Here is a 71,773-nt window from a genome sequence, read left to right on the forward strand (position 1 = left end):
GAGTAAGGAGTGGTGATAACATCTTAAATGGTGTCTTTGGGGTCTGGTTATTCTTTGTTGGTCACAATGTAACTGCCATAAAAAGACCCCACCTCTGACACCCAGGGCAGGGTCATCTGATTTGTTCCCTTATCTCTGGTTTCATTAGGCCTCAGCATTTCTGGGATTTCTGATCATGTGGCCGGCCCCCTAACTATCTCTTCCTACCTAGCCCTACTTGGCCTTTACTCAACGAGACTGTTTTGATGTATGCAGGTGGGTCATATAGTTGGGGGATGACTGCCAACATGTATCTTGGGGAATAGAGACAAAAGTTCCCAAAGGAATTTTTATATATTAAAGTAGACTTACCGGCTCCTGGGGGTCAGGCTAAGATTGTCTTCTGCCCTTAGCAAAGTGTCAGACACATCCAGGGAGTTGAGTCGCTAGAGGAATGTCACTCTACCTGTTTCAAGGATGCGTCAATGGGCTGTATGTAGTAAGGAAATTTCATAATTTCTCCTGCCTTTGCTTCCCACATCCACACCAGAAAATAGTTCACAAAGAAGGAAAAAAATGTTTGAAAAAATAGTAAAAGAACATGAATAAAATACATGTTTTTATTTTTTATTTTTTTGACTATTGAATTAACCAAAATAAGGCAATATGGCATGGTGGTGAAGACCGTGGGTCTGAGGCAGAAGGACCCGAGGCAGCTGCTGTTGCCCTCTGAGATTGCCGGCCCTGGGCAAGTCTCCACTTCCCTACAACTCATAGAGAAAAACAATAGCATCTATTTCCTAGAGTGATTAATGATGATTTAAATGAGCTTAATGTGCTCAGCACAGTTCCTAGTTTATGTTAAGAGTTTAATCTTAATAAGTTATTGTGTCTCTCATGCTGGTGGAAATGTACAGTGGCGCAGACATTTTAATAAGAAATTGGATGATGTATTGATGAAATATTAAGTAGTCCTTAACATGCTTTAGCTTTTAATAACACCATAAAGTGGATCTAGCAATCTTAGTTTGGGAACCATGATGAATTAAATGTTCTTACATGGTCCTTTTAGTAAAGACTGTTGACTTTTAAGCTGTTTTGGTTCAGTACCTCATTTTATGAGAAGAATATTAATGCACACACACACAGATGTATGTATGTATATATGTATGCATACGTTTAAATCTGTATATAAAATTTATATTTGTATATAAGACAAAAAAGCAACAAAAATCTAAAAAACTCATCAATGTTGTTAAAAGGGTATATTTTATCATCATTGTGTAATAAATTCTATATCTTATTTTGAGAATTTGAATATAGGGGCACCTGGGTGGCTCAATTGGTTAAGCATCTGCCTTTAGGTCAGGTCATAGTCCCAGGGTCCTGGTATTGAGCCCCACATCTGGCTCCCTGCTCAGAGGAGTGTCTGCTTCTCCATCTCCCTCTCCCTCTGCCTACCGCTCCCCCTACTTGTGCTTTCTCTCTGTCAAATAAATAAAATCTTAAAAAAAAAAGAAAATTTGAACATAAAATTCTATCAAAGTTGAGAATTTATTTCAGGTGTGTTTTCCACAGGTAAATTAATTTTTTAAAAAATTTGGGGAACACCCACAGGCCTCTAAAATTCTTAGCTATACAGTTTTCAAAACCTAACCAATTGCAAGCTTATGCTTAAGTCAAACAAACTTAGTTATTTGCAAAAGTACTGACATGTATCACTACCCAACTGAATTATTTAACCACATTGTGTATTTTTCATAAAAGATTCTTAAGAGATTTTTCTATTTTCATATTTTGCAATAAATCTGTAATAACATAGTTAAACTACTTAATCTCTAAGAAGTATGAATGGTAGTAAGCAAAGTATTTTTTTTTAGGAACATGTTTTTTAACTAAGAAAATACCTTTTCTATTTTTTGAGCTACACATAATAAAACAAAACTACCGCTGATAAGAAAAAAATGCACCTATATTATCTATAATAGCTATACATTTCATAATATCTTACAGTTTTTGAGAATATATTCAGAATAAAACATGTCCAGTAATTAAGATACACCAAGCTTAAGCTTGATCATAGTTTTTAATATTTGGTGAGAATGACCATCTCTTTTAAAAGATGCCTTTTATAATGCTTTTATAACACCGTTTGCTTATGGTGGTTCTTAATACCTTTAAAGTAGTGAAAAGATTTAAATCTTTTTTTAAAAAAAAGCTTTTTATTTATTTATTCATGAGAGACACAGACTGAGAGAGAGAGAGAGAGGCAGAGACACAGGCAGAGGGAAAAGCAGGCTCCATGCAGGGAGCCCGACATGGGACTCGATCCCAGGACTCCAGGATCACGCCTTGGGCCAAAGGCGGTGCTAAACCGCTGAGCCACCTAGGCTGCCCAAAAGATTTAATCTTGATTTTCAATATACTGTTATGAAACACTTTAGTCGAATTACTATTTTTTTCTATGGCTTTTTAGTGATGAAGTAATCCAACTTGATCATTGGGATAACATGGTTTCTTAGGCAACTTGATTATCAGGATTTTAAAACTTAATGATTCGTTATTCTAAATTTGCTATTTCTAGTCAAGTATGTTTTTTAAAAAGAGAAAAATCTCCACTTTAACTCTATTTTACTATTTCTTACATATATGCTAATGCTCACAGAGATTGGTAAGCAAACATGGATTTTCACAAGTTTTCCATTTTTATTTTTCATAAAGATAAAGCCACTCCGGCATCCCCAGATATTCAATACTAAACTAGCTGGGGGAGGATCTTCAACGCACAGTTATTGTAGATTAACTTAAATTACTCATAATGCTCTTTGACTGCAAGAGGCAGGCACTCAGTTTGAATTTAAGCAAAAAGAATTTATTGGGCACCTGGGTGGCTCAGTGATTGAGCATCTGCCTTTGGCTCAGGTCTTGATCCCGGGGTCCTGGGATCGACTCCCACATTAGGCTCCCTGCAGGGAGCCCTGCTTCTCCCTCTGCCTGTGTCTGCCTCTCTCTTTGTGTCTTTCATGAATAAATAAATAAAATCTTAGGAAAAAAAAAGAATTTATTGACTCATGTCCCAAAGTGTAACTTCTGAAACAAGAGATCCAGGGCCTTCAATGATGCTGTTGTTCTCTGTCTATATTTCTTAGCCCTTAGTGTCTGATGTATCAATGGTACATTGCCTCCTTGCCTCTGTCTCCCTTGATTTTTCACACTAGGACTAAACACGTGACTGACAAGAAAGCCACCAACAACCCCAGACTCCTAACTTGCACCTTAAACATCGCACCAGGGAAAGAGACTGGTGTTCCCCATTAGTTCCAGCAAATAATTTCTGGGATACTTTGGTCAGTCTGAGTGGAGATAAGCTCCTACCCTGAGCCTTTCAGCTTCTAGAAAGGAGACACCTGGATGGGCGATGACTGATACGGGTTTTCCCCACTGTGGCAAGAACAAAGAGGCAAACACCTTATTTTCCTGAGTGTTAGAAATATTTTGTGATACTGCACACATTTTTTAAAGAACACATGACCATGGTGGTAACAGTGGAAGCTAAGTGATGATTAGTATTCTCTTTGTACTGGTGTGCGAGGGAACATTTCCGTATTAGTTAGGAAAAAGAAATACATGTCTGTCTTTAGGGACCTGGTGCTCCTAAATGCAGTAGCATGACTTATAACCCCACATATCCTCTCTCATGACTAACACCACAGAAGACCCAGGGAATCATTCTTTATGTGTACCATCCCCTAAAGCGTACAGGAAATGAAGGACTTGATGTGTATCATCCCCTAGAGCATATAGGAAATGAAGGACTTGAAATGAAGGGCAGCTCTGCCCAGCAGCCATGAATGTTTGTGGGCTCTTTCCTTGCTACCGTCAGAGACCAACGAAGCTTCCAGGGCAAGGGAAGATTTGAGCAGGAGAAACATTTAAGCCAAGAGAAAAAAAACCCAAGTGACTGGTCAAATTTTTTTTCTCACAGGTTAGCAAGCATGCAGTAGATGGTTGCATGACAAAAACTATCATTTCCCATGATCCCAGACAGTACTATTGCTTCGTTTCATGCTGCGATTTGTGGTTCTAGGCTTAACCATGAATTGTAACAGCATTCACCACACTTGCACGTGGTGGAGGAGTATTTCATAGCCTTGTGGAAATGTGTGGAGGAGCCTCATTTGATACGGGATTGGGAAGCTCTGAATGGAGAGCGTTCACCCACGGGCCCCTTGTTGCAGTTATTTACCCAACAGAAAGCAGCTTAGTTTACTACCCCAGGAGGAGGAAGGGAAATTCCGCGCCTTGCCCAGCAACAACCCCGCCAATGAGGAACTGCTGCGTTTCAGCCAACAAGTTGCCACAATCTTGAACACTTGTCTGTCTCGTGCCAAACAGCCCCTCCTAACCCCCCTTCTTTTCCTCTGTAAAAGGAAGATCCTCTCCCTTGTTCTCTGGGCTTGCACAGTTCACCATAATTTGCAGGTCCCAAATTGCGATTCCTTAGTCCCTAATGAACTCACTTTGCTGGTAAAGTAACTGGCTGTTTTATTTTTAAGGTTGATAGTAGTAGGTGATTTATAGGACTTTTAGATACAACACACATCGTGGTGCCAACTCAATTAGATGGAAACCGAATGCTAGATTTCTGATTGGTTTAAACGTTATTGACAGACGTAGCAAGATTTATGTATACCATATGTTGGCAAACCAAACTTCAATTAAAAAAATATATATATATATAAAGAATATTGAGACTTATAAAAAAAGATTTATATGAATTCTAAAACTTAAGATGTTTAACATTAGTTAATTATGTTTAATGTGCATTAGTTTTTTGGCATGGGTTTTATACTTTTAACAGATAATGTTGGACATTTCAGAAGACAAGTGCTTGAAAACAGAAATATTGTAATTTTTGCTTTTTGATGTACTTTTTAGTGAAACTGTTCAAGCTTTGTACATACTGAATATAATTACATATTTTCTTTTAATCCTTTAGAATAATTGCTTCCGATGGAACACAAAATAGGTGAAAAGTCTTGGTTACTACAACCTGTATTTTGCTTAAATGAAGGCAAGAAAATAGGTTTATGGAATAAGTATATAATAATTCATAAATTGTGCTTGTGTTTGTTACTCATTCATATGTTGGTAGCTCATTAACGGTGCAAACATATCTAATAATAACTAAATTCTTTTCTTTTTGATATTTTGCCAACTGTCACCCTCATGAAATCGTAGAACCTAAATTTGACAATATGTGGGCCTCTGTTTTTACTTTTACTTTGGGAGGATGAACACAGAAAAGAAGCTTGGTTTAAATCTGGGTGTTTGACAGAAATTTAAGGTGTTGATAAAAACAGCATTGAAATGATTTAGTCTAGGACAAGGCCCATAAGGAGAGAAAAATGAAGTCACAAAGTGGCTGATAAATGAGAGAATAAGGAAATAATGAAAGATGAGGTTTATGCTGAAGAGGAAACATGGTGGCCTTTATCCTTTTTCTGGTTTGGGATTTTGTTTGTTTTGTGGTTTTTTTTTTTTTTTTTTTGGTGCCAACTATACTATTACTTTGATTTGCCATTATCTGTTATATATAATACCTCATAATTAAAAATTCACACCACACATCTTCTCAGTGGGCTTAAAGCTTTGTGTGAAAATGCAATTATATCATACATGTGTCCACACACATATATATGATTTTTCTGAGCAGTCTAGTCTACAAGGTATCCTAAAACTGATGTCAGTCAATTCTACTTAATTTAAATTAATGGAGGATTTTTATTTTTGACATCTGTGTGCCTTCTTCATCTGCAAAGTGGGTTTCATAATGGTTCCTACATCATAGGATTGTTTGTGAGAATTAAATATGTCATATAAAAAAAACTATATCAAATAGTGGCTGGTCTGTAGAAAGCTCCATATCTTGGCTACTACTATTATGACCTCCACCTTCATCCTTGCTGGTAGCCATGCTTTCCAGGTGATGAAGGGGGTGGGGGGGGTTCCCATGGGAGCGTAGCATGGTGAGATACCTCTTGTCCCCAGTTTTCATCACAACGGATGGCAGTACCCTTGCTGAGAAGTCCTGTTCCTCTAAGGTTTCCACTCAGGTAACTACCACATCTTGGCTACAGGCCTTTCTGGTTTCCTTTCACACTTCGCTATTTCACACTTAGCTATCACACCTCAACTCAGCATATTTAGCTCAGGAAAGTTCTGTGTCAGACACACCTACTTAGATAATGCAAATGGCTACTCTATTTTAACACTCCGCTCTGCTTCTGCGTCAGAAGGACCCTAACGAAGCTTGCCCTCTCCTCTCCTCCACCTGAGAACTGAGGCAAAAACTCTGTCTTCAGATCCTTCCAAATATGGACAGGATTTCGTTCTGTGCTACACCTCAAGTCTCAGCCGTGGGGAAAGGGAGCTGGGCCTCCCCAGTGACTCCCTGGCTCCCAAGCTCTCTGGCTTCCCTGCTCAGCTCCCATTCTCTCTCTCTCTCTCTCTCTCTCTCTCTCTCTCTCTCTCTCTCTCTCTCTCATCCCTCTGCCTCTGCTCAGGTCATCTTTATCTCCTAAGGGCCTTATAGAATCTGAAATCCAGGGAAGACTGGCTGTTGTTTACACCTCTGTCTCCAAACCCAAATTCTTTGACTTCTATAACTAAATATCTACTGCCCACCCCAGGTCTTTCCACTACACCCCCATTCCCTGCTTCTCTCTGTGGAAAAATCTCCTCTCCTGTGACTTGGCTGAACTAGCAAGGTGATTTACTCATTCGATTGGGAGAAAGGCTAAGGAGTTGATGATCTACTTTTCAAAATACTCTATTTTGTTCTAGGAACTCTGTGTTCTGAGAAAGAAAATTGACTTCTCATTGAGGTGGGTTTGTCCCTGTCTGCAGTCTCAAAAAAAAAAAAAAAAAAAAAAATGGGGACATGGTTTTTCCATACAAGAGCTATTTCACAAGAGGAGTGACTTCCTCATCAGGCAATGAATCCCATGGGCATTCTGGCTGACATTTCCTCCCCGGCCTCCACGGTTAAGCCCAAATAGTGGCTTCCCTCCGTGAGCAACTTCCTTGCCAGGCACTTTAAAGGGGAATTTCCTCCTTCCAGTGCCAGCCTCAGCCACTCCCGTCCCCCTTTGGCCTCCTCGGAGGACAGTGATCATGACACAGGCTGAAGTTGTCCTTCATGAATCAGCTCAGAAGTGAAGAGCTGGCTCTGCTGATAGCGAGGGTGCTTTGTACACTTTGCTTAAGCCTCAGACACTTTTGAAAGTGAAAGGGGACACCGGCTCTAATTGCACCAGGACAGTAGGTCTGAGCTGGATTAGTGTCTCTCCCTTCCAGTAAACCAAGCCTCTAGGGCACTCAGAGTTCACGAGGCCTCCAGTCTCCCCAGCAGGGTTCTCGCCCCCTCCACTCCCTCCACGCGGGGACAGGCTAGTCTTTGCCACCAGTGTTCAGGTCCAGAAAACGTTGGTCGAGCTTCGAGCTTCGGCGGCATAGGGTCAGGGGTCCCTCTCTGATTTGTTGAGTCTCCTTCCTAAGCCTGTGTGGTCTTTGTGTCTTTGTTGTTTATAGCTATGGTTTCTGAGTGTGAGCTAAGAACAAAATGCCATTTTTGCTTTTCCTAACGGCAAAGAAAAAGAGAAGTGCCTCCTCCGGACAAATAAATCCTTAGCAGGTGTCCCATGACAGTTCTTTCTCTGGGACTAAGTGGTTCTCTCTGGCTTTACAGGGGAGTCCAAACTCCTCTCCCCGAGCCAGGTCTGTCTCCTGACACCTACCCCCAAGCTACTGCTTGATGGCACATCTGCAAGGTACCTGGAGCTCTGTGTCTTGCTATGCTTTCATAGATAGGTTTGGCTCTAATATAGAGTAATGGGCTCTAATATAATGTTCACTCTTTCCTAGGTATTTTCCAGGGCTTTAGAAGATTGAATTTCTGTAGCAATTCAGAAGACTGTTGCCTCTTGTTTCTTTCCTTGCATAGATTCCCATACACCTTCCTAGAACATTTGAAGGATTCAGTAACTTGTTCACACTCAGAGGTTTATCCAAAATTAGTTTGACTTGGAGGTGGCCTCATTCTTACCCACCCATTCATTCCATCTCCCACCTCAAGAGGATCTGGTTCTGTCCTGCATGTATTTGGCAATACGTATCATGGGTGCATACATAACAAGACTCAGGTGCATAAGAAAAGCAACTTCACTTTTCTAAATTCAAACATAGCTTCAAACAGGAATTCCACAAAGCGCATCAAACCCTGATAATCTCAATTCACTCAAGGTTCAGTCTTAATTGATGAATACATCCTCTTTCTCAGAGGAAAATCATGCAAGTGTCTTCTCATCTTCTCCCATCCAACCCACTGGATTCCCTGCCTCAGTGTCCACATGCCCTGCCTTCTATTTCAGCGAGAGAACTACCCCCCCACCAAGGCCATTCCTTCACTGCACTGTAGTTCTCAGATGCGTCTACCCTCTCAAGGGCTTCTCCCCAGGGACTCTACCACTTTTCTTATTTCTCCCAGAGACCTTCAAAGAATTCAAAAGTTCAGCCTTTTTCAACTGAAAAGTGTTAGTTTTTTTTCTTTTTTTGGCTTTCCCCTTCCCTGTTCATCAGTGGTGACAATAGGTGCCTCGAAGTCTAGCTTCAAGCAGTGGCTCCAGCCAAAAGTCTTGTACTCTTTCTGGACACTGCCCTTGCTCTCATGTGGGACAGGGAGCATCAGCACCAGATGCAGGGGGGATGAGTGCCAATGTCCAAAGACGACTGAGACCAAGACCCTGTGATACCACCTTCATGCCACTTCCTTCCTCGCCCCTATCCTCTGGCACATCCATTCCATCCCGTCTTCTCTTCGGATCTTGGGTGAAACCTCATAGGGAAAGTAGAAGAGGGAATCCTTGAACTGGCTTAGTGTAGACCTAAAATGCCTTAATAATCACAGATTCTAATGAATTTGGAGAAGACTACAAAGTTTTCTGCACTTAGGTAAAAACGGGAAGTTGAGTTAGTAATCAAGTTCAGCTATAGGAAAAGAAAGACATAAGTTATTATTATTTCTAGTTCTAGACTACAAATTCATACCTGCTCTCTTTGAGGGTTCTCTCTCTTTATGTGACTTGTGGACTCTCTTTCCCAATTGGTCCCTCAAGGAAGGTATGTGAATCCCAGTGAGTCTGCAAGATGATTAAGATTCCAGAAAAAATTATTAGTACTCTTATTTATATTTCATTTTATATAAAATGAGATTTGCATGAATCTTTACTTCTTTATATGTGGATTGATACGGGCCCTTCACACGGGTATAATGTCAGTCACTTGTCATGAGATGTCCTGAGGGAAGGGTGCATGTGGTAGTCTAGTGGTAGTACCATTTTTCATTGCATCTCAGATTACTGTAAATTACTGGCTTGAATGTGGACCCACTTAAGTGGATTCTCAAACAATAGTATCTAGTTTTATTTAAACTAAACATTACAAAATGATTGGGAAAGTGTCTACAAAAATACTGAAGATTTAAGACAATGATAATAATGTACAACATTATAACAAAAGAAATGAGTGCTGATAATGTGTTCTATTCCTCATGCAAGTTTTTCTAAGCCACAGTCTAAGATATGAATTGGGAGCACGTAAATTATTTTAACAAAAAACTTGGCTTGAAAAGTTCACAACTGCAAGCAGACCACTTGAAATGTGAATTTATATTCATTATTACTGAAGAGGACCCTCACCCTTGAGCGTATATTTGGCCTCAAAATAGTAGCTAATGGTAATATGAAGCCATCTACAATTATCAAGACAGTATACAAAAATGCTATTTATTTTGTTTCATCCCCTTCTCTTCAGTTCAAATTTTTATGTAAAATCCTATATTAGCATGGCATCAATTATGAATAAATTAATAAATTATATATGAGAAAGACAAACATTTTTTAATGATGGGGTGAAAAGTAAAAAATATTTTGAGACCATTGCTCAACAGGACAGCAATGAACAGGACTGCTTCTAAATCTTACAAATGGTAGAGCTCATGGTACTTTGAGAAGTTTCTTAAGCTCCCTTGGGACCAACATCATATTTTGTTTTCTACTTGGGTTTTTCCTTTATAAAGTTCTGAAGCAGGGCCATTAGCATCACATACTCCGAATGAGTCTTACACCTTTCCATTCACTCATTCATTCAAACATATTAATTAAGCTCATCCTATTCATATAGTGTAACAGGACAGAGTCCAGAAGTTCTTCCTAAAAAAATCTCCAAATCAAGTAACCAGAATTCTTGGCAACAATTCCAAATTGTATTTAGCTGCCATCTTTCCCCACAGGGTGTCTGCCAACTATGCAAATCAAATTATAGGAAGAGGTTTGGCATTGCTCAAGCTAAAAATCTAGACATGCAAATTAATTCTAGTTCATCCCTAGGTCAAAAAATGATTTCAAACAAAGGGCTATTTTTCTTTCTTCTCTCTTCCTATTTTTCTCCTTTCAATGTGTTAAAATAATGTCACACGTGGCCAGAAGCATCCACTGTTGATCCAGGGTAAGCAGAGAATACAGGCTATGATAATAGCTAACATCCATTGAGTATGTCCTAAGCACTTTATTTTGTATTAATTCATTTAATCCTTACAAGGACCATTTAACTATGACTCTGCTCATTTTAAAGAGAAACTGAAGCACAGAGCAATTAACTGATTTAGTTAATTTTCTGTATAGTAAGGAGTAGAGGCAGGACTTTGCCTCTGACAGTCTGGCCAAAGAGCACATGATCTGAATCATTGTGCAATGACACTACGTCTAGCCCAGTTATGGTTCATTGGACAGATGTCAATTTTTTCTTTCTCTTTTTTAAGCATTTTTAAAAAAGATTTATCTAAAAAAAAAAAAAGATTTATTTATTTATTTATTTATTTATTTATTTATTTATTTATTTATGGGGGGAGCACTTGTAGAGGGTGGAAGGAGGGGCAAAGGGAGAGAGAGAATTTCAAGCAGACTTGCTGCTGAGCTTGGAGCCCAACATGGGCCTCAGTATCATGACCCTGAGAACATGACGTGAGCTGAAATCAAGAGCTGGACCCTTAACTGACTCAGGAGCCCTTTTTTTTTAACTTTATTCAGATATAATTCAAATGCAGCAAATGTACCCATTAAAGTGTACAGTTTGATAATTTTCTCAAATGTATATACCCCAGTATCCAACAGACTAAGATGGAGTATATTTTCATCATTTTAGGTTTCATTACTTCCTCAGGCCCCTTTGCAAGAAATAATAATTGAAAGTTTCATCTTTATAAAATGTCCCTCTTTATCCCTAGTAAGTTTTCTTGTCCTGTTCTACTATTTTGTCTCATAATAACACAATCACTTCAGCTTTCTTAGATTAGTATTTGCATGATATCTTTTCTATTGCTTTTAACATATGTGACTATTTATTTATTTATTTAATTTATTGTGACTTTATATTTAAAATAAACATTCTTGTACAAAGTACATGGGGGAAAAGATCTGTATATATATTTAATTCTATCATGTCACTCTTTGTTTTCTATTTGTCCAGTCCCATTTGTTCTTTGTTACTTTTCTTCCTCTGCATCGGCCTTTTTTTGGGTTAATTGAAAATTTTTTTGGCATTTAATTTTTATAGCCACATTTAGCTTCTTAGGTATAATTCATTTTATTTTTAACTGTAAAAATATGGCTGAGAAATAGTTTCACATTAATTATTAAATTGGTCAATTGAATAGCTAGCTTTTTTAAGTGGCTCTTTTTGAAAACAATAAATATCTTAATTTGTTATGACATTCTGATTTTATTTAAATAGTCACTCTCTTGTTACACTGTTTTATTATGTATTGTTATATCTTCTTTATATTATTTTGAGTCACATATAATGCTATTATATATTTTATATATACATAGTTATATATATATTATATGTTATTATATCCAAAATGGATAAAATGAAAGTCACAAAATGTAAGAAATGAGAAAACGGAGGTTTTTGAGGAATGAGTCAGTAAATGTGGCTTCTTCAATGCACTACTTGTTTCAAAACTGATATGAACAATAAAGTGAGTCTTTGTTGGGCATTTTCCTTGATGATGACTAGGAATATTTTCTTAGCTATAAATACTTGAGCGATAACAGTGAGTTGAGCATGTATCTATCTCTATAATAACTTAAAAATGACTGTTTTCACTTTTTTGAGGTGATTAGCATATAGTTCCTCATTAAGTAAATAATCAAAATTTTAATAAAACTTGTTTTGAAACCAAATTTATGAGATTTCTGGGTTAAAGTTAGCTTTATTTACCAGAGAAACTCAAACACAGCTATTTAGTTCCTTTTCCCTTCCCCCAATTCTATCTGGGTGAGTGTATGAGGCTTATATACAGTGATTATTAACATAAATAGGTCCAAGATCTTTTAACTTCTCTGACAGGGTTTCCATGAAGTTAAATTTTCAAACAGATCAACATAATGTAGAAGTACCAAAGAATCCTAGGACATTTAAGAAATAAATGATGATGATCTAGAGTGACATCATCATTTCTAGACCAAGATTCAGTTGGTAAAATGGTTAGGTAATTTATCTAAGGAAAAGTGTCCAGAGAGTCAGTGGAAGAAACCCTGTGTTTTGAGCCTGGACTGTAATCTTTCAAAGTCAAAACAAGAAAATCTTCTCATAATAGGATCTTAATATAGGGCAACCAAAGATTATTATATTAATTTATTTAAGTACTGAATTTGAATAGATTTAAGATTAAAAGTGCTAATCCCTGGGTTATGGAGTTTTGCTTCATTTTGTCTTTGTTTTTACTATTTGTTCTATTGAAAGCTGTCTTGAAAGGAGTGAAAAGATTGAGGACACAGACTATATGTGGAAAGTAAACATTTTACTGAAAGAAGTGTCACACTTTTGGAAAAATGAAGCTAAAACCTATGGTCTCTACATGGAAAGACTGCATAGGATAATGATTCAATCCTTACTTGACAAAATTTATAAATTTTAACTCAATTCTGATCTATTAAAATTTTGAAAAGGAGATGTTCAAAGAAGCAGAAAGAATATCCTCTCCAAAAGGATTCCCAAGAAATCTTGAACCAAAGCATTACATCAATCTTTTATGTCCCATCACCCCTTTGATAAAAACTGCATGCTGACTCTTGACATTGAGTCAAAACAATGAATATTTTGTACATGCTTTTTTTTTTTTTTTACCTGAGCACATCTTCCTTTCCCACACCCAACAGTTTCCCTTTAGAGAAGGGATGAATGTATGTATCTTTCCTATGAGTTGCAAGCCATTTCCTTAAAGTGTTTGCCATTGTTCCAAATTGGGATTTGATCTTGAGGGTTCTGAAATACGTTTGGATAGCAATTCTTGATTTTGTCCCAGGGGCAGACGCAAGTCAACTAGGCTGTCAAGGTGGATGTATGCCATCAGAATTTACTAATTTATAAGAGAAATAAAATTATAAACTGGAGTCTCAAGTCCATTGCCTAATATAATCTCTTCCTGCAGACAAGCAACACATGAAAATGGTATAATAAGAATGCCTGTTGATTGATTTTTCAAAGAGAACATGTCTTCTACATTCACATATAATGAAAGCAGAGTTGAATCCCAGCAGAGTTGAATTCCTAGTTGAATCCCAGTTTTCAAACACTCTGTGACATTACTCTGTATTTATTTGGTATGTAAATGCTACAATGGAAGACTATGGTCAGCCATACCTCTTATAACATTTTCTGCATCTTTTCCTCAGATTGAATGTCTATTGTTTTTCCCCCTTATTTTTATATTTACTTATTTGAATTATATTTGATGAAAAAATATTGTTAGAGTTAGAGTTTGGGTTCTATTTTCATTTATTATATCAAGTGATGTGGTATTTTAATCTAAATACTGATGCGTGTAGTCAGGTATAGAAGGTTTTCCTCAATTATGATTTTGTTTATTCCATTTGTTTTGATGTCTATCTTAGTAATATCTGTAATAATTAGGTTGCATTTTCATTCTCTTCATATCTAACATTTCACCTTCACCATTCACAATGTCTCCCTGCATTCTGGACATTCTCTTCAAACAATATTATTCTATTTATTATTATCTTCTTGGTTGATATAATACCTTCTATTTAGTTATTAATTTCCTTAAGTCTTTTGATCACATTCAGCTTTGTTTGAACCTCAGTCTTTTCGTGGTGGTTTTCATGAGGCTACCTTTTTTATTTCAATCTGTTCTCTTAAGGTTTCTTGCTCCTGTCTTAGAGAAGCCACTGCTACCTATTGATATGCCAGAAATATTTTTGTGTTTTTTTATTCTGTTTGTTTTGATAAATCATTTTTCAAGGATATACTCTTGTTCTCTGTCATCAGAATAATGACTCTACTCTTTTGTAGATATGCCGACAGATTTCATGCTTCGTTTGATTTTTACCTTCTGGTTTTCCTCTTTAAATAGAAAGAAATAATCATACAGACTTGGCATTTGTTACAAACACTAAGAGTAGTGGTTTGGGTTTGTTTTTTTAAACTAGTCTTGCTAACCAGATAGTAGCTGGTAGAACTTACCCCTCAGATGGAAGAGCTCTGTGAACCAGCTGCCTTAGCTGGAGGATAGGTTTAATGGGATCAGCTTCCAGTTGTGAAACAAGTGTGAAATGAGTTGGAATATTCTTTTGTCCTCACTTCTTAGTTCTCTGACACTTTTGGGTATTACATGCAGGAAAACTATCATATTCATCATATACTGCTTACGTGGTTTTAGAGTATTTGTTCAAGATAATGGCACCTAGTATGCAGAAATCACACTTCTCGGGATGCAGTAGGCTTGCTATTCCCAACCCTTCTCTAATGTCAAGGAAGGAGAAGGAAAGTGCAGGAAAAGGGGACAGAATTATAACAATCTAAAATGTAATATTCCTGTCTGTGATAGCCAAGGAAATATGTCTTGCTGGGTTTCTGATTGGCACAGACCTAACATCCCATAGCCAGGAGACAGATGGTGGGGTAGATCAAAGATATTCTTGCTTTATTTTAGGCTTTAAAGGACACACTGTATTAGATGGCAGAAGGGCATATTACCCATCAGCATACCCATTCATAATAAAAGTAGTTAGAAAACCAGGAATTTAAGGGACCATCTTTACTATAAAATGAAATGATTTACAAAAATCCTGGAAATGACATAGTAAATAGATGAACATTAGAAGCATTCCTTTAAAAATTAAGAATAAGACAATAATGCTTTTACCTTATATCTGGCTTTTAGTTGAACTTCTTAGCACAATACTATAAGAAAAATTATATCAGAGTGGAATAAGTTAAAATAGCATTATTTTTATATGTTATCATTATTTATTTAGAAAAAAATAACTATAGGTTGTTAAAAATAATAAGATAGTGTAGTGCGCAAGCTTCAAATCAGATGTTTCCCTAAATTGGCTATATTTTTATAAAATGGCAGCAAATCACCAAAAAATACAATTAAGAAGAAGATATTATTTTCAGTAGTTTCAGGGAGCCCCAGTTATCTAAGAATAAATCTATATAACATATGTACAAAAGACTTCGAGGGAGGGGCTCCTGGGTGGCTCAGTCAGTTAAGCATCTGCCTTTGGCTCAGGTTATGCATGATCTCAGGGTCCCTGGGATTGAGTCCCGCATCTGGCTCCCTGCTCAGGGGTGAGCCTCCTTCCTCCTCTCCCTTTGGCCCTTCCCCCTGCTCATGCGCATTCTCTCTCTCTCTCACTCTTGCTTTCTCTCAAAAAATAAATAAAATCTTTTAAAAAAAAAACCCAAAACTGTTAGAGGGAAAGCTATGAAATATCATTACACAATATTGAAGGCCATATATATAAATATATATAAATAGATACATCATTTACATAAATAGGAAAATAATATCATAAAGGTGTCAATTCTTCCAAACTGATCTACAAAATAGATGCAATTCCATTTAAAAAAGAGAATTTTTAATGGATGTTAATAGAATTTTAGTATATATATATATAAATAAGGGCCATGAATAGTTAGGATATTTCCAACGAAGAATAAAAAGTTGAAGGGTCTTACTCTTCCAGATACTGGATTGTCACAAAGCTATAATAATTAAGATGGTTTAGGTAGAGGGATTAAGATAGTTTAGGTAGAGGGATTATAAAATTGATTAGTGGAATCAAATAGGATGCAGAGATTAACACATATATGGAACTTCAAAAATTACACAGGTGGAGTATATTTTGGGTCCCTTCTTCTCATGACATGTAAAAATATAGTCCTGAAAGTTAAACCCTCAAATGTTAAAACTTTAAAAGTCTTGGTAGAAAATGTAGATAATTGTCTTCTGAACCTGGGGTAGGCTATTTTCCTAAATAAGACAAAACACATTGAACATAAAATAAAATATTAATAAATTTTACAATATTAAAAGTAAGAACTATCAAAATCTACATCAAAAGCATTTAAAAAAGTAAGCTACGAATTTGTAGAAGATATTCATGACAACTGTAGTCTAAAACAATTAAGATCAAGAATATGCAATAAGAAAAGCACAAACAACCTACATGATATTGGGCAGAGGATGAACAAATATGTCACAGAGGAAGAAACTATAGACCAATAAACACATGAAGAGATGTCCATCCTCATTAGAGATTAGGAAAACACAAATCGAGACAAAATTGTCCTTTTATATGCATTGGATAGGCCAACTTTAAAAAAACCCTGTCAATACTAAGTGTTGGGGAAGATGTGAATCTACTTGTGGGAGCCTAAACTGGTGAATCCATTTTGGGAAAACATTTTGGTGTTCTCTTCAAAATTGAAGGTCAATGTATGGCCCAAGAATTTCAGGTCAAGCTATGTATGGTTGGCTCACTTTGATCAAGATCAATGTTAAAAATGTATTAATTCTTTCTGTTTTCTTAAGAAGAAAAAATTTCCATAAAGCAGGTGCCAGGAGATTGAACTCCACGTGGAGATTTTGCCAAGACCCCCAAAGCAGCTTTTCTTTCTTTGCTCCTTTTGTTTCACTAATAAAAAAAAAATCTTTATAATGGATTCTTGAGAGACCTTATTGTCATTAGTTAATACATAGAGGAAATAGCCCTGAAAGAGTGGTCAATTTATCACAGTATTTCCTTCTTTTTATTTATTTATTTATTTATTTATTTATTTATTTATTTATTTATATTTATTTATTTATTTATTTATTTATATTTATTTATGATAGTCACAGAGAGAGAGAGAGAGAGAGGCAGAGACACAGGCAGAGGGAGAAGCAGGCTCCATGCACCGAGAGCCCGATGTGGGATTCGATCCCGGGTCTCCAGGATCGCGTCCTGGGCCAAAGGCAGGCGCTAAACCACTGCGCCACCCAGGGATCCCACAGTATTTCCTTCTTAAAGCCTGTGGGTGCATTTGTATTATTAAAGCCATAGCAAAATCATAAATTGCTCACAAGTGTAGGAAAATTGGAAAAAATATGTATTAGTTGAATTATTTTTAGCACAACACAGTCTCCTCTCTATTCTTTCACTTTCTCTTCTATTAAAACTGTCAATAAGCTGAGCAAATAATCTATTATTTGAAAGCAAACATGCTTAGATATAAATCTAATACATCTTAAACAATTAAAAATGGTAACATTAAATGTGTCAGTTTACAGAGTTATAACATCATCAAGTGGCTTTTCCTTAAGTTTTTACTATAGACACGTGTATAGCAACATTCTCTTGCTTCACACTGAATTAATACACAACCAAAAACTTATCTCCAAATTGCTGGGTCTTTATGATTTATATAAGATATGAAAAGAATCAGAATTACAGAACATATGCTTCAAGTTAAAATTAGTATGTCATCAGAAGCTTATATCTTATATAAAGAGTAGAAGAAATAAATGAGTATGGATGAATAATTTCAGCACTATGATCTATAAGGGGCTAAGGTGAATATGTATGTATAATACATGGGCCTTGCTTTCAATGACCTTACATTCTTGGACGATGAAAAAGAAATGGTTTATTTGTATTTTAGAGTAATATTTTTTTTTTTATTTTAGAGTAATATTTAAACATTCTATGAACTTTAACATGTTTTATTAAATGGGACGTATAGGAGTATTTTGATGTTACAAAATAACTTGGTCTAAGAACCTCTACCATAGGATGGTTTGCATAATGGATTAGTCATTTAGATTTAGCAAAAAAAAAAAAAAAAAAAAAAGAGTTTATGAAAAGGTCATAGATGGGGCTAGCTGTAGGGAGTTGGTTCAAAGGCCCAGTTGGTGTCGAAAGGATCTGGCCATATATGCTTTGCTTTCTCTGGGTTGGTTTCTTTGCAGGCTTTTTCATAGTGGCCTCTGGCATCTTTGGTCATGTCAGTATAATACCAAGTCCAAGTTAGTCCCTGACCCAAGTTTAGGGGATTCCAGACCAGCATCTGCCTGCCTACCTCACCAGATCTGTGCTAGTGCTCAGGCCTGCAGGGAACCATAGGATGACCTGTTGGGAAAGGGTGCAGGCCTAGGCTATGAGTCCTACCTGGGATGCTGGTCAGACTGCAGGCATCATTGGATCTATAACTTTTATTGTTTAGACATAACGGCATGTCAACCTCCCTTTGAATTCTTAGTCTGAGTCCTATAAATGTTAGGGGCAGGCCAGGTATAGGAAATGTTAGAAATTTCGTCTAACCTGAGGGTGGGAGAAAGTCATGTGAAGTCAGGAGAGGAACAAGATAAGATTTAGATTCTTTAAGATGGCTTGACTGTGCTATATTCAGCATAAAATCGGCTGCACATATTCAATGTATATACCTGATAAATTTTGACACACCCACGAAACCATTATCACAATCAAAACAATGAAGAAAATGAGGAAACAAATGCTTTTTTGTCTAGAATATATAGAGGACTCTATAATTCAGTAGCACTAAGACAAACAACCCAGTTAAAAATGGACAAAAGATTTGAACAGTCACTTCACCAAAGAAGATATACAAATAGCAGAGAAGCCCATGAAAAGAGTCTAAACACCATTTGTCACTAGGAAGATGCAGATTCGTATTTTAAGAGGTCATTCAGGCTCCAGTGTAGGGAAAGAATTGGAAATCAGGCATGGCTGAAGGAAGAACTGTTGAGATGCTGTTGCCATAGTAATGTAGGAATGATGGTAGGGTTTAAAGCCTAAAGCCAAGAAAGAATTCTTGAGACGATTTTAGTGCAAAAAGGTGGTTTTATTAAGGCATGGGGACAGGACTCCTGGGCAGGAAGAGCTGCAACAAGGTCCTGAGGAGGGGCCCATTAGATACTTTCAAATTGGGAGGGGGTTATGCGTAACGTAAGTTTTTAAAGAATTTTGGAAGCAGGGTTTCCGGGATCTTGAGGGAGCTAGCTACTGTTAAGAAAAGGTCATTTATTACTGTTTAGTAAAAATAGTCATGAAACCCTTCAGATATGTATCGGTGGGTCATATGCTTGGGGGATGACTGCCAATATGTGAGATAAAGGAAGTTTCCAAAGGAATTTTTAATTGTTAAATAATTTACAGAATCTGGGGTTCAGGCCTTAACCTCTTGCCCTTAGCAAAATATTAACATGGAGGAAAGCTGGGTTTCTGGAGGAAGGTCACTCTGCCTATTTTAAGGACGTGTCAAGGGGCTGTAAAGAATAAGGAAATTTAATAGTTTTTCTCCTGCCTTTGCTTCCCACATGAACAGGACTAGTAAAAGACGGTGCCTGCTTGACTGAAGATGGTGGTTGTAGAGACAAAAGGTGGATGACAACTGCACAAATATTCAGGAAGCAAAGTAGATAGGCCTTGACACTGACTTTGGTTTTAAGGAATAAAGTGTTAGAAATGATTCCAGGTTTTCTGGCTTGTGCAGTGGGGTGGCTGATGGGGCCATTCACAAACATGGTGAAAACTAGAGAAAGACCAGGTATGGGGAAAGATTACATTTCTGCTAACTGAGTACTTTTGAGGGATCTTTGAGGCATCAGAGTCTTGGAGCTGGCAGTGGAACAAGACATGTTCTGAGCTTTGTCTCTTGTATTTGACGGTGGGCTGAGGTTTAAATGCAGGGAGACAGAAGGGAGCAGGAATTGCCAAATCAGATCCCCCTGTTTCATCCCTTTGAAAACCAGGGAATCTATTTTTCATGGGGAGTCTGAATTAAGGAAAACAGGAAGAACCTCTGGGGGAAGGGGAGTTGCAGAGACCTCTCTGCTAAACACTCTACTTAGAACTCTTGAGGTGTGTTGCTATTTGGCGGGGGGGGGGGGGGGGGGGGGGGGGGACCCTGAATCAGAACAAGTACAGCCAAAACTCTTCTGATTCCCATCGCTCCTCCAATTCCTGCCCTACCCGTGTTGGTTAACTCCCAACTGAGATACGGATGGTACTTACATAGACGTGGCCTCAGGAAATCAAAAGGTCCTACCGTGCAGGTCATTCAAAAATCTTATTAAATCATGTTATGTTGTTTTTCCACATGGATTCTATAATCTGTTGGAGAGAGAGAGAGAGAAAAAAAGAGCATTTCTTTACTTTGAACCTCATTAGTGAATCCTAACCATACTCCTCCTTCGGTCCATTTTCCATTTCAGTCTGGCTCTCGGATTCTTAGAAAGGACAATGGATCTTTAAATTCACCCAGTTTGCGTTGGGAAGAGGCCAAAGTTAGTTAGTATCCCATTGATACTCAGTCAGAGTAGCCTTCTAGCTGCACAATCCAGGGAAGGCATTTCCACCCCCACCCCTACCCCCCCTTTTTCTCGTTTGGCATATTCTAGCTTGTGTTTTGCCCTCCCCGTAAATATGAGAGAAAAGAAAAGACACTATTCAGCCTCCTTTGTCTGAAAAGCCTGGCATCTCAATGGTTTTCCTTAAAGGGGGTCCTCATTTGTAACCCACTTTGCCACGAACGGAAATCAATCTGAATGTCCTATTGTGCATCTTTTTCTTCCTGCACAGTCTGGCATCGCCTTTGCCAAGTTCTCGAGCTGAACCTAAAAGACCCTCTCTCATTTCCCCCATGCCCTGCCTCCAGCCCCATTGAATCCTTGCAGAGCTTTCTCAGCAGCAGGATTGTAGAGGGGGATAGGGAGGAGCTCGCCCTACTCTGCTAACCCAGTGGCCTGAGCCAATCACCGAGCGGATTGGAACCTCGCTTGAGCCCCCCCTTCCCACCCTCCCACCCCCCTTCCCCAGGGCGACAGCCTCCTGAGAAAGGGGGACACGGGGAGGGTGTGTTTGCCATTCAAATCCTTGGCTTTCTGCCTGCTTCGGCTCCAAATAAGAAGGCGGGAGCTGCTGCGGGGTGCAAAGGGGTCTTGGGCATTGCAGTGGCAAGAAGACCCAGAGGCCCCCCTCCTGTCTCTTGAACGGCCGTCGGGGCTACCGGAGAGGGCAAGGATGGTGGAGGCTTTCTGTGCTACCTGGAAGCTGACTGACAGCCAGAACTTTGATGAGTACATGAAGGCTCTAGGTAGGTAGAGAGAGGGGGGCTGTGCTCCTCTTAACCTGCAGCTTCTGTAGCTCCCACTAGATGGGCAAGTGGCCAGGACACATCCCACTGCCATCATCAAATGCTGGCCTCTGCGCTTCCCACAGGGGGGTTTTCAGGAGGCCTTCCCCTGCCTTCCTGCCTGGGGCTGAATAATGGAGCCACTACTCTGCAGGAGGCCAAGCTTCTCTACCTTTGTGTTTTCTCTCCTCTTATCACTGTGCATCCAGTTAAGCACCCGCAAGTCCTTACAGCTCAGGGGCTGCAGGTTCTGATTCAGGGGCTGAACGTGTCCTACTGACACTGAGGCTCGGCGGGCCTGGATTCCAGGATAGGAAAGCCGAGTCCTGCCCCCCGAGTTATTTTGGAAGTTGCCAGCTAACGGTGTTGCTTTTTCAGGTGTGGGCTTTGCCACCAGGCAGGTGGGAAATGTGACCAAACCAACCGTGATCATCGGCCAGGAGGGGGACAAAGTGGTGATCAGAACTCAGTGCACGTTCAAGAACACAGAGATTAGTTTCCACCTGGGAGAGGAGTTTGATGAAACCACTGCAGATGACAGAAACTGTAAGGTAAGGAGCTGCTCCTTCTCTGGGCTGGGGATGGGGAGCAGGGAGTAAAAGAGAGGTTCCTGACATCTCTCTTTGTTAGACGATGGGATGGGAAGGAGAGAATGTTCTGGGCACGTCAATTCAGGGAGGACGCCAGGATTCATTTTGCATTCTAGTGCGCACATGTTGTGTTCTGAACAGTGGGTACTGGCTGTCGCTCAAATCTCAAATCTCTTTGTCTCTCACTATATATATATTTTTTTTTCATATCTGTATTTCAGAAAGCTAACAGTGTTCATTTAAAAACAAAGATTGCATTTTGTTTATTAGTCTCTCCGATGGCCTCAGATTGATCAGTTTTGCCTCCTCGTAAAGCTTTGTTTAAAGAGTCGAGTGACTGGTCTGAGAGTACTTGTTCAGGATTCTCATTCCTAATAGATGACGTTTTTGCATTTAGATGCACCTATTTCAAGGAAATGTTAAATGAATAGAGTTTATATAACAATGACTCTACAAGCAACAGAGGATATGATACTAATAAGCGTTAATGGGATAATCAGTTGATCGCCATGTATTCAATTATGTAACTCCTTCAAAAACCACTTCACTTGAGTTTCATATCAGAAATCTAACCTGGACCTTTTGCTATGTTCTGCATTTTGTTGTCGGTCTCAGTCTGTTGTTAGCCTGGATGGGGACAAACTTGTTCATGTACAGAAGTGGGATGGCAAAGAAACAAATTTTGTAAGAGAAATTAAGGATGGCAAAATGGTTATGGTAAGTAATGGCAATCCCCCCTCTGTTCCCTCTTGCTGTGCACTCCCTGCTCCCACTTCCCATCTCCTTCTTTAATAACATTAAATCTGCAGCAAGACTCTCTGACCTAGGCTAAAACAGAAGAAATTAAAAATGTCTTAGCTAACTATACTCGGCTCTCTGCTTCTTTAATTATAGAAAAAAAAAAAGGAAAATTCTATGCAGCATAGTTTTTAAAAGTTGCCATTGACTAAGCTAAAAGTGTGAAAAGAATTGGTGCAGGATTACTGTGAATGTCTGAACCTCAAATGAAATCTAAATATAAAAATATTCATGGGGAGCTTGGGTGGTTCAGTTGGCTGAGCGTCCGACTCCTGGTTTCAGCTCAGGTCATGATCTCAGGGTCCTGAGATTGAGCCTCACGAAGGGCTCTGTGCTTAGCTCCAAGTGTGAATCTCTCCCTCTCCCTCTGCTCCTCTTCCCTCTCATGCTCTCTCTCTTTCTCAAATAAATAAATAAATAAATAAATAAATAAATAACATCTCTAAAAAAAATTCATGGAAATATATAAGAGGGAGTGATACAACTCTAAGAATATCGAGCTTACTGAATATCAGAGAAATTACAGCTGCTGTAATAAATAAGAGATTTTTAAACATTTTATATTTTAGTTCATAAAAGTTCTCTGAGTTCAGTGCAGATAATTTAGGTTATAGCAGAAAAGTGTAGTTTCTCCTTAGGGGAACCATCTTAATGTTACTTCTTTCCAGTCTTTCTTTTGATGCATAAGGTTGCCTTGTAAATATGACTGTTCAATACTGGTAGTCATGCAAAAACTATATGATATAAAAATTAAACTCCAGGGATGCCTGGGTGGCTCAGCAGTTGAGCGGTTGTGCGGTTGAGCGTCTTCCTTCGACTCAGGGTGTGATCCCAGGGTCCTGGGATGAGTCCCACATCGGGCTCCCCACAGGGAGCCTGCATCTCTCTCTGCCTATGTCTCTGCCTCTCTCTGTGTCTCTCATGAATAAATACATAAAATCTTAAAAAAACAACAACTCTAATGGTGGGGTAGTATCATAAACAGGGGAAAATTTTATGTTTTAATCTAACATCCAGGCACCTTTTTGTAACTGAGTAATGGTATTTTGATGACAGAGAGATAGTCAAATATAGCATTTTGGGGGTTTTTTCGGGGGGGGGGATAGATTTACATATTCCTTCTAGGATAATGGACAAAGGGTTTTTTTGTTTTTGTGATTAAAGGAAATGGATTTTTTTTTTCTCTTCTATCTGCTGCAATCAGCATTGTTCTAGATTAAGACACAGGGCTTACATTATTCATGGTTCTTTTCATGGGTTCAAGTGGGATGGGGAACAGAGAGTCAGTTTTCCCTTTGTGTGAACAAATATTTGCCCACTTATTTTTGCACTGATCACCGAAAGAAAGGATTTATTTATCGAAGATTCAATCTGAGGTTCTCCTTTATGCTTTTCTCTCCATTTCCCCCCCCCCGCCTGAATACAGGACACTGGTAGCTCAGCTTTGGCATGCATGACTGGTCAGTCAAGGCTGAGTTCAAAAAAGATTAAAGTAATGGATGACAAGGGCACGCTATATTCTTGAAAGTCAAGTCAATACATGAAAATAATGGACACTAAACCCCCCTCCTAGGTTTGGTAAAGAGGATTTATGCAATTCTTCCAGTGAGATTTGACATAAAAGTCCATGTTCCATATTACACCTGCCTAGACACCTAGGTTCACATCAGCTAAAGTTCACACCGGCCAAAGCATTTGTATGACTTTGAAACAAGTCATTCCAAATACCCTTTTCTAAAATGATTTCAATTTTCTAAAAAGTCTTCAAAATGTATCTATTACGAAAACCTACTATAAACTCCATTCACTTTCAAAGCAGATGGCTATTTTGCTCCATCACCTCCTCGATAATTTGAGGCAAAGGAATTCTTTTGACCTGAATCTACTTAATCTCAGTGTTTTGCTTCATTTTACTTTTAGAGACATGAACAATGTGTACATGGCATTCACTCAATAAATTAAAAAAAGTTTCTTTCCTTTTTAAGAACTGAAGAGCTTATGCAGCATTTAGTGTCTGTAAATGACATCATGCTTTTGCATATAAATTATATATGATAATCTTTAGACATTTTAGCTTCTGTTATTCTTGTGTAAAAAGATTTGATTATTTTTTGCATCTTCCAGACTCTTACTTTTGGTGATGTGGTTGCTGTTCGCCAGTATGAGAAGGCATAGAAAGGCTCCTGATCTGGGGTTGGAAAAGCTCTACGGTTTTTCTGTTTACTCAAGTCTCAGTGTTATCCTATTACAGCATGGGTGATCACTAACTAGAAGGTTATCTTTGATGTGGAGGTGGAAAATGGTGCTTTAAAAACTTGTCTTAAAAACTTTTTACTGCCACTAGCCCAATTTTGATCTGCAAATCGATAATGTTTTATAATTCATATTAAAAATTTTAGGCCACGTTTTAAAAATAAAGAAATGAATACATTTTATAATTTCCCTTGGAATGCAAATCAAATTGGAATAAAAATCTTACACCCATAAGAAATTTTGTCTTTGTTTTTAATATTACTAATCTGGCCGGGAATTATACATTGGGAGGTTTTAGACAGAATAACCTTTCTTATTGTCTAAAGCAAAGGTGGAAAAGTAAGCGCTTTGTTTAAAATACTAATTAAAAAGAAATAAGCAGAAGCCTGAGGAAAAGTGGAAATGCCACAGATTTGGTTGAGACTTGCATAGAGAATTTGTGACAATTAAATTCATTGGTAAGAACCCAAAGGAGCCTTGTAATGGTGGCTTGGGCTGCTATTAGGAACATGTAGGCTGATAAAGCAAAATAATATACATGAAAATGTCTTATTAAAAGGTAAATATAGTCAAAACTTTACATAATCAAAATGTCATATAATTCAAGTTTCGTATTGAAAGGTAAATAGGAAAAGAAAGTCAATTTTATCCTGGATTATAAGATGTGTCTCCAGACAAGTACGTTGAACTGAACTATCAGTGAAGTCAGTGAGAGTGCTAAAATGGAGTGTGCATAAAAGGAACTAAGGCATTCAAATTCCTTTTTTTGGGTGTGTGTGGGGGGCGGCATTCTTGGAACTGAGTTGACCAAGAGAAGATAAATATCTATTTGTAGCCTATTAGTGTTTGCCTTTGTAAGTAGACACAAACAACTGTTACTCTGTATTTCATTGTTTATAAAATGCTTTTTATCCATTTTCCCAAACCAACAATATGAAGGCAGATAGTAGTATTTTTATTTTGCTGAAGGGGAAATTGAATATTGGGTTTACATGTCCACATTCTCATAATTAGTAACAATACTGTAAACTTTGTGATTTTTCCTCTTCATTTATTCTTAAAAATTGACATTTCAGCTTAAATATTGCTTGGGTGGGGGGTGGGGGGCAAGATCTTAGTTTCCCTGACCACTCCTTAGGAAATCTTTTTCTTCTGGGAAGGATAATAGGGTAAATATTTTTCAGGAAAAAAATATGCCATATTCATTTTGATTAGCCAGGTGATTTCAGTAAATTTCTATAAATTCATTGAAGGCCCAATTAACTTACAGAAAGAAGCATGAGGAAACTTACTTTCACTTACAAAATTCACCATCATGATACTATTATCCGACTATTGGATTACTTTAGTTACTATAATGAAAAGTAGGAAAAACTAAAGTACAGCTATGGGATTTAACATATGAATACAATTATTACTGAATGCCAACAAAGATTTTCTAAGATGACCATCCCTAAAAGTACAGTCAACACCCCCCTACACTTTTTTTTCAGTAGGATCCACACCCTGAGTGGAGCCCAATGTAAGGGCTTGAACTCATAACCCTGAGATCAAGAGCCAATGTTTTTTTTTTTTAATTTTTTTAAGATTTTATTTATTTATTCATGAGACACACACACACACACACACACACACACACACAGACAGGCTCCACCCAGGGGGCCCGATGTGGGACTGGATCCCGGGTCTCCAGCATCAGGCCCTGAGCCCAAGACAGGCGCCAAACCGCTGAGCCACCCAGGCATCCCCAAGAGCCAATGTTAAACCAACTGAGCCACCCAGGCACCCCATGCTTTCGTCTTTAAAAGCATGAAACACAACATTGAGAGAGTTTGCTCTGAATTGCTCAGACAGCTTCGTCTTTGCTTCTGTTGAAAGACTGATTTCTCTTGGTGATTCCAGCCTATGCTCCAGTAGAAACGCAGACTCTGGCCTCTCTGTCCTTAAAGATACAAGGCCAAGGATGGGGATTCAGTAGCTTTGGCTCATTATAATTAGGCATCCTGTGGGCATTTATTTGCATAACAACTGTCTCATGGAGTGAAGAACGGGGCGGGTTTTGGGTGGCCTCAATGAGAAACAAAATTCCAATTACAAAGATCAAGAGCTGCAATGGTGGACCAAATGCATTTTTCTGGGAAGGCAATTAACGAATATCGTTGCTTCCTAAATGTTTACAGGGTAGTTGCCAGTCATTTTTCTTCAAGCAGTATTCTGGCTCACGTAGTAATCAGCCAATGTCCTAAGTTTTCTGGGTTGCCCTTTTTGTTTTTAATATAGTTCATAGAACAGGGAAAATTACCGAGCCTACAGGCAATTTGACCAACAGGCCCTGGAAAAACGTTTGTGAAATCCCAGGGCCTACAAACTTGAGTAAAGGCTGTCTTGTGAAATCCACAGTTGGATGATGAGTAAGCCGTGGCCCCCCCACTGTCACATGTGCTTTCCCTCACAACAAATGACTCCTCCACCTGGGACATGGGGGCCTAGAAGCTCATGTCCAAGCTTAAGGGGAAAACCCAAAATGTTGGGGCTCTGTAGCTTTGCACTTCTAATGGAGGAGGTATAAAGGAAAACAAAAGAAAACAGGGAGTAGAAGGGAGAATGATGTTTCTACCCTTTGTCTTTTATAGGATTTCAAGCACTGCTTAGGATTCAACACGTGCGTGTGGTATTTTATTCCTAGGTTCTGAACTGCTTCACAATCAATTCACTTCCAGTAAAACTTATTGAAATAGGTGGGGGGGGGGGGGGCGGGGGGCGTGGACCGAAAATTGCTATTTTTACACATTAAAAAAATCCTTTTCCCATCTTTGAAAACGTTTGGGCTAGAAACACACAAGTCATCGTGCTGTCCTTAAAGTCATTCTCTCTCATCTGTTGACCATTTTTTCCCCCTGTCCCTTCTCCTCCATACCTTTGAGGTGGCTGGCCTGAGAAATTCCAAAGACCATCCTGCCACCCCTGGGAAGCATTTTGCTTCTTGAAGGGCTCTCTGAGTGACCCTAAAACTGAGGCAGGCCCTAACTACGCTGGCAGCACATGAAACAAAACGGAAGCACCTTGATTCCCATTCATTGCAAAGCCCCTTTCATGTGGCCCATTAATTAAACCACGCGGGATATAATATAAGGTTTCCTGGGCTGGGAAACAAATACATTTTATAGCATCTTTTATGAGGCCAGTCATTCCGCAGGGTATTTTCCTCTCCGGAGGAATTCCATGTCCTGCAAATTGAAGCTGTGTGCTGGTGACCTTCAGGAGGCCAGCATCCTCATCAATGGCCAAAGAAGGAACCAAGAACCCGAGGCGGGCTGGGGGATCTCGGCCCCACTGTCGGGCCAAGTACCTTTAAAGATTCCTTAGAAGAGGAAGATCAAGAGGCTCTATTTCTGCTTCTCCGGCATCTCGGGGCCCAGACGCTGTCAACGAGCAACCAAGCAAAAGCCCTGGAACCTGGAGTCCCTGAGCCGAGCTCTCCAACGTCAGCATCACTGCAGCGTCACCTGGAGGGCTTTTTAAGAAAACACACCTGCTGGGCTCTTATCCCCCCCACCCCGCACCCCGAGTTTTCGACGGACTTGGCCCGGGGTGGGGCCCGGGAACCGTCACTCACTGCGATTCCCGGGGGCGCGGTCGCGGGACCTGCGGCCGGGGGAGGGCCCCCCGCTGGGGTTTGCCCGACGCATAAGAGGCCGGTGGTGGCCGCGGCGACCGAAAGTCCAGGAGCCCCGCGGCCCGGGGAGAGCGCACCTGCCGCCCCCGCCCCCGCCTCCCCGCCGCGGCGCTCCGGATGGCGCTGCTCCGCGCGCTCGTCTGCTGCCTGGTGGCCGCCGGGCTAGGCCGGCCCGGGCTCGGGATGCCGCTGGCGCCCGCCGGAGGCCCGAGCCCCGCCCCGACGGCCGGTGAGTCCCGGGGGCCGCGGGGGGAGCCGTGCGTGCCCCGGGAGGACGCAGCCCCAGGCCGCGGCGCGGGGAGGAGCGGCGCCCAGGGAGACCGGGGGAGCCGAGGGGACCGGGGAGACCGGAGGGACCGGGGGGACCGGGGAGACCAGGGACACGGGGAGGAGCGGGGGGACCGGGGAGACAGGGGGGCGCGGGGAGACCGGGAGACCGGGGGGACCGGTGGGCGCGGGCGACCGGGGAGCACGGGGAGACCCGGGGGCGCGGGGAGAGCGGGGGGCGCGGGCTGCCGGGGACCGGGGCGCGGGGAGACCGGGGGGCTCGGGGGACGGGGGAGCACGGGGGCACGGGGCGCGGGTGCAAGAGTGCGGAGGGATCGAGGGGCGCAGGGGGCGTGGGGATGCGGGGGGGCACGGGGGACCCGGGACGCGGGGGTCCGGGGGGACGGAGGGAGGTACCCCCGCCGGCGGGGGCGCGGGGGGGCACGGGGTCCGGGGCTTGGGTGTGCGGGGTCACGGGGCGTCGGGAGGGCGCAGGGGCCCGGGGGCGCGGGGCGTCGGGAGGGCGCAGGGGCCCGGGGGCGCGGGGCGCCGGGTGCTGGGGGACCGGAGGGACCAGGGGCCGGGGGGATGGGGAGGTGCCCCGCGGGCGGGGGCGCGGCCGGGGCGCTGCCGGGCCCGCGCTCTCCGCGCGTCTGTCTCCGGGGAAACCCGAGCGGGCGGCGGGGCGCTGCGCCCTCGCGGAGCCTGGGGAACCCGCGAGGTTCCTGGTCCCCACGGGGATGCACAGCTCAGCGGGACCGGGGTGACCTCTGCCCCCGTTACCTGGATGCCCCTGGGTTCCCCGGGAGTGGGACCAACTTTATTCTTTTATTATTATTTCTGTTAATTTTAAGATTTTATTTATTCATTCATGAGAGACACAGAGAGAGGCAGACACATAGGCAGAGGGAGAAGCAGGCTCCCTGCGGGGGGCCCGATGGGGACTCGATCCCGGGACCCGGGTCACTTCCCGGCCCCGCTGCGCCACCGCGGCTCCCAGCTTGATTCATTCTTGACCCTCGAATGCAGTACCTGTTGCAGCAGCGGCTGCCAAGCTGGGATGGGCCCAGCGCACGGGCATCACCTGAAGTGGTTAGGAGTGCGGGTTTCCAGGCCACCCCACACACCTATGGAATAGGAAACTCTGAGAATTGGGGTCCCACAACCTGCCTCACGAATTTCCCATTGTAGGATGCCTTTTGAGCCTTCGGTTTCAAAGATGAAGGTACCCCCACCTCCCTGAGTCCCTGGGAAAAGAATTGCTTTGTTAATTAGCGGGGCTAGGGGGGTGGGGGAGGGTTTTGATAGGTGGAGGTCTGTTTTGGGGTTAGGGCATAGCTGTCCCCAAAACACCGGCGCTTGGTGCCTAGACCCTCTCCTCTCCGTCGCTCTCGCTCTCTCACCCGCCTTTGGAAATGCTCTGAGAAAAGAACCTCCTCTTTGTCTGAGAGCCAAGTTCTCATGACTCAGCTGTCAGGCAGTTGAAAGCAAGAACTGTGAATCTGGTTTCCCAACTGTCAGTCATAACAAGAAGTTGTCCCCAAATACGTGTGTATGCTGCTTTCTGCTTTTAGTAAAGCTAGTGGTGTTTTTAGGATTTTGAGATAAAATGTCCCAGGGTGCCTGGGACCACCCAATGGCAAATTTGCTGTTTGGTTTTAAGGCTCTGATGGCAGAAGGCCTCGATGACAACTTTCTGGTGTCTAGGAGATCTTCACTTACAGTTCCCTGTTTTGATAGGGAGGCAGAGTCGCTTAGGGAGGGGGCAGGGGTGGGGTGACCCGGGTTTGAAGACCTGCCTAAGTGTTGATTCAGCACTTTCATTGGATATATTATTTTATTTGTTTTCCACTCAATGTGACGTTCTCTCTCCTCCTGACTCCATCCTAAATTGCTTCCTTTACAACACCCACCACGAATGGCCTCTGCTTCTTGGGGTATGTGTTTGTGTGTGTATGTGTGTGTGTGTGTGTGTGTAAATTCCCCGCCCTGTCAAGTCCCAGGGCTCAGAGGACAACTCAGAGAGACCTTACCTGGGTGTCTGTCTCCAACTCTTCAGAATTAGTACAGCAGGGCCTGCACAAGTATTTGGTAGGAACTGACATTATAAGCAAGCAAACAAAAATACCTGTTGGAAACAATAGCCATGTGTCCAAACATCTAAATTATGGTTTATTAGGTTCTTTAGGATAAATTATAATGTCTTTAGATAAATTATAAGTTTTAGGGGGATAATGTTGAGCATTTATCTAGATATGTTGACAGCTGCATATGCACATACATTTGCGGAAATCTTGTTTAAGATTATCTGCAGAACAAGACAGAAATCATTGTGTAGTAAAAAGAGCTTTGGACTGAGAACCAGGGAATCTATAGCAGAGTGTGGGCCACAGGCCAGGTCTTTGGCCTTAGACACACACACACACACACACACACGCATGCACAGCACTTTATATATAATTTCACTAGAGGTGGGAGGTGAGGCCTCCAGAGGTTCATTATTCATAAATCCCAGGTTAAGAACCTGTCAGAGCTCCTTTTGGTTTCTATTTAAAGACTTCCTTCAGTGCATCTAAATAATTACCCCTCACTTATCTGTATCTGGCAATGCAATATAGTGGAAAGAACGCTAGACTGGAAGTCTGGACAGACTGGTTCTAGTTCAGCTTTCATTGCGGAGTCACCAAGTGACCTTGAGGAAACCCTGAAATCCTCCTGTGCCTAATAGAAAAATGTTTATTGAGGACCCACTCTAGGTCAGAAATATTCTAAGATGCTCAGGATATATAAATCTAGGTACTAGAGGTGTGTTCTTGATATGTTCCTAGCTTGGGTTTCTACAATTTTAATATATTTATTCTCTCACACTCCTTAGTTGTCACAGTACCTCATGTAGGTGTTGTCATCTATTTTACATGAGGCAAGTGAGACGGAAGGACGCTTAAGGGTGAACACACACACAGAGGCAAGCGGTGCAGGGTTAAGAGCAGCGTGGAGTCTGGGATTGTATCTCCTGAATCCCTATCTTGACTCTCTTGTGATTAGTACATGTGACTTGGACTTAATCTCTGTATGCTGCAATTCCTTGCCCGAAAAATGAAAACCATGATGAGTTAATGCAGGTAAAGCATGAAAAAAAGAAAAAAACAGTACTAAGCTAACAGTAAGTACTTGATACATTTTAACTGTTGCTTGGAAATGAAGAGGTTCAATCTCAATTTCAAGCTTGGGGTCAAAATAACTGTATAACTAGCATCGAGTTTACTAAATGCCTGGTATCTTTTAAGAGCTTTTCTTCTACTAAGTCACTTAACCCTCATACAAAACGCAGTCATAATCTTCCCATTTTGCAGATGAAACAAGACAAGATCACACAGATTAGTAAGCGGAGCTTGGGTTGATTGATTGATTGATTTAAAATCAGATTGAGAGGTGGGGAGGGGCAGAGAGAGAGAGTCCTAAGCAGACTTGGCCCTGAGGGTGGGGCCCTACATGGGCTGGATCCCATGATCCTGAGATCACGACCTGAGCTGAGACCAACCCACTGCACCACTGAGGCGCCCCTGCATTTAAAGTCGTGATCAGGGATCCCTGGGTGGCGCAGCGGTTTAGTGCCTGCCTTTGGCCCAGGGTGCGATCCTGGAGTCCCGGGATCGAGTCCCACATCGGGCTCTCGGTGCATGGAGCCTGCTTCTCCCTCTGCCTGTGTCTCTGCCTCTCTCTCTCTGTGACTATCGTAAATAAATAAAAATTTAAAAAAAAATAAAAATAAAGTCGTGATCATCTCACTCGAGTCCCCACTCTTAACCGCAACACTGTACTGTTCTGTGTGCAGTTTATTATAATTTAACATTCTACAAGTGGTTAGAAATGCATGTTTACATAAAAGAAGATGTACTATATATTTTTATGCCAAGAAGGACAGCCTCCAGGTTGATTCCGAGCTATTTGCCTATCCCGCTCTGTGCGTTGGCTAACGTATGTCCAAGCTAAAAATACAAGTTGGAATATTCTCTGCACTAAAGAATAAAATAAATCTGGGCAGCCCGAGTGGCTCAGCGGTTTAGCACCACCTTCAGCCCAGGGCGTGATCCTGGAGCCCTGGGATCGAGTCCCACATGGGGCTCCCTGCAGGGAGCCTGCTTCTCCCTCTGCCTGTGTCTCTGCTTCTCTCTGTGTGTGTCTCTCATGAATAAATTAATAAAATCTTTTTTAAAAAAAGTAAAATAAATCCCTCTTGGCAAATGTTTTCAAATGGGGATGGAATACCAGGTAATCGATTGTAAAGACTAGTTTAGGTCTATTTGCTTCTGGATCTTTTGTCTTCCACTTCTTGGCTATGAAGTTCAATATGTTATAAACTTATAACAATGTTATGGAGAAAAAAACAGCCCAAATGTAACTTCCCTTTTGTACCTTAACAAATGAACAGTTTTCAGTGTTCTGCTGTATTATCCAGCTTTGGGTTCTCTTCAGGTGTTTGCTCACATACACACTCAGCTTTTATCAGCTTTGTCCAGAGAGATAAAAGTTCGCATTCTTCTTGTCTGCTCCACGGTCCTAGGGTAGCACCTGCTGCTATGTCACTTCTGACGTGTTTCTGATAAAAGTTAGTCATGATCAGAGTGAGCTCAAAATTCAAAGTGTGAAAAAGCCTCACTATGAAACTAATTTATTAGTTGTATATGAGAAGGCAGCCAAGTGGTAAGACAGTCCACGTAAATTCGCTGTAAGCAAACTGGAGGACTTTTCAAAATGGGGTTCAGATTTTGACCCTGCCATTTATTAGCTGTGTCTTCCTGAGCAAATTTCTTAATCGACCCAGCATTCACCTCGAAAATATGAACAAAGATTCTTACTTCAAGTGAGTAGTTTTGAGAATGAACTGAACATAGTATATTTAGTTTCCTTATTATAACACCTGGCACAAATGCTTAATGAAGAGAGGTACTACTATGAGTATTAGTACTGGTATTTCCTTCAATTAGAGAATCCTGTCCAGGCTATGACATGGGCTCTGGGTTTCTACCCATGGTTTCATCCTCTTTAGCAAATGCTTTCCTTCCTATTATTAACATTTGATACAAGTGTGCACTAGATGTTCCTATATTTAGTACCTTTTAAGAGCTTCTGGAAATCCTTCTGTTGGCTTAAAGCTAGTAGTTAAAGATTTATATATATATATTTTCCACTAATGTTAACAGGCGAGGGTTTTCAAGTCAAGAGGAGTGAGATTTAGCCCCTGGTCACTGTGGAACCCTCACAGACCACATCGTGTTTCCACAGGAAGAACATAAATAAATTCTGAAACCCTAAATTCTTCAAGGAAGGAACTATGCTATTAAGACACAATATAATTTTATCAGTGATCTCCCAGAAGGATATCTCCCCCTATTTCATGACGCAACTGAGTGTTTGTTGCGTAGTCTTTGTTAGGTAGTCGTGCCATCCCTAAGCTCATCAGTTCTGATATGTGTAAGTAACACATTTTAGTAAATTCTTCCTACTATCTTCAGAATCCTCACCTTCTGACAGGGAGGCATTGTATTTCCCTTCAGGGCAAATTGAAATTTCAGTTACTAAGGCTTTCCTCCATCACAGGGAGGACTATCTCTAGTCTGACTGTAAATACTTGTATGGACATTCCTAAAGGAGAGTAGATTTAACACCATTTCTTTACTTTTTTTTCTAATAATAATTTATTTTTTATTGGTGTTCAATTTGCCAACATACAGAATAACACCCAGTGCTCATCCCGACAAGTGCCCCCCTCAGTGCCCGTCACCCATTCACCCCCACCCCCCGCCCTCCTCCCCTTCCACCACCCCTAGTTCGTTTCCCAGAGTTAGGAGTCTTTATTTTTTTTTTTAATTTTTTTTAAAATTTTTATTTATTTATGATAGTCACAGAGAGAGAGAGAGAGAGAGAGAGAGGCAGAGGGAGAAGCAGGCTCCATGCACCGGGAGCCTGACGTGGGATTCGATCCCGGGTCTCCAGGATCGTGCCCTGGGCCAAAGGCAGGCGCTAAACCACTGCGCCACCCAGGGATCCCGAGTTAGGAGTCTTTAAACACCATTTCTTTTCTATTCCAACAGGACAGTTTTGGCATGTGACTGACCTGCACTTAGACCCTACTTACCACATTACAGATGACCACACAAAAGTGTGCGCGTCATCTAAAGGCGCAAATGCCTCCAATCCCGGCCCTTTTGGAGATGTTCTGTGTGATTCTCCATATGACCTTATTTTGTCAGCATTTGATTTTATTAAAAATTCGGGACAAGAAGCATCTTTCATGATATGGACAGGGTAAGTGATTATATATACACTCTTAGTTTCTCAATGCTTATCTCCGGTGTCCTCAGCTTCATTAGAATGCTGAATTCCTATGAAGATTAATTAGGTTTTAAGTTAAGAATTATTGGGGTTTTAGAAATGCTATGTCAAATTAATCATTAGATTACTAGAGATAAGGAAGAGGTCTCAGAATTTTTATTTTATTTTATTTTTCTAATACAGACTCTAGGAAAATGTTGATGTTAGCTAAGAGGTGACTCCACGCCTAGGTCAGTGTTTTGAGGTGTTTATTAATGTGATAATAGGTCTTGATCAAATAATTAAAGCAAAAGGCTACAAAGGGAGTTGACCTGTGATAGTAATTTTATAAACATCATCTGTCATTACAGAGTGACGAGGTCTATATTTCCTGTGCCTGCAGTAATGACCGTGATGCTATTTAGCCAATTTATACATTATAACTCATTTAGTCTTCACAATTGATGCTATTATTATTATTCCCATTTTACAGATGAACAAATGAAGGCTGAGCATCTAAGTAACTTGTTCAAGTGCACACAGCTAGTGAATGGCAAAGCTGGGACTTGACTCTAGGCCTGTTACCTGTGGAATCTGTGCTTTTAATTACAAAAATATTTGCCTCTCGTAAATCTTCAGTCAAGCAGTGTGATAGGGCTTGTGTTTGTATTCATATTACACAAATTTTTAAAAATAGGATTCTGGGTGGGAGAAAGGTAAATGAAGAGTATATCAACTCAACAATCATCTGTTGTTTTGTTGTGGAGGTGTGCATGATAATATGGCAAGTCATCATGCATAAGTCTAGTGACTTTTTATAGAAATTGATTTTGTTCTCAGGGCACTTGGGTAGCTCTGTTGGTTAAGTGGCCTTACTCTTGGGGTCAGGATCTCAGGGTCCTGGGATGGAGCCCGATGTAGGGCTCCATCTTGAGGATTTGCTCTCGTCCTCTCCCTCTGCCCTTCCCTGCCCCACTTGTGCTCTCTCTCTCTCTCTGTCTCTGAAATAGACATCTTTAAGAAAAATGGTTTAGAAATTGATTTTGTCCCTATGATTCTGTCTCCTTTTCAGGGATAGCCCACCTCATGTTCCAGTGCATGAACTCTCAACAGAGAAAGTCATAAATGTGATTGCTAACATGACAGCCACCATCCAGAATCTCTTTCCGAATCGCCAGGTTTTCCCTGCGCTGGGTAATCATGACTATTGGCCACAGGTAAATTTTTTTAAAAAACATTTTATTTATTTATTCATAGAGACACACAGAGAGAGAGAGGCAGAGACACAGGCTGAGGGAGAAGCAGGCTCCATGCAGGGAGCCCGATGTGGGACTCGATCCTGGGTCTCCGGGATCACGCCCTGGGCTGGAGGCAGCGCTAAACCCGCTGAGCCACCTGGGCTGCCCGGCCACAGGTAAATTTGATTTCAACTTCCAAAACTGTTTAAAGGATTTTTCCCAGCAGAACTGTCAAAATTAGGACAATAAGTGGCTGATGGTGGGGCCTGGGAGTGGGGTTCATGGAGGTAGAGTGTGCTCTTAACAACTATAGAAGAAGGTAAGACAAAGTGCTCTGAAGACGTTAAAGTGACTTTTACTAACCCATAACAAATTACGTGTATTGTGAGTTTTGGAAGCAAATTGCCTAGTTTATGGATTATTGATTCCTGTTTTCCTTCATAATCTTCCTCAATTTCTACTTTCTTTTAAATAATTTTGTCGTTCATTCACATTTCTGTGGTAAGGTGAGCAAGAAAGTTTAATATTGACAAATGTTTACATCTAGCAGGATTTCTATCGGGTGTACAAAGTTCTCCATGCTCTGATCCATGCTAGATTATGATGAACAACAAAAACATAGCAAACTCTCCTAAGAACCAAAGAGGGAGGTTCCTGTTCAAGTCTAGTTTATCTAATTAAGATGTAATTCAAGACAGAAATCGTGTTCAGAATATTTCATGCCTGATGAGCTCAGGTCTCAACCTGTTAGAGGGGCTGTTTGTTATGTAGCCTGTACGTAACAATTGGATACCGGCGCTGGCTACGGGGTCCTGTCTTAGTGGTGTAGAATCTTAGACTTGTACCAATTCAAGAGATCTCTGAGGTTGCTTAGCAGTTCAGGGCTTGCAAACTGTGACCTGTGGTCCACATTTGGCCTGCCCCTTGTTTTTGTGAATAAAATCTTATTGGTACACAGCCATGGCTATGCTTTCTGTATTGCTGATTTTGCACTAGATCAGCAGAGTAGAAATGTGGCAACAGAGACTGTACAGCCTGTGAAATAATTATTATTTGGCCCTTTATAGGAAGAGTTTACTGAGCCTTGGTCTAGATCAATTCTTCGTTTTATAGATGAGAAAAATGAGGCCCAGAAATGTCACGTCGCTTGTTCATGTGCTCACAGTCGCTTAGTGGTGGAGCACATGTCCTGGATCTTTAGTGCTCAGTTAGACTGACATCCTTTCATACATCCCTTGTTCTTGCCAGGTTAACATACTCAGCATTCCTGAACACGGTATTTACTTTCATGCCTCTTTTTGTCTAGTTTTATCTTTTTTTAGAATACTTTTTCCATCTCATGTCAAAAGAACACTTACTGAGGGTTTCGATCACCTAAATTTTGAAAATTTGTCTTCTAGAATGAGCTTAAGTTTCAAGTACCTTCTTGGCACTGGCCTCCAGGCTTGAGATGAACAATATATTAGTCTTTGGGAGTCACCCTCTAAGACAGTGGTCAACCTTGTTATTGTTGAGATATTAGGCCACACCGGGCAGAGGCTTGGGGATGAACAATCTCTAGAAGCCAGAGGCTGCCTACATTGCATTTTTTTTTTTAAAGATTCATTTATTTATTTTAGAGAGAGCTTGATGGGGGAGAGGCAGAGGGAGAGAGAGAACTTAAAACAGCCTCCTGGCTGAGGGTAGAGCCCAGCGTGGGGCTGGATCACAGGATCCCAAGGTCAGGACCCGAGGTGAAACCAAGAGTCGGCCTCCTAACCCATTGAGCCACCCAAGTGTCCCAGGCACCTTATTTTTATCTGCTTTAGGAGACAAGGCAGATTGGCACAGGGGAGAACACATGAGATTTAGAGTCGCATTCACTAGAATGCAAACCCCCATCCTGCTCTGCTCCTAATAGCTTGACCAATTTGGATAATTCACTTAATGTCCTTGACCCATAAGTCGTACATTTGTAAATAGGAGCAATAATACCTACCCTGGAAAGTTTTTGTGAGAATTAGTGATATTACGTGAAAAGGGCATGGTTTCCTACCTGGCACATACTAGGTCCTCAGTAAATGGAATGGCAGCTATTACAGCAATAAGCAGTGACATGGGATACACTTTTCCCAACTCCTTTGAGGATTTGTTTTATTTTACTTTTCTTTCTGTCTTCTTTTTTGTGAAGTGAAATCTTAAAATAATTCAAAGATATAGGTAATATCCAAATTCTAAAATATATCCTATGACATGTCCTGCTAGGGTATTTGAGCAGCCTCTATACCTTACAGAGTTAATTTTTTTTTTCTCTTCCTAGCTTATGACTTTATATCTGAAAATCTTTCTACCATTCTACTTCCATCCTTCCCCCTCACCCCCAGTTTTGGAAATATCAAATGTAATGTGAAAGCCCCATGACAAATTCTACAGACTGATGGTTGAGATTGAATTCTAGTGAATGTTAGTAACAAATACATTAGTAACAAATCAAGCAGATAATTTGATAAGTATTATTTCTCCATTATAATCTCGTAAACATGCACATAAACATAGTTACATAAACATACATACACAGATGCATGTCCCCACCCATTACATCAGAAGTAGATATTAGTGTGGGCAGCCCGGGGATTCTTTTCAGTCGCCACCCAAGGAAGCAGTCTGGGCCAGGGTCCTCATTTACTCCTACGCTGGCAAGGCTGGTGCCACCAAACTTATGGGTGAGTCACTTCTCATTATACCTCATTTCTCGGCAGTGCTCATGTCACAGCCAGAGAGGACTGAGATGATGGCATGGTCCAACAGATAATTAGACATAGGAGTGATGGTGGAAAAACCTGGGATTTAGACCAAGCTCTGGAACTGCCCAGCTGTCCCTGGATGAATCATCTAACTTCTCTGGTGCTCATACTTCTCATATCTAAAACTGAGAAAAGAGTCCAGAGTAATTTTATATAATTTTAAGATTATACATGACCACACTGCTATGTTGCCATGGCTAACATAAATGGCCAACACTTTTAGGGTTTTGATGATGATGACGGTGACCCGTTTTTAATCAGAATTCAGATTGGCTTATAAGTCATTGTATGGTTTCAGACAGATGCCTCTGATATATGACACAATTTGAAAATATACTTAAGATAGTTAGTTCTAGTTAGAACAAGTTATTTGATTATTACATTCCCTGAATGTACTTCTATTTTCATCATGTATTAGGGATATATATTAGGAACTAATGCGACTTGGGTGTCATCTTGAAAAATAACTAAGCATTTTAGCTGATGCTGACAGGAAAACTTCTTTAAGAGATAGGTCTATATCACCAATATACAGAAGAATATGAGGAAGAGTAAAGAAAATGGCTTCAGTTTATTCATATAATTTTTTTAAAACAAAAAATAGGGATGATTACTTAATTTCACAAATCATTTGTGGATTCTTATTGAGTATGTACTTTCTTAAAGCTTTGGGTTTTTTTTCCTTCCTTAAAGCTTATGTCACCATAAAGATTCTTTATTATAATATGATAAAACAGGGCACACCTGGGTGGCTCAGCAGTTAAGCGTTTGCCTTCGGCTCAGGGCGTGATCCTGGGATCCGGGATCCGGGATCGAGTCCCCACATCAGGCTCCCTACAGGGAGCCTGCTTCTCCCTCTGCCTGTGTCTCTGCCTCTGTCTCTCTCTCTCTCTGTGTGTCTCTCATGCATAAAGAAATAAAATCTTAAAAATAATAATATGATAAAACAGGATGATAAAAAATACTTTATGGTAATAAAAATGTTTTGGATACATATTGTTTAAGAAATCAAAACCTACTGATATTCTTCAAATCAAAAGCATGTGGTTGTAACTTTTCATTTAGAAGTTTTATACTGGTGTGAACATTTCAGGGAACTTTGGTTAATTCTAAAGTCCTGAAGTTTTCTCCATTCCCTCAGCATGCTATACCAGGCCCTGCGTGTTCAGGCTCAAGCCTGCCTCTCTCTCTTTAATGAGCTCCCTCCCACATCCATCCTATATCCTGGCCAACCAGCACGGGAGCTTCTTTCTGTATACAGCACTGTGTGTGTTGGTGTCTGGGCCATTGCCTTTGCTCTGATGTCCTTTCTTGTTACCTTGAAATCATTATTCAAGGCCTGGTTAGCATACTCTCTTCACTTTCCCCCCGACACCATAGGCCAGACGCAATTGTTCACACTTCTATCCTCCTAGAACCTCTGGGGTAGTGCACCTTGCACATTTTCTTATAGGTGATTGATTACATATTTTTTTGTCTCCTTAAATTACAAATGCCTTAAAGATTAAAGTCCATCTAGTATTCATCCTTGCAATTCCAGATATCCAACCTAGTACTAAGTGTTCAAGTAATGTTTAAATTAGTTAATCCATGTGTCTTTAAAGTTTCAATGGTGGGTTATATTGTTTGTGACCAGGATCAGCTGCCTGTAGTCACCAGCAGGGTGTACAATGCAGTAGCAGATCTCTGGGAACCCTGGCTAGATGAAGAAGCTCTCCATACCCTAAGGAAAGGTAAGTGAAAGATTTATTTGTCCTTATTTTGTCTCTATTTTTATTCATGTTGTTTAGACTAAGATCTTTAATGTTTGATTGGGTGTGTGTGTTCATTCGGGATGTGCCCAGTTTATCTGGAGGCCCATAAGTCATGTTCGAAAGCTGAAGAGAGGCACAGATGGTGAGTGGACCCAGGGCAGAGAGCAGGTCCAAGGTCAGGTGCGAGCTCTGAAAGTACCGTGCAGCAGACCCGGGGCGGGGGGGTTCTTGTCACTGGCTCCCGGGTGTGAGTGGGGTTTGCCTTTAAGCCTCATCCTCATGGAGACTGTAGTAGCTCTGGATTATATAATATCTCTTCCAGGAGATCTCTGGAAAGGTCCAACTGTGTTCCCAGTCTCTGCATTTTATGTCTCGTGGTATCTCTCATCTTAACTCCCCAAACATGCAAAACTAGGAGTTAATGCATTAATATTTCTTTTCTAAAATTTGATACCTCATGGTTTAGTGCCAAAACACTTAATCATTGTTTCATCTGGATATTGGATACAACTGTTGTTAGTTCGATGCACGGAAATGCCACCACTCAACGCGGCACTCAGTAGGTTTTCAGTAAGCATTAAACCCGATTCTTATTTAATGACAACCTATGTACGTGTGAACTAAGTAATAAGAAATAAGTATGACCTTCCTGACTGGCTTGTAAATCATAATTAAGAATTTGTTTTCATAGTCACTGTGAATCTGTGTGTGTGTTTTTCTAGAGTCTGTCTTACATTTGTTTTTATAGGTGGCTTTTATTCACAGAAAGTTTCACCTAATCTGAAACTTAGGATCATCAGTCTAAACACAAACTTGTACTATGGCCCAAATATCATGACGCTGAATAAGACCGACCCAGCAGATCAGTTTGAATGGCTAGAAAATACACTGAACATCTCTCAGCAAAATAATGAGAAGGTATCCCAGAGACTAAAATCAAGGGATAAACAGGGGCTAAATTTGTGTATTTATTAACTCAAACGGGGTTTGGTATTATTAATAAAAGTATTAAAATAGAAGACATTTTTTGCATGAAACACCTTATGATCTAATCAACTCTACTGTGTTTTATTTTGCTTTGCTTTTAATCCTTTGAAGATTGATTGACATCTGTTTTTTTATTTAAAAAATGATGTGACCAAGGTCACAGTTACCATATATCATCAACAGTGCAGTTTAAATGAGTTAAATGCAAAGATATTAATAGTTTTATAATTTCATCTGTTTTTGGTGATAGGAGGGGTGGTATATTTGCTTTCTAAATTTTAATCAGTATACTTTCAATCTTGGGTATCTAAATGTCATTTGGTTATGATAAATATGCAGAAAGATTCTCATCAGTCCTCGTTGTGTTTCTTTCTCCAGGTGTACATCATAGCACATATCCCAGTGGGGTATCTGCCCTATTCAGGCGGCACCATGGCAATGAGAGAATTCTATAATGAGAAATTGATAGAGATTTTTAGAAAATACGGCGATATCATTGCAGGACAATTTTATGGACACACTCACAGAGATAGCATTATGGTTCTTTCTGATACAAAAGGTAATATGTTGTTCTGTTTGCATCTCCCCAATCCAAGATGCTAGAGCAAAGCAGTGAATATCCAGTAATTTTTATGATACAGCAAATTAAAAGTTTCACTAAATCAATCTGTCAGCACCAGATTTTTCTGAATTATCTTCTATGCTTGTGAGTCAAGGGTCTAATTCATATTTAGGTCTGCAATTAAGTTTCTCCCTATTTGTTTCGTGGGGCCACCATCATCTGATAGCTGTCAACAAAAAAGGCTCTGAAACCCTCAGCTCCCTCAACTTTTCTTTTAGATCCTCAAGTTTAGAGGAATATTGCTGTTTGTTGTTTACCTCTTAGACTCAAGTTTCTTTTGATATGACTTATTTTACCTTTCGGAATTTGATTAGCAAAGCACAATTTACAACTGGTTTAAAATATAACAAGCACTCAATTTTAAGTGCTAATCAACATTGTCTCTACTCAGAATTAAAAGAAAAAATAGAAGCTCTAGCATCAAACAAATAGTGATTACTTATTTGTAAAGATGACTTCCTCACGAGGACAGAAAATTGGGAGTTAACGAAATAGGAGTTCTGATTTTTAGAGTAGCCAGCCTGGAAAAAAAAATTTTTTTTTTTCAGCAATTGGGGAATATTTTCAAAATGCATTACCTCTTTCTTTCTTTCTTTCTTTCTTTCTTTCTTTCTTTCTTTCATTTATTTATGAATTTATTTATTTACTTGAGGAGGGAAAGAGATAGTGACAGAGATAGCAAGAGCCAGGAGGAGAGGGAGAAGCAGGCTCCCTGCTTTACCTCTTCCATCTACAATGAATAGGCTTGGTAAAAATGACCATTTTTTCAGCATATGATAGCTGTTTTATTCAGAAATTTAGTTCTATGACAGATATATGTATAAAAACATGCTGACACTAATCAGATTCTTAGTATGTAATTATTGGCATATTGTTCTAGGTAGGTGTACAGAACTAACTAGTTTTGTATTTGTGTATGTGTGCGTACTTGCAATAACTTGGATTTTGTTATTATTAATATTTTCAAATATTCCAAATATACTTAAAAGCAGAGAATAATAAAATAACCCCTCCATGTACCATCATTTATATTTAACATCTATCAAGATTTTGCCACATTTGCTCTGTCCATTCATTTTTTTTATTTCTTTATTTTTCTCAAGCATTTGAAAGTGAATCTCAAGCATTAGATCTGTTTTAGCCCTGCATGCTTCTGTGTGCATTGCTAAAATATATGGATAACTTACATAATTATAATATGATTGACTTACTTAACCAGATCAACGATAATTCTTTGGTATCATCTGATACCAGATCATAATAAAAATTTTTCTAGTTTCTCAAAAGTGCCTCTTTATAGTTGTTTCAAGTCAAGATTCATCAAGGACCATGTCATTTGGCTGTTATGCCTGTTAATCTCTTAATCTCGAATTTGTTCATATTTTTAATAAAGTTAAGCTCAATTAAAAATATATGTTTATGTATGTATGTTTTGTCCAGGAAGTCCAATAAATTCTTTGTTTGTGGCTCCTGCTGTTACCCCAGTGAAGAGTGTTTTACAAAAACAGACCAACAATCCTGGCATCAGGCTGTTCCAGTATGATCCTCATGACTATAAATTACTGGTAAGTTGGCATAGTTTTAGAATTGACCCCATATTTATGCACGTCTTTGTAGTTTTCATTTGTTTAGTTGAATGTTTTCAGCTTAACTATGTAAGTTGTTTCTATATTGAAATCTCATGACGTCCTTCCTCTTTTTTATATTTGGCTTAACAGCACTTTCTAAGTATGGGTAAATGACGTCAGCCTTTGGGAGGTTGTTTCTGTTCATCTAAGGACTTCACATTTGTTTTGCACATTGGGAGGGCCTGATTTGTGGACTTGTATACATATGGAAACTTTTCACTAAGCTATATTTGTTCCAAATTATTCTTCTCTAGAACATAGCTGTGTAGATGATTGTAAACTCTGAAACCACACTCCCTCAAGAGTTGTTTTTACCTAACTTGCTGTTCCCAATCTATTCCTCTGTAAAACGAGGTTGAAACGAAGTATTACTGACCTCACAGAGCTGCTGAGACGATTACATGAACAAATATATGTACAGCACCTAGAAAAATGCTTGGCTTATAGTAAGCACTCAATAAATGTCAAAAAAATTTTTGTAAAGAAAGTAAAATTGAGCTGGATATTTATTTTTGAGACAAAAGTTCTCTGGAGCTTGTATACGGCTCTACTTTAGATCAGTTTAACGTCAAAAGGCTGGGATTTTTGCTTATGAGTACTGCCCCTTTTAATTAATAAAAATTATATTAATATAATTTGAAAAGAATTTTTCAACTAAAGTCTCTATTGATGTAAATGCCTTTTTTTCTAGATAAATTTGATAGAAGTAGCTTTCTTATTCTGCAGAGTGTGTTTTAATGAAGAAAGGGCAAGGGAAATCAGATTTATTCATAAACATCAAACTAAACGAAATAAAACAGTTGACTGAATTATTTTTACAACTATTAGTTCCCTATTTTTGGATCTGAATGTCAGATACACACATATATACATATGTATTATATATGTGTATACATGTACATGTACTTGTGTGTGTGTGTATATATATATATATATATATATATGAAAAGATACCCTGACATAGCACTAAATTATTTTTAAAGATTTTTTTTTAATTCATGGAAGACAGAAAGAGAGAGGCAGAGACACAGGCAGAGGGAGAAGCAGGCTCCATGCAGGGAGCCTGACGTGGGACTCGATCCCGGGTCTCCAGGATCATGCCCTGGGCTGAAGGCAGCACCAAACCGCTGAGCCACCTGGGCTGCCCACTAGATTATTTTTAAAAGTGCAAAACAATACAGAATATAACTTCATTTTTTGGAAAAGACAAAAAGATAGTAGGTATATATATTCTCAGTATTTATATTTGATTTGTACATGAAGTGTAGAACAACACACATACACGGGAGTGCTGATATATGTTCAGCAAGTTCCTCACTAAGGAAAAAGAACCACTTTCATTTATAGTGCCGATTTCCATGATACTCCCATCATGGCCAATTTTAAGCTGCTAAAGTGATGTCAATTAACTTTCAAGATTCCTGAAAATTTGGTAATGGGCTCTGTGAACTGATACAAGCTGCCCCCACACCACTGATTTATATGCAGCTATTAACAGTGGTTACTTCTGAGGTGTGTGAGTCAAAAGCTTTTTATTTTGTACATGTCTCTGTATAGTTTAGATTATTTTCTATTATGTTTCGCCATTATTTTTAATATGAAAAAAAGTAATATAGACTTTTCTGTCAAGACTTGTTTTTTAGCAAAACCAATTCTCATTTTTATCTAAAATGACTACAACTTTAAATTAAGAGTGTCACATAAATCCTGATAAGGACTCTTCTTGCTGTGTGGTACGTTAGATGCCAAAGAATGAACCAAGCTTTGTTACTGTTTTTGATATAGGATATGTTGCAGTATTATTTGAACCTGACAGATGCAAATCTAAAGGGAGAATCCAATTGGGAGCTGGAATATGTGCTGACACAGACCTACAACATTGAAGATTTACAGCCAAAAAGTTTGTATGGACTAGCAAAACAATTTGCAACCCCGGGCAATGAGCAGTTTATGAAATACTACAAATACTTCTTTGTGAGTTACGACAGCAGTGTAATTTGCGATGGGAAATGTAAGGCCTATCAAATTTGTGCAATTTTGAGTCTTGATCATATTTCCTACAAAGATTGCCTCAGACAACATTATATAAAGCACCATCCTTAAAGTATTTCACAGTTTGTAGAAAATGCAGCATTGTTCTATTTCTGAGATCAGTTTGTGTGAATTGTTACATAAATCTTTGTGAGTTAGAGCGGGCAAGCAAAATTCCTAGCTTGGCTTTCTTTTTTATAATCCTCAAATGTAGATATTTGTAACACTTTAAATCTTTACTACATCGAATATATTCAAACTGTGCCTTACTAGAATGATGTCTGGATGTGAATATCTGATCTTCCAGTTTATATGCCTAATTTATACTCTTGTACACTCTTGAAATTACCATTTATACAATAAAGCAAATGATTTCTCCTCAGGTGTGATGAATTACTTTAAAAAGGGAAATTTTCTTTTAATTCGCTCTTGTTAAAAGCTCATGTGTAAACTGAGGTTCAAACTGTTTAAATCTCATGTGTAAACTGAGGCCTACATTGTTTCCAAGCACCAGCTGCTGTTGGAAAAACACCAACGTCTCATTGAGGCCATCTAGGGGCTTATGCAATACTATGGGACATGAGTTGCCGTCTTTGCTGTGTGAGTGAGGCAAAGTCCTCTCCACTTTAAGGAAGTCTCTTCTCTTTAAGGAAGAGAAGGTCACAAGTTGTGTCTATTGTAAGTATAGTACTAGCTTAAGGCCTAGATCCTAGCCCAGTGCCTGGCACTTTTAGTAAATAATTGTTGAAATGAATTGAAAGATACGAATATTTCTCAACGAAATATGCCAAGACGCAGCAGTGGTGTTTTCTTTGTCACAATACTCCAAGAAGGATAAATATGAGCCTTTATTTTGTGGGATTGTTTTTAGGGTTCTCCCAAGGTTGCTTGCCTCTCAGCAGCTTCTCTCAAGCTGTTGTTTGCTTCCCGGCTAAGTGGGAGACTTCAAGTAGAAAAGAGGAGGAGGAGACGCAGAGATTTAGGAAACTTCAATACTTTGGCTAACTGAAGAGGACAAGAATCAGCAATCTGAAGTCAGTCAATAAGCAGAGTGAGACTCATTATCCTGTGATTGGTTTCACTTCGTGTAAGAAAAAGAAAAGTGACTTAAACATGTAAGATCTCATCATAATGAAACTCAATTATTCTGATTTCCAAAGGGCTGAGAACACAAATATTGCAAAGTAAAAACATAATATCTAAGAGACTATTGCTATTCATTAGGGAAATATTTTCTTAATTTTTAGGTTTAAAAAATAAATGAGTATGGTTGTTGGAAGTGAGAATGTGAAAACAAAGCAAAAATTCATTGTTATAAAATAATCACATTATTTCGATATCATCCTGCCTTCAATTACATTCAAAGTTGATATTGTCAAAAGGCTACATTATATATTTATATATTCTTACATATAAAGAAGTTAAGGAAGGGCAGAAGTTTTAAGGAAACAGGTTTGTGCTATATAAAAAAAAATTTTAAATGGCAAGAACCAAGGATGGTGTGCACTGACTCACAATGAGTCCCCACACTGGGAGTGAACAAGCTTAGGCTTGCAGGATCATGGTGGAGGGAATTCCTGCATCTGCTGGGGTTTGGGGCAACGAACAAGTAGGGTCCTTTCTACATTATTCTACAGCTTAAAATTTTTAATGCTATCTGTTAGTATTCAGGTTACTTTTCCCTTAAAATAGAAATAAATGGTTTTCCATTTCGGGTAATGTTTAGGGGTTTTTCTCAGTAATTAAATGAATTTCACCGTTCCAAAGTCAGAGCAATTTACAATGATTTATCATGGTCTATTTCAGATTATCATTAACCAAATCTCAAACTCAGCTGTCCAGTGCTTGAAAGGTCAATACAAGAGACAAGTGTTGATTGGAAAGGAATATGAACTTTATATTCAGAAGGCCAGCCACCTGAAGAAAAGGCAGATTTTTGTCCAAAAGCCAGTTCTGAGGTTTCTGCCTCGCCCAGAGGGTGTTTTTTTTTTTTTTAAGATTTTATTTATTTATTCATGACAGAGAGAGAGAGAGAGAGGCAGAGACACAGGCAGAGGGAGAAGCAGGCTCCATACAGGGAGCCCGACGTGGGACTCGATCCCAGGACTTCAGGATCACACCCTGGGCCGAAGGCAGGCGCTAAACCACTGGGCCACTCAGGGATCCCCCCAGAGGATTTTCAAAAGACAGGGAGTCGTTAATCAGTAAGGAGGTGCAGTGGCCTGAATCACTGCCTGACTCTATGTAGATCTCGTGGTGCCTACTTACAACTTTCAGTGCTTGAGGGTTGTGTAAGAGGTCTAATCCCTGTTCTGTGATGTGCGAGGGCTTTCTATTCGCCTTCTAGAAAGGAAAGTAAGGTTTATCAATTCACAAGGAGGGTTAGTAAGTCAATCATGCGAACTTAAGAACACCTATTAAAGACCATCAGGCTACTTAGAAAGATCACGGCAGCCTCAATTTCCCGCTGTCAATTTTACCATTCTGTATCTATGGGATTAAGGACCCAGGGCCATCTTCTGTAGCTTCTTCATGCTGTCGGAGGGCGTAGTCGTGACCTTGGAATGGAGTATGTTAATGCAGGCTTGAAGCATTCCTTTACGCACAACTGAGTTGACTTGCTCGCACAGTTTTGTTACACACATTGTAATGAGCTTAATTCCTATGTATACACATACTACTACTAGCATGAATCTAGTGAATCTTAATTTTAGAATGTCTTCTAATATGGACCTAAGTCCTGATGGTATCCAGGAGAAGGTGTTTGTGAACCAATTCCAACCTCCCTGGAGCAGAGGTGTATGGCAATCTATAGAGTTTGCTGCAGCCAAGTGGCTTGTTATCTGATTTTATCAAAACTGGTTTCCACTTCCGAGGAGCTATTGATATAAGCACAGTGAGACAAATTAGCCACACTATGAATTCCCCCTTACTCAGCTAGGATATAGTCTAGGGCCACATGGTTATCCAGGACAACTTTAGGGAATCTAATGATTTTTGTAAGGTAGCCAAAGATTTGGCGGTTTTGCGATGGTTGAGTTTGGTACAAGCTGCAAAGCACATGGTGATGGGCAGGAGCCTGCCACCATGGCAAGAACGTGTAACCAAGGAAATACTCATCCCCATAAAGGATATTGCCCTGGGAGGTCACAAGTCAGTCTTGTAGATGATTTCAGGGAACTAGCTCCATGTTTAGTCTCATTAACCAAGTGGAGGGAGAAAGGGATTCCTGGGGTGTCCAGGAGTAGGAAGGGTAAAAAAAATTTGTAATACAGTCTGTGGCCCAGGGGACTCCATCTAATTTGCAAGTAAAGACAAACCCATCCGGAGCACAATGATGGAAGGTGGAGTCCTTCTCAAGTCTTAGTGAGAATCCACTTACCAACAGGGCAGCTCAGTCCCTCCAATCTCTGCTCACCTGAACCTGGCTATGGATGTCATCTGTAGCCGAAAAGAAAACAGGGTTCTTGTTTACACATAAGGAGCTGGTCCCTTTTGGGAGATAGTTTCATATGATATCTAATTGGGGAATGCATGCCTATTTTCTGTGCTTTGAAAATAACCTCTTTTAGGATAGTTACTTAGAGGGACTATGAGACATTGAGGTGCTTCAAGATCATTTTGAGGGAATCCAGCTATTCTAAAACTATAGATTTTTAAGTTTTTTTTTTTTTTAAATTAAGTAATCTCTACGCCCAATGTGGGGCTTGAATTTGTGTACCTGAGTTCAAGAGCCACATGTTCTACTGACTAAGCCAGCCAGGTGTCTCCTAACCCTATGCGTTTTTATCTGGGCCTTAGCGATTGGGAAATCAATTGCCTTTGGAGATTTCTGAGGTGTTCGAAATGGAGTGGACCAAGGGTTCTCCATGGCCTAGCACCAATTGGGCTTTTGGATGACATATCCAACAATCAGTAGCATATGTAGTTGTAGCCAAAGTCTGAATTACCCATACTGGTGTCCTGTCTTTCCAATTAAAGCAAGAGAAGATGTGGTTATTATGGATCACAGAATGAGCATAGTTGTCATGGATTTCCTTTCCTAAAGGGGGATTTTAAATCCCCTCCAATAGGATGGCTTTCCCAGTGGGGGATTTCAGTGGCCTCTTTGTTGTCAGTAGGTGGAGCCCTCTTCATTCTGATGTGCATCTGTGGCTTTACCCCTGCAAGCTTCAGAGAAGTATGAGTGGTTAGTAAGACTTTCTAAGACCCTACCCATTTCTCAGCCAACTACTGATTGGGTCCTTAATTTTTCCGGGTCTTTAATAGTACTATGTCTCCAAGGCTGAGGGGATGTAGTGGCTCATCGGATGGATACATAAACCTAGAGAGGACAAATCTGGGCTAAACAGTGAATATTTGACTTAAATGTTTCACGTGTTGTTTACTCCTATTTTCACTTTCTTTGTCTAAAGGTGATGTCCCTAGAGCCAAGGCTTGACAGGGTCCATATATAATCTCAAAAAGCTTCATTTTAGCGTGCTTCTGGGGACAAGCCTAATGCAGAGCAGGGCTATCCGTAGAACCTTATCCCATCTCAGGTTTGTTTCTTGACAGCTTTTGGCCAAACCCTTTTCCATATATGATTCATTTTTTTTTTTTCTGTTTTTCCTGTGCCTGAGGTTTCCATGAAGCATATAATTTCCAGTTGATCTGTAATTTACTTTCTGCATTACATCAGATACAAAGGCAGGTCAGGTCCATTATCATTCTGAATAGTATAAGGGAAACCAAACTTAGGAACAATTTCCTCTAGCAGGAGTCTTACAATGTTTGAAGATTTTCCTATTTGGGTATGAAAAACTTCAACCCATCTCAATACACTAGTAAATATTTAAAATTCCCAGTAGTCTTAGGCATTGGGTAAAGTCTACTTACCCATTCGCCTTTATGTTATATCCCTTGGCTTGGTGGATGGCTCTCAGTTTTTGATTATTCTTTGCACATAGAGGGCATCTCTGGGTGACCATATGGGCCATTTTTTATAGCGATGGCCCTTTGTTGTGCTTTGTTGTGCTTGACCTGAGACCCAACCCCAGGGACCATCTTCTGGGCATCCTGTGTCAATTTAGTGTTCAAATACCGTATATGACCCTTGTATCTGCTAAAAAGTCCATCAGTTGGTTGCCTACTGTCAACTGTTCCTGGGACTTCTGTGGGGAAATTATCAATGACACATAGGGAGCCTCAAGGCCTCTTCATTCATTCCTATTGACCCTTTATCCTTTTGGAGCTTTTTCCATATATCAGGGGTGCTCTGTTCAATGAATTTTACATTTCTGGGGACTCTGGGTCAATATGTACATTTCTGACAGGCTTGATAAATTCTTTCTAACCAGGCTGTTGGGTTTTCAGTTATTTCTTTTCTTAATTTTTGAATTTTACTCAAACCATACTAGAATCTCCTTATTCAAACGTGCCATGATGCACAACTGGTAATGCTCATGTTGAGGTCAACCCCTCTGCTTGGGGGGTTGGTTCAACATGGGACAACCAACGGGAGGGCAGTTGCTGGGTGTGAGGCCTGAACTGGGTCTTCACGATAGAGGTGCTACACTTTCTCATCTGCTTTGGGTAGTACTAGCCATCTTTCACTGGCAGTTAACATCATATTCATTAAAGCTGGTATGTCTGCCCAAGTTGGTTGATTGTTCACAAAAATGCTCGGAAAGAGTTCCACCACCTTTTGGGTGTCACATCTATAAGAGAGATTGATATTTTTTTCAATTCATTAAGACTGAAGTTGAAAAACGAGTATATGTCCAATAATATCTGAGCAGCTATTCTTGAGCATCAGTGCTCCCTAATGGGTATTGACTTGAAAGGATATTGCCTAGGCATCACAGTGAGTGCTCCCTGTCCAAATTGGGTGCTCTGTCAGGTCTTAAAGGGAGAGATTATCCCAGGATTCCTTTCTCCCATCCCATAGGATGGTGGGATCAAAGCCCCAAGAAGGGGAGAAGGAGGTGGAGGTAGGAGCTCTGGCGGGAGTGGGGAGAGAGTGGGGAGCAGTAGAGTTAGATTTGCTATATGTCCTTCCCCCTCCTTCTCTCTTTGTTTTTTATTTATACATATCAAGACATGCTTTTGGTCCTTCTCTTAGTCTTTGCGCCGTTAAGTTACTGTTTTCCCAGGCAGCATCTTTATGATATAAAGTTACGAAGGCCCGAACACAGGGTATCTCATCATCCTTTCCTTTGACAAAAAAACTCTAATTGTAAAATAGTGAAATATTTTAAAGGTCCATTTAGGGGCTCTCTCATCTGACTCTAGATGGAACATTGGCCCGGCAGTATTAAAATAGAAAATCTTCTTTTTCTTAGTCATGGATTCCTGGATATATTCTCTCAATTTATTCAAAATCCAACCCAATGGGGTAGGTGGCAGGGTAGAGATAGAACTTCTCATTACAGAAAACATGATAAACACAAGCACATATACACACTCCCTAAAGCCAGATCTGCCCTGAATCCTAAAGAAATTGTTAATTCAAGTCCTTAGTTGCTCTCAAATGTTGTGCCTTTCCCAGAACAAAGGAGTACAGACAACAAAAACAAAAGTGCCTGACACTTCACAAGAAAACTAAGTGTGCACTTCTGAGAAACTTACCTGGTCCAGAAACTTGCAGAAACCTGGTCACCTTGCACCAAATGTTCTTTTCCTTTCCATTCAAGTAAAAAAGCGAAATTGGCAGTTACTGCTGGTTGGGAATCAGCGGGCAATTTCCCCCGAGACAAAAGAAGCCTCTGCATCTGTGGGGACAAATCTCTGATTCCCTCTTGGGAGACCATCTAACCCCTGGGCTGCTAACCACTTGCGATCTTCCAAGTTATTACCTGGGAATTAAATGAGGAAGCTCTGGTGCACTGCAGCAGCCAACTACTTCTCTTTGGGATCCCAGGGGTCACTGGATGCCACAGGGGCATCAGCTCCCGGCTGGCTCACCAAAATTTGTGACTGAATCCCAAGTTCAGCTGCTTGTCCCCACCAAAGGTCAATCAATACTCAAGAGACAAGCGAGGATTGGAACATGAGCTTTATTCGGGAGGCTGGCCACCTGGGGAAAAGGATGACTCTTGTCCAAGAGCCAACCCCCCAGGTGACCAGCATCCCTGAATAAAGCTCATGTTCCTTTTCAATCAACACTTATCTCTTGAGTACTGACCTTTCCAGCAATCAGCAGCCAAATTTGGGATTCAGTAACAGCATGTTCAAATACAGAGTAAATTTTATAATGGCCATACTGAAATTTATCTTGATTTATCTCTGTTTATTGATTGTACTTTGACAAATTCATAAACTACATCCTGTTTAGATTTTTAAAATTGCTACCTTGAAGCCAGTTTTGTTGATGGGAAGGAGGGTTATAAAAGTGAGGGAAATGACAGATCTTAATAAGAGCCCCTGAGTTAGGTGGGTAGAGAGATTTAAGGGCAAAATGTACTTGTTTATGGATACAATACTAGAAATAGCTATTCAAATGGATTCTTCCCATTTATAATAGTAACATATTCGCATATTATGAGTTGGTTGGCTAAACTGAACAGACATCTCCCATCTTGCATGAACGCAATAGAAGAATCTGCTTAGTGGATTCAGCAGCCCTCCCTGTGTGGCCTTGTCCTAGGACAAGGTCTTCATCCAAACTCCTGAGAGAATTCTACAAACTCTAGACTCTTGGCAGGTGAGCATAGTATCCACCTTCCCCTGACTATTGGAGCTGTTTTATCCTCCAAAAGAACTGAATCACTGCAAATAACTACAGCGGGTCGGTTCTATAATATAGAGTTGAAGATGAAATTCTCTGTTGCTTAGCAATTTAGTTTGAGGCATATATCTAAGAATAAACCCTCAAAAATATGCAGTAAAAATACAAAAATATCTATGGAAGCATTGTTTGTGGTAACAAAAAGGAACCTAAAAACCAATTAACTATGCATCAACGGGAGAATGGATGAGTGAAATAGTATTTGTTCAGAAGGCGGAATATTATACAGAACTGAAAATCAACATTCTTAAATGTCACAAGCGTACCAATGAGTGAAGAAAACCAAGTTGCCAAAGGACAAATACAATACCATTAATATCAAACTTGGAAAATGAAGAACTAGGATTGCTTAGAGACATATATGTAGCCCACCAAAAAGAGATATGCTGTTAAATAAACATTATTAAATATAGGAATGTTGGAGGTTAGTGAATGAGAAAGTTGATTGAGGAGAGATAAGTAAGGGGATTGAAATGTGTTGGTAAAGTTTTATTTCCTAATGCAGTCAGTGGGTACGTTGAGATATGCCCTATTTTTCTCTGTACATTTTATATATGCCAAATACTATATTCCCCTTTGTAAGGGGAATTTGAAATCCAGCCTTTAAAATTGATTTGTTTTAGCTCTTCTTGGTGAATGATTCATAGCGAAAGCATGGAGACACTGGGAGTGTTTGAAGTAGTCTTGTTGAGAGGGGACTGTAGGTGGGCGAAGGTGGTGGCAGTGGAAAAAGTTGCTCATTTTGTGATAGATTTTGGAAGTAGAAACAGCAGGAGTTGTTGACATGGATGTAAGAGATGAAGTACAGAGAGAAATAAAGGATTCCTAGATTTGTGACTGGAGAAACTGGTAGATGGTAGTGTCACGAGGGATTTGGGATTGTGGGATTGCCAGGAGAGGTGAGGGCTGGTGGGGAGTGGGTGGGGGACAGAGCAACAGACTGAGGGTTATTGTGTGTTACAGCTAATGCAGGCTGCTGAAGAATTCATCTAGTTCATTAAATATTTTGTGATTCCAATCATCTCTTTAGAATTTTAGGGTTTCTTTTAAAAATAAATTAGTATCCTAAGAAAGAAGCCAGACCACCTTAGATAATACTAGTATGACTGTTTCTACAATATTTAAAATGTGTTAGGAATAAATATGATTGACTTATAAAAAGTGTATCATCTAGGCAGCTCCCAACTGGGAGTGCTTAAACCATTCTAGACTAATGTTGAGGACAGTTAGGGAAAGGAAAACCAGTATTAATTCTATTATTGATGAGCTATCTATTCTTTTGGTGGAGAATGGATTTCCTCAGGCTACAGAATCCCCAATTGGTTGCTTCTTCTCTGAGTAATTACATGAACATGCATGATGTCGGCAACTGCTCCATGAAATGTTGAAAGAAATAATGAAAAAAAAAAAGAAATAATGAAAATATAAGGATCATATTGATTTTATAACTTTAATTTTTCAAGACGAATATTCTTGTTTTGCAAAATTGTAAATTAAATTAAATTTTACCAAAACTCAGCATCCTTACCTTTTAATAAGATGAATTCCTTTCTACCTTATGTATCTGTTAATTTAAAAAATGAAATCAGTATAAAACTTCTTTCTCTCATATTGTAAAAAATTCATCCCTTTTGTATTCTATTCTATGCATAAAACATTCCCTTTTGAAAATTCTGTGTCCTCAGACTGGTGATTTAGAAGGATGGCTATGGATGTATTCTAATTAAAATAGATGATCAGTTTCTAAGCACAAATGCAATTACCCATCTTCTTCACCTTTACTCACATTGTTCCTTTTCTCAGTTTACCCCCCCTACTCCATTTATTTCTCTTTCCAATATTATTTTTTTCTAAAAGACCCAACATAAAAATTGCCTTTGTCTTCAAAACTCATCTAACTTCATGTAGAATGAATCTTTTTCCCTCAGGACCACCTTTCACCTTATTTAAAAACACTAATGCTATTATCATGCCTCCTTTTTCTCTCATTTCCTCTCTTCCATTAGTTCTGAGAAGATGAGGGCTCTGCTTTACTCACCTTCTTATCCTTGTTGCCTAGCACAGCGCTTGACAATTAGGCAAATAAGCTTTATAATGAAGAAGGTTGAATGAATGAAATTGTATCTACCTTTGGAGATTTTTTTCCTCAATTTCTTGCTGCTGCCTGAATCCCTCGATGGATAGACAAAACTTACCATTGAGCAGAGATTAAATTTTTAAGACGGAGATGTTTGGGTTGGGTAATACATCGACTGAAACTTATTTACACTAAAGAGTCATGAGTTGATTAGTCAGCCATCTTACATAACTGAAGGATCCTCATTCTGTTTGAGGCAGAGAGGATGGATTCTGGCACTGACAGGTCAGAAAAGGGAACTGAGAAGGGAGGTGGGGTTTTGAGACATAAGAAAAGAAGGATATCATGTGTTCCCACCTTTGTGGTACCAAGGAGATATAGTGAGTAGGAGGTCTTGCGGAAGTGATATGATAAAGTGATGAGGTCACAGCTTCTAGTTAGAGGCATTCAAGATCTGAGCCCAGCTCCTCCACTCAATTTGAATGTGGTCAAAGTAACTTCTCTGTAATTAAATTTAACTCATCAATTAAAGGTGAGTGATAACATAAGTTGGTCTGTGATGTTGTAGGGATTAAATGAAAATGTCAAGTGCACAGCTCAGTTTCTGGACATAGTAAGCACTGTATTATGTAAAAATTATAAATATTGGTATTATTGGTATTATTTTGAACATTATTTGTTGCTCAAAGGAAACGGAGTAGATTTGACAGGGACTTGGAAGGGTACAGAAAATGGAAGATGAAGTTAAGTGAAAACAGAACCTCACACTCTTCAGAGTTGCTCTGGGGAACATTCTGTTTATATACAAATCAAATCATGGCCATTGGGTTTTGCTTGTTTCTCTCCAAAAATACATGCGGGGCTCCTTCAATGCTCCAGGCACTGTTGTAGGTGCTAGGGACACAGTAGTGAATAGAAGAGAGAGTCCTGCCTTTGCGGAGCTTATTCTAGCGTGCACATTGGTGTGACCCACATGTGTGTGCAACTTACCGAGAACATTGATTGCCTTTGAACCACATCATACAGAATTAAAACTGATTTAGCAATTAAAATATTTTTAACAGGATCACCTTCGTTACAATGGACTTCATTCCCAGAGACCTAATTAGTGGAGGCTGTGACTGTCATGTCACAAAAGTGTCAAATACTGACAATTATGTTACAAAGATGTCCATCTGCTTCATGTCTTTGATTCTTCAGAAGAATCATGAAAAGTTTCTAAAATGATCACTTTGCCTAAAATAATGCTCGGTACCTCAACATTGAAATGGTTACCACAATACAGAAGAAAAACCTATTTCTGATTAGTCTATCAGGCAAATTTTATTATTTTGGTGATCAGCAGTGAGGTGCCTGTCAGACACTTACAAAGTCCCTTTTTTGTGTATGTATCTTAAAAGCATTTGTTCTCAGATCATTCAGACAGCAATGTAATTAGGCTTGGAACAATGGAATTTTGTACTCAGAGCGTTTTGCTCCAGTGTGCATTTGTCTTCCTTCCTGCTAAGTCTGCAAATTGCTGCCAAGTGGTATCAAAACACCATAGCATCAGCCCAAGGTAGTTTCTACTCACCTGAACATTCATTAATCATCTTCCCCCTTAAAATCTAGTTGTAATCTTCAGCTGAAGTATGTGTGGTTTCTTATAATCCTGTACTTGTTAGGGAAAGGGTGGCAAAACTGATTTTAGAATTTATAGATCTTAAATTCCTTGGAAAATAAAGTCACTTAAAAATTTGAAATACCATCTACTCATTGTTATACATACATATATATATGTATATATATATATTTTTTTCTTTTTTAGAGAATGAGAGAGAGAGAGAGAGCACCTGTGTGCTCAAATGGGAGTGGGGGTGGGGATGGGAGGTGATACAGAGAGAGAGAGAGAGAGCATCTTAAGCAGGCTCACGCTCAGCACAGAGCTGGATGTGGGGCTCTGTCTCACAACCACTTAACCAACTGAGCCACCTGGTTACCCATACTTACTATTATACATATATTTGTTTTATTATTATATTTTAATGAATATGTTTGCTATGCCCTAAAGAACCAAAATCTTTCATATGGAATCTTTATACTTTAGAAGCAAAAGAAGATCTTTTCAATAAGAGTACTTTTAAGATGCTATCCATCTTCTTCAGCTGAGAATGAGAGTCTGGAGAATATTAAATTGTGGGCTCATTTGTAGCGTATTTATTTAAGTTACTCATATGTCCAACACTTATTTTATAGGAAAGGGAGGAGTGGATGCCTACATTTATTCATCAAACATTTTTTGCAAGATTTTATTTATTTATTCATGAGACACAGAGAGGGGGGCAGAGAGAGAGAGAGAGAGAGAGAGAGAGAGAGAGGCAGAGACACAGGTAGAGGGAGAAACAGGCTCCATGCAAGGAGCCCGATGTGGGATTTGATCCCAGGACCCAGGGATCACGACCTGAGCCAAGGGCAGATGCTCAATCGCTGAGCTACTCAGGTGCCCTCATCAAACATTTTTTAATGTCTATTGTGTACAGGGCCTATTCTAGGTATAAGTGTACAAAGGTGATTGAATCATGAAACAAAAGGGAAGACACACACATAAGTGAATAATTGAAAATTTTTATACTTACCCCAAAAAAGCAGTGGTAATTATGTGAGATGATGGAGGTGTAGGTTGCAGTACTATCGCAGTATATAAATGTATCAAATCCACATGTACACTTTAAACTTCCACTACATTTTGGGTCAATTACATCTCAATAAGCTGGAGGGGAGGGCTATTAGGCTGAGAAGTTCTAAATTCAGAAATTATGCCCACCCTTACAATTCATATAACACATTCTGGGAATGGAGAGCATTAAATGCCAGTCTTTGTGGTATTTTCCTGAACCGTGATATTTTTGTGCTAATCCAGTGCTGCCATTGAGTTTTTTATTTTTTTTTATTTTTTATTTATTTTTTTGGCCATTGTGTTTTAAAGTATATTTAAACCAAGAGTGGAGCAGAAACATTTTTAATGAAGCCTTTAAAAGGATTTACATTTAACTTAGTAATAAAACTTACTCTACTCTCCAAAAACCAGAATGGATAAATCTAATTGATTTGCTGTCTCATTTTGCCTGATTTTTCAGAATTACAAATTGCTTTTGTATTCAATTGAGAATTTTAACAAGGTTTCTAAAATTATTTTTGTTCTTTTGATAAATTATTTTGGAAATGCAGTCCCCCCCTCCCAAGTCCTAAGTTTCAGTGTTTGTGTTTGTTTGTTTGTTTGTTTTTCTTTTGCTGTGTTAGTTTTATATAATATCCATGTGGGCTTTTTCATGTCATTCCAACTGAGGTAAACCTGGTTCTGGATTTTACCAAGAGAAAGAAGAAATTTTTCTCATCTATAAACAGAGTTGCTAATAGTGCTTCACATAGAAAGTTGTTGCAATCAATTTTTTGTAGGACATGCTACAAAAATGTAGGTAAATAAAACTGAATATACATAACCCTTGATTTCATTCATTGTATCCTTGAGCGTTATGAACTGACCTAAGTCAACTTAGTCTTGGCTTCTTTTTGGCAGATAATGGTAGCCATCCTGAAATTGTTGGGTGGCAGGTTAAAATGAAAGCAGGTTTGAGTTAGATTATACCATACAGAGACATTTATAAAGTAAATGTTTATTAGTAAGGTAAGATAAAACAATAGAAAATAAAAACAAAACAAATATTTCGCACCACAGTTTATAGTCTCTAGAAGATACAGTTCATCCTCCTTTGAGGTGCTTTGAGTACTACCTGGAATGAACGGTTTCCTCTGGAGCCAAGTGCCAAAATTCTAGAAACAAGATATTTCAGTCCTGTAGCCTTCTCTGACACTCAAAAATCAGGGCTGTGAGTCACTAGCATCTGGTGCAAAATTTGAAGAGGTGCCAAAAAACTTAGTAGTCAAGAGAAATAATATTTTAAGTCAACATTTTAAAAGGTCAAAATGAATGCAAAACAATTATGAGCAAAAAGTAAAATTTTTAAATAAAGATGGACAATTGTTTGGTTTAAGTTTCTGCATTATTGTGCAACAGAAAAAGTCATTGCTGAGTAGCAAATGTTACTGGCCTTCCATAACAGTTTATGGAGTTTAACAGCGGCATCTGATCCCATCAGGCCAATGCAGGGTTTTATATACGGTTATATTTTTTATTATAGCGATTCCATTAACTTTCTCCATTTGGTTCAAAATATGGTAAGTGCATAAATTTTGGTAAGCACATAAAAGGGTGCACTTGTTTTCTCACTGAGCTCTGACTCCACTATGGCTGGACGGGGCACTACTCAAAGCCCTCATGAGTTCATTTTTGAGGGCAGAGGGAGAAGAATTTTAGTCTAAGGCATCATCCCTAAAGGCTGCTGATCTTTCTGGGCTCTTCTACTTTGCTTATGCAGTGGGAATGAGTGTCTTTTTAAAAAATACATGTATATATGTCTATGTCCATCCATTGATCCATCCATCTATCCATCCATCCATCCATCCATCCATCCACCTTTCTAGCTATGCTAATTGAAATACTTTAAATACCATTAAATTAAATACCATTAAATACCATTAATTTAACTAATTAGCTAATTAAAATACTTTAAATACCATTAATTTAACCTTTGAGAGTTCATTTCCACCATCTATTGTGCCTGTGCACGTGCCATTGTTTCCACCAATAAAAACTCATTTTTGCAATTGTGTGAAAATTGTCAGAGGAACAGCTTCCTAATCCGAACTCACACTGACCACTTCCAGATCTGTATTCTTGATGGAAAGTTAGTTGCTCATTTAAGCATGTGAACTTTTCAATTACAAGTGGACTGGCCCTGGAGCTGAAGCTTAAACTAAGTTACGCATACATAACACAATGTCTCTGATGGGGTATTTTAAAGTAAGTCACTGTGCAACACTGAATTTTAGTCAATGTATTATTTGATCTGAAGTTGGATGGCATATTGCTGCTTACCTCTAGGCCAATTTAAAAATATGCCAAACATATAGACAATAGGGTTTTGTTTGACTTACGCTGATACCTTGTCTCTCCTATTTGGTTGTCTGAGATGCTAAAACACCATTATTATGGGATAATGCATAATTTCTTGGTAGTATTTGGGATCAGCCTACCTCCATATACATATTGTTTTTTAAGTTATTTGAGAGGGAGTGAGGGAAGGGAGACAAGGAGACTCCTCATGGAGCAGGGAGTCCAACACAGGTCCCTCCCTCTCAGGGACCCTGAGATCATGACCTGAGCTGAAGTCAGACAGTTAACCAATCAAGCCACCCAGGCGCCCCATGTACATATAATTTTTTTTTTAAATGAAGGCTACGTCTCCCAGAGTTCTATGAACATTTCTCCTCCCTATTTCTTGCCTACTTATTTTCAGAGGAGGGGTGTCTTAGTCTAATTTTTTATATAAAGAGATAAATTGAAGATGAGGGAAGCTAGTATTCAGGTTTCTGCACTCTGGCTGGAGAAGGGTATATGCTTTGATTTCTGGTTGGTAAATACCTTGTGTTTCTGAGCCAGTGACAGACGAAGGGGTAGGGACAAACGTTTCTTTTCTTCTTTCAAGCCAGCAGTTTGCATTGCTTGATCGTATATTTTACAGAGATTGGTCATTGTTCTTCCCATTTGGTTATCAGTTCAAATACTTTCCAGATTCTCACAATAGGATGACTCCTAGTCCTGGTTAATTCACTTAGTCTTTCATCAAGTGTTTTTGGAATTTCTCCTTCATTCTAGGTGCTGTTTTAGGCACTGGGGATGTAGGGGCTTAAATTATTTTGGAGCCTTTTGATTTTATTCTGAATAAGAATTCATGGAGAAGCAGTATGGTGAACTGCCAGACAGATGTCATTTGACACTGAAGTCCAACCTAAAACCTTTTAGGCATATCTAGTGAACTTCAGTTTTTAGGGTGATTATCAGTTTAATCTATTCTAATATCCATAAGTTACCCATTAATGAGATTAAACATTTAAAATAAAACTGTATAGCATTTCACATATATCCTCCATGGACCTTCAAAGTAATATACTTTTTTTTTTAGCACCTTAATATTTCAAAAGCATTTTAGCCTACCTGCCACTTTACTTATGAGCAGAGTTGACTCACAAAGATTGAGTAACCTCCCCAGGAGATATATCCAATTAAGTAAAGAAGCTGAAACTTAAACCCACGCCTTCTGACTTCCGAGTTCAGGACTGTTTCCATTAAACTAGTCAAGTTTGTAGTTTCCAGGACTTTCCACAGTGATGCATGATTCACCAGGGTCACAGGACAACCAATAATAAACTCTTCTAGCAAAACAATTTTAGGTACATGTTTCACAACTGAGTCAGAAAGTGGATTTTTTCCCAAAATTGCCCGTTGGTATTTCAAAATGTTGTGTTTGTTCAGTAAGCCTCATGTCTCTCTCATGTTAGATTGTGCCAGCTCTGAGAGCTCAGCATCAGCACTCTTCAGATGCTACATGCCTTCTTGCAAAGAAACATCCATGGTTACTAATGAATTGAAAACACAACCAGCATTAAAGCTGCAGGATGTTGTCTTGACCAGTTTCTATTAAATGAAAACCTCCATTGTATATCTTGGTTTCCTTTTTCTCCCGACTGGGAGACATAATTTAGGAATCATGCAAGAAAGAGTTTATCCTTTTTCTATTGCTTCAGGGTAAGATGTAACCTTTCACGTATAAGGAAATTTTTTCCAATCTTGATTTTTATATATTAAATGCATCGTTACTTTTAATATGCTGCTAGAAAGCATTCTTTTATCCTTTTTAAACAACTCATTATATATTTAATGGGGTTCATTCAATTATCCATTTAACATAGTCTACTGAGCATCCATTTTATGAAGCTACAAAATTAAGTTCCTATACACCTGATTATTCCGGTTTATGAAATGACTTTCACGTTTCTGCACAGCTTCTGGGCCCCCAGAGCTGATGTTAAAAAAGGATCCATCACTTGGACATCCATCCACCAATCTTTTTGTTCAGAGGGTAAAAATCCTCCAACTGCATGAAGAAATAAAGGTTGTCCTTGTAAAACACACATCTACGCACACATATATACTTATGCCAATCTATATTATGTCATTATACAGAACTTTCTTAGGAAGTGATAAATACTATAACTGCTACAAACACATGCACTTACACACACATTAAGGTAACCCCATGAGAGAAAAGGCTTTCCACTCAAAGAGCATGTGAACAGGAAAGAAATACTTCTGTCTTGTTTTAGGAAGTCGGTTAAATTGCCTGTTCAATCAACAAGCATCTCTCCATATATCTAAAGACATAAAAATGAGAAATGAAAAAATCCAAATCTATTTTCTTAGTTTCTACCAATATAGTTTTTTTTTCAAAAACTACTGATATTATTTTTCAACCATCACATAATAATTATTTCCAGCAAATATCACTGATGGATATGAAAATGCTAGAACTAACGGGTGAAAGTTTGATGAGGGACAGTATATTGCATGATCACAATATATCTCCTGACAGATTACAAGTTAATTATAAAAACGAAAAGAGTAACTTTCTCGCACAGAAACCTGCCAGATGCCACCTTCACCAAGTCTTCATAGTTAAAGTCACTAACAAACAGGTGAGGGTCCTGTTGTGATTCACTAATGACACACTACTCCTGCCTGAGATGTGTAAATGGATGTGCACTTAAGGAAACATCAGACAAATCCACACTGAGAGACATTTTGTGAAACAGCTGTTCCATCCTCTTCAAAAAGGTTAATGTCATAAATGCAAACAGAAGATGAAGGAATTATTTTAGATAAAAAAGGAGGCTAAAGAGACTTGACACGTAAATGCAATCAGTGCAAAGTCCTGGATTGGGACAGAAATTTCCAAAAAAGAACATAATTGGGATAATTAGTGAATATGGAGAATGAGATGTATATTGTATAATATTGCATTCATGTAAAGCCTCAGACTTTGATAATTATGTGTAGTTATGTAAGAAAAGGTCCTTGTTCTTGGGATACACACTGAAGTTTTGAAGGGTAAAAAGTATGGTGTTTGCAACTGTCAAATAGGTCAGGGGAAAAAACCAACTGGCACACACGCACACACTCAAATACATATGCATAAAATAAAATGTGAAAAAGTCAAATAAAATATGAAAAAGTTAATCCAAGAAAAACTTCCAAGCTAAAAAACAGAAACAAAGCAAAAGTGAAACTCACTGAAACAACGATGGTTATGTTTCTTATAGTCTGGGGCCTGAGAAATAATACTTTAAACCAAGTGATAGAGCTTTGGGGCAAAACTGTGTATTTACACTCTTTTTACTTTCCATAAAGTCCCCCCCCTTTTTTTATTTTGCTTCATGTCATCAACTATTTCTTAATTGTTTTAGGTAGCTTACAAAATTTTGCATAGAAGGCAACTTAATTATGTTTTCTTGAATTTCTCTCTCTCTTGCTATCCTCACCACTCAGGCAGATGGTTGTTGCTGCCCTGAAACAGGGTCCTGCTGGATTTCACACAGCACCAGCCCCTGCCTTTATGTCCTCTCTGTTCACACACGGCGTGTTTAGCATCGCTGGTAAGGAGGCTGCCTGAACCATGGTAACCCTGTAACTCAGTAAGCAGTGGAAAGTAGATGGATCATTCTTTCGAGAGGCATGCTGTGAGGTAATCGGCTTTCATTACAGGCTCTCCTCTCCTGGAGGTGATGAGGGATTAGATGCTGTAAAGCCTGGGTCGAATCTATCTGTTCTCCCAAAAGGCCAAGTTCGAGATCTGTAGGAATCAGGCCTTTTACTTTCCCATTTTCAGTTTCTTTCTGAGCCTGTAAAACGGATCACCTTTCTAGCATGGATTCTTTCCATTTTCAACCTCTCTTCAAGGCATTTTCATTCCTCTAAATGATCCTGAAAAAAAGTCTTTCTTTCTTTGCTATATTAACTCGGCAATGAGTAGCTGGAAGCTATGTGACTGGGAGCAACATTTTCCTGGGGAAAGGAACAGCTTTTCCCATGCTGTCCTTTAAAGCGTAGAGGAGAAGGAAAATGTAAAGCTTTCTTCTGTGTATGCGGTTGTAATCACCTAATGTCTGCTGAAAAATCAAATACACTAATTTACATTTTCAAAATTTTAAGTTCTTAGTGATGAAGACTGGCAGGTTCTCATGAAAGAACTTATCCAGCACTACATGAAGAGTATTTTTATAAGATCAGTGACCTGGGATCTTCCTCATTTCCTGCTGCTTCTTGTTGCTATTAAGTTATTGTCACTGAAAGAACAACAGTGATTTAGCAACAGGGGATTTTTGTTGTACCTGCTTTCCACTGCAGAGTTGTGAGGCAGTTAGTCAGCCCTACTGCATCTCTTTCACTGTCCAAGTCACTGCAAACATGGTTCCCTAAATTGTATTTCTCTTTGAAGCATCTGGAATTTATTTTATTTTATTTTATTTTATTTTATTTTATTTTATTTTATTTATTTTAATTTTTATTTATTTACGATAGTCACACAGAAAGAGAAAGAGAGAGAGAGGCAGAGACATAGGCAGAGGGAGAAGCTCCATGCACCAGGAGCCCGACGTGGGATTCAATCCCGGGTCTCCAGAATCGCGCCCTGGGCCAAAGGCAGGCGCTAAACTGCTGCGCCACCCAGGGATCCCTGGAATTTATAATTAAATAGTAGTTTGCACTATTATTTGCAGGGGGAATGGTTGGAAAATCTGGCTTTTGTTGCAAATGAAGTAGCTCTTTGGCATGGGGATAATTATGAAAAAAAAATATCTTTGTCATTTGTAACAAGACATTGGGGCCTTACCCAAAAGTCCAAGAAATGGTTCTTTTTCTTTTCTTTCCTTTCTTTTTTTTCTGCATGTTTAACATTAGTTTTTGTTTGTTTGTCTGAATATAGATGGGAAGACTTGACATTCCCAATACCTATTCTAGCTCTAGGATTATGTAATCACAGCAACATTAGAGCTTGAAGAGAATATAGCTAAAGCCAGATAATGCTGACAAGAAATTTCCAGGGTCACTCTTTCTAAAAGTTATTTACCTAAGGAAGCACCTATGATATAGCCTCAAGATAGTCCATTTCTACTACCTCATTCATAACCACCTTCTTCCCATTTTTACAAAGAAAGATATTATTCTCATCTATCCAGGATCTTTCTATGGTTCCTGCCTTCCCCCACCCCTCTGCCCTGTGCCAAAATTTCCCACATCCAAAAATAAAGGGTTACTTAGAAATATTGCAATGTTGAAAAAGTGAATACACTTAATGACTGACTGGATAACAAATCCTGCTATAAGTGAGGTAGTTGCTTCCAATATATGGATAGATTTTTAGAGACAACGGAGATAGATTTTTAAAATCAACAGAGCATTAAGCAGCTGCTTTGAATGAATCCCTCTGGACCCAGCCTTGTGCCTCAACTCCTCAGGGTGGGTTCACCCCCAAGCAAATAGAGTTCCTGGAAAGGGAGTCCCATTGTATGTCTGGCTCCAGAATAGCCAGATACTGCCTGGATTCCTAATGGCATGACCCTCCTCCTTAATTGGCTTCCTCAGTACCAATAACTTTCCAATTCAGGCCTAAGAAATGTGCTACCTTGCTCCCTTCTGAGCTGTGTGGAGGAAGGAAAGGCAGCTGAGAGATTAGGGATTGGAACAGGTTTATAGCATGGCATTTTGAGGAGAGAGATGCAAAGTTGAGTCACTGTGGAGAACTGGGAAGGGAGGTGATGGGCAGCAGCCTGAGCCAAGAAATAGAGGATGAAGCTAGGTCATAGAGCTGAGTGCAGCCCACTTAGCACAGAGCCTGGGGACACCATGTCTTGCCACAATCTCTTGAGGGAATTTGATAGTTAATGCTCTTGAAAACATGGGTCATCATTGACACAGCAAATATAAAACAAATATTACCAGTAATATATAACCATTTACTTAATATTAGAAATCTAAGTTATTTCCAATGCTTTGCCATAACAAATAATGTTATAAGGGATATTCTTATACATCAACCTTGAATAGATTTATTTTTATTCTTTTCCTAGCACCACTTTCCAGAAATGGAATCACTGGATCAAATGATATGAAAAATTTTGGTTGATACCAATTTGTCTCCCTGTAAGAGTGTATATTCTAATTTCTACCTTCACTAGTAGAGTACACACTATACCAAATAATGATTATTATCATTTCAAAAGACTTTCAATCATATGATTGATGACAGTGCTATTTTACTATTCATTCCCTTGAATAAATCACTTTTGATATTGAGGAGTAACTTCTGAAAAAATCAAGAGGCAGGACTCTCCTGGATGAAACTAGAGCATGTTTTCTGAGGTGTCTCTTCGCCTCATTTTCATACACAAACTAAAAAACTGGCTGCCCCTGATGACTAGATTATGTGACTGAGTGATTGTTGATTCAAAATCCTGAGCCACCTTCTTCCCCCACCCTCCATGCCTCCAAGGCATTCCTCATTATTACACATTTGGTCTGACTGCAGTACTGCAGGCACAACTCCATCACTATGTAAAATCAGCTTCTACTTCTCAGTAATAGAACATTATTATTATCATTGCTATTTTTCTTGGTGTTTCAACAATAACCACAGGCTTTTAAAATAACCTAGTCTCGATTAATATATATAATCAGTGTTGAAATTACTCTTACACTTCGACAACATTTAAAATTCAGGCCCATATTGTTTGAAACTGTACTCTGTTAGGTTCCTAATTTGTTTTTGCTCAAAATTCTCTTTTTGACACTCTAGACCTAACTGCATATCCTGCCTTCTTTGATTATAGTGTGGCCTCCAGATGAAAATGTGACACATGTGATGATGTGTGCATATCTTCCAAAAGAATCATATGTGAAATATCCCAATTCCAAATCAAAGGGTAATTTTGACCCTTCAAGGCCAACTTTTAGAAAGTCTCTGGAATTCAATTTGGTTCAAGGCTTGGTCCCTCACCTTTGGTGGAAAAGCAGACATCAGATGTTAGCACCTGAGACTTTTCTACATTCGAGTCACTTAGCATTATGGACTGAAAGTCTGTGTCCCCTCAAAATTTCCCTGTTGGAATTCTAACTCCCCGTGCGATGGTATTAGGAAGTGGGTACTGTGGGAGGTAATTGGGTCATGAAGGTAGAGCCTCCATAAATGGAATTAATGCCTTTCTAAGAAAAGATAGGATAGTTTGCTCTCTTAATCTCCAACTACATGAGGATACAACAAGAAGATGACCATCTGCAAACCAGTAAGAGTTTTCTCACCAGACACTGGACCTACTGGCATCTTGATCTTGGAGTTTCCAGGCTCCAGAACTGGGAGAAATGAATTGTGGCTAAAGCCACATAGTCTTTGGTGTTTGGGTTATGACAGTCCCAATTAAGACACATAGTAAATTCCTCTTGTCTAACCCCTTTCTTATCCAGCATCTTTCTCATGGTTTGACTTCCCAGGTAGCTGGCATTCCTGCTGGCTAAGCTGATAAATAGTTTGACCTGCCTACTACTCACATTTATTTTTGCAAGTTAATCAACTGATATTTATTTTCAGTTAAAAAAATAGGTATCAAATTCCTTTAAATGTCTGATAAAAAATCTTAAACATGTTTTAACACAAAGAATATGTAGCAGAAATTTAAAGAACTCAGCTTTTGGATCTGGACTGCTGGGGTTCAGATCTCATTTCTGCTGCTCATTAGTTGTATGGCCCTGGTAAGTTTCTGGGCTTTGGTTTTCCTAATCAATAAAATATGATTAGTAATAGAATTTATATCACAAAATTGTTATATGTATTAAAGGAATGAATATTTATTAAGTGCTTAGAAAAGCATCTAGCAAAAGGCAAGCCCTACATAACCATAAGTTAGTATAATTAAATGAATTTGATAAATTATGTACACATGCAAAGAGGAATCTTTCACTTCACATCTCATTCTCAAAGTTTATATATCTCAGATCCAATCTTTTTTCATATCCTTATAGTAGGCTCAATGTTTTGTTTTGGTTATTCTGTTTAGCTCAATTAGAAGGAAATTGACATTTGTATGTTATCATCCTGGAATGAAACAAGTTTCCATATATGGATCTTACCAAATGTTTCTTCGAAAGAGTCTGTGAAAAAAGCCTCTAACTTTGTATTGCTGAAGGCTTTCAGAAGAGGAAGGTGATGACAAAGAGATGAATACAGCCAAGCAATACGTGCGCTACGTGGTGAGTGCTGGATGCACAGAAGGACGTGTAAGTCTGAAGGGGCAAATGCGTGGGTAACAAAGGCAGGTACCCTATAGATATCCTGTACTAATCCATGAGGAGAACTGGTTCAGACCTCAGGGCCAGATTAAGTCAGAGCTGGTACATTTTTTTCCCATACAACCCATTTCTGAGATGGTCAATGATGTGACCGTAAATAATTTATGGAGTATTAACCGACAGTCTCTGCCCAGGAAGAACAGAATTACGAAATAGTATTTTAGATATCGTTTGAGGATCTTCGGTCAGTGTTAAAATTGGTTATAGTGTTTCCAACAGAAGGCATTTGAACTTACAAGAAATGACTCTTCCTAATGCTTACATGAGAAAATAAATGACACCCAAAGTATATGCAATTCAGAAAACTGTGAGTAGGGGATCTCTGGGTGGCTCAGTGGTTTAGCGCCTGACTTTGGCCCAGGGCATGATCCTGGAGTCCCAGGATCAAGTCCCACTTCAGGCTCCCTGCATGGAGCCTGCTTCTCCCTCTGCCTGTGTCTCTGCCTCTTTCTTCCTCTGTGTCTATCATGAACAAATAAATAAAAAATCTTTAAAAAAGAAAAGAAAACTGTGAGTAAATAACTGAGTCCACTGGAGGCCCAAGGCGTAACAAACACCATCAGCTCCAATGTCACCACACACACCACATCTCCCTTCTTCTTCCTCTTCCCCTTACTTCTTTGTTTATTCTGTATCTTGGCACTTTCCTGCAACTCCTGGAGTTAAACAAGCAGCACTTTCCAAGTGAGCTTCAGCTGCTGTTCCATCGGTCGTTCTCTGTGTAGGCCGCACAATGCCCGTTCACAGGGTGGGTAGTAATGTGGGAAGCCTTCCCCTTCAGCAGCTTCAAGGATCTCCTTTTCTTTCTTGCTTTTGAGATGCTTTGTCAGCTTCTGAATGCTGCCTCTCTGGTCGCCTTTGTAGAGACAGCTTGTGCTCAGATGTGATTTAGCTGTAAGCTGACTGCTGCTCCATGCGTGAGAGGAGCATGACCTGTTCGCGGGCAGCCAGTCAGTGCGCCCCCAGCCCGTTACATCAGCATCGCATGATGGGGACCTGGGCAGCACCAAACAGGCTCGCCTTGTTGCTTTTGCTGCTGTTTTGTTTTGTTTTGTTTGCCTTTCAAGGAAACACAAGAAAGCCTGGGAAAAAAAGAGCAAGTCTTGCCTGCTTTGTCCTTGAGAATCACTGAATCCACTGTAACAACAACTAAATATATATATTTTTTTTTCATTGAGGTTCTAAAGTGAGAGGGGGAAGTAAAGGGAAACAAAAGATGAAGAAAAATTATGGTTTTGTGAGCAATGGTCCAGGATGTCAGCCCTGTCTGTCTGTTTTGATCCTTTAGTGACCCCTCTCCCCCTCAGAATTCCCTCCCCCCTTTTCTGGTGGTTGCATTACTTTGATCTGGAAACGTATTTGTACATTAGCAGAGCAGAGACAAAGAAAATAATACCTCTGTTTGTTTGGGTTTTGTTTGATCAAATGAAATAGAATGCATCTTCCGGGTTTCTTAATATCTTGGGCAACCTGTCTTCAGACCTCGGATTACCTTGCTCACTGTGGATTGCATGATTTCAATGGAAGGGGAGCTGGTTCCCATTCCCTCTCCTGTGTCATTCCTCGTCCACGGCACACACTGGTCTGGGGAGGTGTGTTGTATGTGAGTGACACACTGGTTTTCTTGACGCTGCCACCTGAGGACTGTCTCATCGATGCTCTTCTTTCCCAGAGAACCTGGAGCCATAATACGCCCCATGTCCTACTGAAACAGTTATAGTAAAAATTGATGACCCATTTGGTTTTGTGGCAATGCGTGGTATTTTGGTTCTGAGTTTGAACATTTGATCGAGAAAGTTTTTAAAATAAGGAGCTTTGTTCTGTGGAGGCCCACTAATATCTCCATAACATGTGGACCAAACTCTTGAACGTGCTTCTTGCTGCTGCTTATCTAGGACAGAATTGCAGAAATCTCTTTTCGATCACATGGGGCAAACAACGGTGACCCTGCTGATGATACTCCTCACAAATTCAAGAGGAAAGCATCCATGTTAAAAAAAAAAACAATAAAGTCTCCTTCCTTATACTTCTGAGAAGAGAGATTACTCTTGTAGAGAACACTTGTCACAGTTATGAAGCAGAGGCACCAAATCACAGACCTCCAATC

The 71,773-nt window shown here is 39.6% G+C and overlaps 2 protein-coding genes and 3 long non-coding RNA genes across 7 annotated transcripts; 2 read left to right on the forward strand and 3 right to left on the reverse strand.

Annotated features, from left to right (window-relative positions):
* Window positions 1-8,294: 8,294 nt before the first annotated feature.
* On the reverse strand, window positions 8,295-20,220 carry LOC125752125 (uncharacterized). The gene is made up of 4 exons (XR_007413345.1): window positions 19,055-20,220; window positions 15,269-15,306; window positions 9,088-9,179; window positions 8,295-8,875 (listed from the first exon to the last, which is right to left on the reverse strand). It is a non-coding gene; the product is annotated as an uncharacterized LOC125752125 (long non-coding RNA).
* A 141-nt stretch (window positions 20,221-20,361) lies between these two features.
* On the reverse strand, window positions 20,362-28,929 carry LOC112644512 (uncharacterized). Of its 2 annotated transcripts, none has more exons than XR_004809011.2 (3): window positions 28,804-28,929; window positions 28,537-28,701; window positions 20,362-20,525 (listed from the first exon to the last, which is right to left on the reverse strand). It is a non-coding gene; the product is annotated as an uncharacterized LOC112644512 (long non-coding RNA). The 2 variants fall into 2 exon arrangements; XR_007413348.1 differs by lacking the exon at window positions 20,362-20,525 and adding an exon at window positions 26,270-27,129.
* FABP7 (fatty acid binding protein 7) lies at window positions 21,264-25,425 on the forward strand. Its single transcript, XM_025422918.3, has 4 exons — window positions 21,264-21,507; window positions 21,925-22,097; window positions 22,752-22,853; window positions 25,059-25,425. Exons 1-4 carry the CDS (start codon window positions 21,435-21,437, stop codon window positions 25,107-25,109), a joined length of 399 nt encoding a protein of 132 aa, XP_025278703.1. The 5' UTR covers window positions 21,264-21,434; the 3' UTR covers window positions 25,110-25,425.
* An 11-nt stretch (window positions 28,930-28,940) lies between the features above and the next one.
* SMPDL3A (sphingomyelin phosphodiesterase acid like 3A) lies at window positions 28,941-46,870 on the forward strand. The gene is made up of 8 exons (XM_025422917.3): window positions 28,941-29,092; window positions 35,226-35,439; window positions 36,518-36,662; window positions 41,103-41,199; window positions 41,969-42,138; window positions 42,586-42,766; window positions 44,270-44,394; window positions 46,243-46,870. The coding sequence occupies exons 1-8, from the start codon at window positions 28,981-28,983 to the stop codon at window positions 46,558-46,560; spliced, it is 1,362 nt and encodes a 453-aa protein (XP_025278702.1). The 5' UTR covers window positions 28,941-28,980; the 3' UTR covers window positions 46,561-46,870.
* LOC118352221 (uncharacterized) lies at window positions 44,604-56,483 on the reverse strand. 2 transcript variants are annotated; one of them, XR_004809006.2, is made up of 5 exons: window positions 56,385-56,483; window positions 55,785-55,820; window positions 53,098-53,149; window positions 49,907-49,929; window positions 44,604-49,046 (listed from the first exon to the last, which is right to left on the reverse strand). It is a non-coding gene; the product is annotated as an uncharacterized LOC118352221 (long non-coding RNA). The 2 variants fall into 2 exon arrangements; XR_004809005.2 differs by having other exon boundaries at window positions 49,871-49,929.
* Window positions 56,484-71,773: the final 15,290 nt, after the last annotated feature.

The sequence above is a fragment of the Canis lupus genome, chromosome 1 (genome assembly GCF_003254725.2).
Source record: "Canis lupus dingo isolate Sandy chromosome 1, ASM325472v2, whole genome shotgun sequence".
In the NCBI taxonomy this organism is placed as follows: domain Eukaryota; kingdom Metazoa; phylum Chordata; class Mammalia; order Carnivora; family Canidae; genus Canis; species Canis lupus.

Bases quoted from the DNA above. Each gene is read 5' to 3' on its own strand.
- FABP7 (XM_025422918.3), top strand. From the start codon at position 21,435: ATGGTGGAGGCTTTCTGTGCTACCTGGAAGCTGACTGACAGCCAGAAC. The intron at 22,098-22,751 runs GTAAGGAGCTGC...TGTCGGTCTCAG, and splicing joins CAGATGACAGAAACTGTAAG to TCTGTTGTTAGCCTGGATGG. The intron at 22,854-25,058 runs GTAAGTAATGGC...TGCATCTTCCAG, and splicing joins AGGATGGCAAAATGGTTATG to ACTCTTACTTTTGGTGATGT.
- SMPDL3A (XM_025422917.3), top strand. From the start codon at position 28,981: ATGGCGCTGCTCCGCGCGCTCGTCTGCTGCCTGGTGGCCGCCGGGCTA. The intron at 35,440-36,517 runs GTAAGTGATTAT...TCTCCTTTTCAG, and splicing joins TCTTTCATGATATGGACAGG to GGATAGCCCACCTCATGTTC. The intron at 42,767-44,269 runs GTAATATGTTGT...TGTTTTGTCCAG, and splicing joins GGTTCTTTCTGATACAAAAG to GAAGTCCAATAAATTCTTTG.